General features: G+C 35.0%; 3 protein-coding genes across 3 annotated transcripts; all 3 read right to left on the reverse strand.

The window, feature by feature from the left end:
• Positions 1 to 7,900: 7,900 nt before the first annotated feature.
• On the reverse strand, positions 7,901 to 10,673 carry LOC125194689 (protein DETOXIFICATION 53-like). The gene is made up of 4 exons (XM_048092932.1): positions 10,595 to 10,673; positions 10,310 to 10,488; positions 9,098 to 9,107; positions 7,901 to 9,027 (listed from the first exon to the last, which is right to left on the reverse strand). The coding sequence occupies exons 2-4, from the start codon at positions 10,481 to 10,483 to the stop codon at positions 7,973 to 7,975; spliced, it is 1,239 nt and encodes a 412-aa protein (XP_047948889.1). The 5' UTR covers positions 10,484 to 10,488; positions 10,595 to 10,673; the 3' UTR covers positions 7,901 to 7,972.
• A 32,451-nt stretch (positions 10,674 to 43,124) lies between these two features.
• LOC125194690 (keratin, type I cytoskeletal 10-like) lies at positions 43,125 to 44,573 on the reverse strand. Its single transcript, XM_048092933.1, has one exon. It carries the CDS (start codon positions 44,571 to 44,573, stop codon positions 43,125 to 43,127), a length of 1,449 nt encoding a protein of 482 aa, XP_047948890.1.
• A 5,984-nt stretch (positions 44,574 to 50,557) lies between these two features.
• Positions 50,558 to 51,579, reverse strand: LOC125197480 (transcription repressor OFP1-like). The gene is made up of 2 exons (XM_048096231.1): positions 51,179 to 51,579; positions 50,558 to 51,085 (listed from the first exon to the last, which is right to left on the reverse strand). The coding sequence occupies exons 1-2, from the start codon at positions 51,507 to 51,509 to the stop codon at positions 50,667 to 50,669; spliced, it is 750 nt and encodes a 249-aa protein (XP_047952188.1). The 5' UTR covers positions 51,510 to 51,579; the 3' UTR covers positions 50,558 to 50,666.
• Positions 51,580 to 59,301: the final 7,722 nt, after the last annotated feature.

Below are 59,301 nucleotides of genomic sequence, written 5' to 3' on the forward strand. Positions count from 1 at the left end.
TACGAAACTCCAACTCAAATCCACCACGATTCAACAAATCCAAACATCTCCATACGTAAATCCACAACCTCCATCAACAAACCAACAGATTTCAGCTCCAAACATCCAACAATAAACGAGAACGAAAGCGAAAAGCAAGAAATAAACGTCAACTCAGCAATATCCGACATAAACTTCCATAATAATGAGAACTAAGTTCGAATCCAGCAAATCAAAGTCAGAAACTAGAGTTACGAAACTTAAAAACCAACAAGTACTTGAAACGAAAGCAAACTAAGCAAAACAAGATAAATATTGTTTCTTCGCCTTCACAAGACGGTGTTACACGGCAGCAAAACAACGATGAACCACCACGGCGGCCAGAATCACTCCATCTTCAAGTGCGCAGCAAGTGAAATGAGGAATTTGATGTGTGGAACTAAGGAATGGAACAAGAGCTTGAACTAAGAGTGTGTGTCGAAGTCGCTGTCTTGTTCTTCAAGGTTGAGCTCTTTATATATGTGAGGCTCTAATCCCTAGGGTATCCTTCTGGTAATTAGACGTTTTTACCCTTGAATAAGACTCGTTTAAAATAATCTGCTCATGCTCCATTTTGCTCCTGTCGCCAACTTTTAATTCTCCCAGGTCCGAACGACGACTTCTAATTTTTACTTCAATTTCATCTCTTTTGCATCTGCCTGGTCAGGTAACAGCAACTCCTAGGTCCGACAGATTTACTACGCACCTGAACTCATAAACACAGATTAGCGCCCAAATGCACATAATTTTAATCCAAAACCAATGCATGAAACGAGCCTTATCATTTTCTTTTTTATTTTCTTTTATTTTTCTTCTTTTTAGTAGTTTCTACAAGTTGTGCATACTTGCGTGTTTTGTGGAGAAAATAAGATGGGGGAGCATACCAACCACGATCTTATCGTCGCACTCCAAAAGGAGGTGGAAGAGATGCGAGCAGAGAGAGCTCGGGCAAAGACTGAAAAAGAAAAACGAGCAAGGGAGGTAGTTCCAGTCTTGAATATGTTTAGTCATGGTAACATTATGGACATTCTTGCAGGTCCGCAGATAGAGGCCAACAACTTCAAGTTGAGGACACCCTTAATCAATAAGGTTGAACAAAATGCCTTCGCAGGAAGAGACAAAAAGGACGCAAATCGACATCTCACCACGTTCGTGGAAATAGCTAATACAATTAAGATCAATGGTGTTGATGATGATATTGTGAGGGTCAGACTTTTTCCCTTTTCCTTAACAGATGCTGCTAAAGAATGGTATGATTGTCTGCCTGCAGATAAAACCACAAATTGGAAGGATCTAGTGGTCCTCTTCCTCGACAAGTACTACCCGTCCGGCACCATCCTAAAGCTTAAGTGTGAGATCTTTCAATTCGTGCAAGGATCCAATGAGCCTCTATATGAGCTCTCGCACGTTTCAAAGCCCTTTTCTGCAAATACCCGAACCATGGTTTTGGAATAGACCATCAGGTAGGAATCCTTTATAATGGGTTTAATAAAAAAATCTCTAGTTTGTTGGATTCAGGGGCGAATGGGGGATTCTTGAGGAAAGGAGGAGTTGCTGCTATGGAGGTGATAGAGGAATTAGCTACCAATAGCCGGAGTTGGTCCAAAGAGAAGCACAAAGCTGAAGGGCTAGATTCAGTGAAGAGGCCATGTGGGAATGAGACATCTCAAGACTTGAAAAATTAGAAGCTCCAGGCAAAGAGGGGAATGTCATCAAAGATGTCAAATATGTCCAAAATGGGGGTGATCCCAACAGGCTTTATAAAAATAATTATCGCCCTAATCAGAGGGATGGTAATTTTAATAATTATAATGGAAATCACCCACATCCACATGTATCTCATGCTAATAATCATAATTTTATCCAATCTCATGCAGGGTTCAATCTAGGCAAGGAGAAAGGAGTGAAGTCACCTACCAGGGAAGATAAATATGAAGTCGGCATCCAAAATATTTTGGAGCTAATGCTTGAGGATAGAAAGAACAATGAGACGAAGATGGGAGTTGTAGAGGAAAGACTGACCAAGCTTGAAAGTGGGTTAAAAACTGTTGCCTCCACTATGTCCATTATTAAGTTACAAATGGATCAATTCCAAAAGAAGACAGTGGAGGATAAAGGCAAGGCTGTTGCCAAGGTTGTCGGTATCAACAAGGATGAAGCCAGCAACTCCGGAACGAGTTTTGGGGACTGTCCGACACCTAGCGGACTGTCCGACACCTAGCGGACCGCCACACACTTTGCAGCGGGCCGCCACTGGGGCACAGTTTGGATCCTGCCCGACGCCTGGCGGACCGCCGTACACCGCGCAGCGGGCCGCCACTGAAGAGGCAGAAGCACTTGCCAAGAAGGAACTCGTGCGGCACAATGTGATTGTACTCCCCTTCCAGCAGAGAAAACAGTTCAAGCTTGAAGAACAATTTCAACATTTCATGAATATGTTCTGTAAATTTCATACTAACATCCCTCTCGTTGACTCGTTGCAGGAAATTCCTAGGTACGCCAAACTACTTAGAGAGACGGTGATAAAAAAAGAAGAAGCTTACCAAAGCCGACCTTAAGTTGCCTCATCACTACAGCAAAATCATTCCAAGGGAGTGGGCCGTGAAGCAACGAGATCCCGGTCAGTTCATCATAAGGTGCGCGATTGGGCAGGGGAAAGTAGAAAAGGCCCTCTGTGATTTGGGAGCAAGCATCAACATCATGCCACTGAAGTACTATGAAAGGCTCAACATCGGGCCACTTAAGACCTCAGATGTGACCATAAGGTTGGCTGACAACACGGCCATCAAAACGGTGGGTATGATTGAGGATGTCTTGGTGAAGGTAGCCGATTTCATCTTTCTTGTCGACTTCATTATTCTTGATATGAAAGTAGACAAGAATGTACCTCTAATCTTAGGCAGAGATTTTCTAGCCACATGCAAAGCTCTAATTGATGTAGATCGAGGTGAGATCACCATAAGTGATAACTTTAGTCTCTCTATCTACAAAATTGAGAGTGAAATGCTAAAGTATGAAGAGGCGCAACAAGCAAAGATGGGTCGTGAATGCAGGGCAGTCGTGATGACCAATTTATCTAAGCCTTATGATCCATTTGGAGGGGAAGATCTTTCTAACCCTATTATTTTCATTGTTAACACTTTACCTCAAGCTCCTAAAAAGGGCGAGCCTAATCATACTAAGCTTACCTTGCAGGAAAAGCCCAAGAGAAAGAAGAGAAAGAAGACTCCACCTCAAGATGACCTCGAAATCTACATGATCAAAACCTCGAATGGAAAATTCAAATGGTGGGAGAAAGTTCTCAACAAGTTGGTTCCATTCGCGGTGGCAGAGACTAAGATTGTTCGTACAAAGGCATCTCAAAGGAATCCTCACGATGGGGGATAACTCATGAACTTCAAAGAACGTCAAGCTAAAGACAGAAAACAAGCGCTTGTTGGGAGACAACCCAACCATTTTTGACAATTTTTGTTTAAATTCTTAAGTATTTTTGGTTTTGGTTTAATTTTTTGCTTTAAATTTTTTTTCGCAGGTTCTGACCTCTACGTGTCGACCGCCGCATGTGCAGCGGCGGTCCGCCACCTGCTCCCTGGAACAATCTGACGATGTGCGGCGACCGCCGACCAGGCCGCGACGGACTGCCACCTGGGCACAGTTTCCACTGCAATTTTTCACTCCGTCCAACCTCTACACAAAACTTTTCACGGTATGTTTTCTTTTTAGTAGTTCACTCACGCCCCTACCGACTCTACAAACTTATTTAACACTTTGTTGTAAATAAGTTTGGGGGGATGAAGTGGTGGACCGTGAGTTTAGGTTTTTGTTTTAGGGTTAGGCTTTTGTTTTAGGTTTTTCTTTTTGTTTTATGTTTTTGCTTTTCTTTTTCAAAACCCCGTAGGTGAATTTTGTGCTCTAAAAAATGTTTTCTTGAATCCATGTCATGAGCTTAACATGAAGAACTTATAATCACGCATGCTTAGGGACGCACTTTAGACCGAGTTGCCAATGATATTACATTCTATCTATGTTTAAGTATGGATTGACGTCTTGATTTGATGGTTTGGTTAAAAGGTGCATAATTAGTGAATTGCTTGTTCGCTTTGAATCATGCTTATACCTTGTGAGGATTTGAGCCTTAATTTCTTTCTTGTGTGATTTATCTGCATTCATGTATTTGTTTCTAGAACTTGCTCTTAGTTTTGCCTAAGTTTACATAGTGTTTAAGTTGATTTAGGAGGATGATTGACCATCTTTTCTAGCCTACTTTTATTTTCAAATTTTCGACCCTCTCAAAATTTCAAAAATTTTCCCATCGGAGTCCATTTTGAGTCTTTTAGCCTATTCTTTGGAAGGCAAAATAATGGGGACAATTCCTTGGGTTAGTTAGCTTTTGTTATCTTCTTTTGTAAAGGAATTGGAGAGATAAGGAGGAAATTATAAAAGTAGTGTGCTTAATGTAAAGAAAGTGCAAGTTGTGAAATAGAAAAATTAAAAATATGTGCTTGATTCTAGAAAGGATGCTTATGAAAAAGAAAGAAAAGAAAAAAAAAAAGAAAAAGCGTGAAAGGTTGTGAAAAAAAAATCAAGGGATTGGAAAGTGAGTTGAAGGAGAAAATAAAGTGTTGAAAGTGTCTTGGATTTTAGAAAAGTGGAGTCACTTTAACTCTACTTGGGATATTTTAATTTTGAGTTACTTTTTAGCCAAATATTCTCCACCTACCAAAGAGCCTACATTACAACCAAAGATAAAGACCTTTCGGACTTTTGATGCTTAATCACATCGAGTAGAGGAGGGATTAGACTTTGAGCAAGCCTATGGTAAACTTTACATGATGCATGATTTGAGTGCTTATATACACATTATCTTTATACACTTTGAGAGTGAGAGAACACTTCCCATCTTTGGAAGTTTGCGTCATGTGAGTGCTTGAATTCAAGGTGTTCCACGAGTTAGTAATGAAAGTGCACTAATTAATAAGCCTTGCTTGATTTGATTGCGTTAATACATGTTTAATTTATTCTTTCATCTCTTGAGGCAATTATGACGTCTAGTCCTTGTGCATTCCGTGCGTCTATTCTTGTGTCTTTATTATTTTGTTCGAGGACAAACAAAAATGTAATTTTGGGGGAGTTGATACGCTCGGATTTTGCACGGTTTTAAGGCCATTTTTTGATCCGTTTTTTTATGTCAAAGTCACTTTACATGTCGATTATTTGCATATTTTATCTATTTTGGTATTTTGACGTGTTTTGTGAGAAATGTGCATATTTGAGCCAAAAAAGGGAGTCAAAACGCAAAGTCTGGAAATCTAGAGTCCGGACGGTGACCGGCGACCGCCGCAAAGTTGTACGGCGACCGCCGGGAGTTATGCACCGGCCCACCTCGAAAACTCACGCTTGGAATCGAGTCTCGGCCGGCGACCGCCGGAAGTCATCCGGCGGTCCGCCGCCGATAGGACAGAGTCTCTGGACCCCAACGTGGCGACCGCCGGCCACGGTGCGGCGGCCCGCTGGAGAAAGGCGGCTAATCTGATTCGCCCTAGATCTGCTCCAAGATTTATCATATTTTGAAGATCTTTTCCTTCTATAATGAGGATTGACTTTCCCCTATAAATAGGACCTTAAGCTTCATCAAAATGAGAGCTTCTTTTTGCAAAATAATTCCCAGAGACTAAAAGCTAGAGTACGTCATTGTGCAAGGAGTTGAAGAAGGATTTCAAGAATATCAAGAACGACAAGGATTCAACCTACGGGTTTTATTTGCTTTAGTTTTTTGTTCAAATTGTCTTCCCTTCAATCTATGTGTTTAGCTTATTCCATTATGGGTAACTAAACTCATAGGACTCTAGGGATGTGTTAGTAACGACTTTGGTTATACAATTCCAGTTTTCTATTTAATATCCGTTTTGTTTTTACTTTGTTTCTTCCCTAAGTAATTCTGATGCTGCATGATTGAGTGACACAATCTTGCATGATTTAATATAACTTGCTTCATAACTGTGAGAGAGTTCTAGCGAGTTAGATCTACTTAGTAGACGCTACAGTTAGCTTCCCTTAAAACGACATTTTTAATTGAGAGTGAGGACTTTTCAAGGGTCTTAGGAGCTTAATGGAGTTACGTGTTAGGATTGACAACCCTAATCTTATAATCAACGTTTGCATCGCATGAGCATAAGCGAGGTGACTCGTCCTATGAAAGTAATAATTGTGCTAGGGTATTGTAGTATGGAATTTGTATAACCATAACTGTGAACGCACATCCCTGGAATTCCCCTTATCTCTATCGTTTATCTCCGTATTTTATTTGCATCTAGTTGTTATTTGCTTTCTATTGTTTTCTGTTTTCAAAAGTTTCCAAAATCTTTCGGTTTTCCAAATAGTAATTGAGTCTTAGTAGAAGGTAGACACTTTGTGTTCGTCTTCCCCGTGTTCGATATCCGGTACTGACGTTTAGCTATACTATATATATTCTGTATACTTGCAGGTTTATTTAGTGCTAAAAAATAGTGCATTACTAATTAAATACCAGAACAGGTTTGACTGTTAATTTTGACGAAACTACTAATTAATCGATAAAAAACCACTTAATGTGTATGCCATAAAAAGTTTTACGAAACTACTCCCTCCGTCCCACTATAAGTGTGACGTATTTTTTTTTTGGGTCGTCTCATTATAAGTGACACATTTCCATTAATAGCAAAAAGAAAACATTCTATCTCTCTTACTTTATCATCTCTCCTAATTTTTCTCTCTATTTTTTTCACTCTTACTTTATTATATATTCATTTAACCATTAAATATTAAAATCTGTGTCCAAAAGAAATGCGTCACATATGATGAGACGGGAGATTACTAATTATTGGACTAAAAACCACTTAATGGGTGTGCTATAGAAAGTTTTTCGCACACGTAGAAAATAGGTTTGGTTTTTCGTCTTTTTGACTGTGAAAACAGTAAGAACTTTGTATTTGCATTAAAAATTTAGACATATAATTATCAAACATCGTCAAGTCAGAGATACTCCATGCGTCTGCAAATAGGACTCCCATTTCATTTCGGCATGAATTTTAAGAAATGTTAAGAAAAGTGGATGGAATGTCCCATTTATATATATTAGTTTTAAATGATATGCGAGTTGAGTGAGTTAGTGGAATGTAAGGTCTCTTTACCATTTATATTAATAATGAGTCTGCCTTCTATATGCGGACACAGGGAGTATATAATTAACGTAAATGTGAATATTTATTAATTTTTTTGCATTGAACGTATTACTGCATTAAAATAATCTGCAATTTACTCAAAATCTTCCAATATGAAGGAGATTCATTTAACAATTTTTAAGTAGTCCCATCATTTTTAGTAAATTCCTAGCTAGTACTCTCTCCGTTTTATATTAATTAAGTTATTTTTTATATTTAAATAATTTTTGATAAAATAATTATCTTTCTTACTTTATTTTCTTTTCATTTCTTATTTTATTCATTATTTTATTCATTATTCACTTAATACCCCATTTTAGTTTTCGTGAGGAAAAAAATTATCTCTATCGATAAGGAATGGATTTGGAGTATCAATTACTTTTGTACAGACATTTTCCATGCACTACAATCAAGTGGATTTCCCTGCCAGTGATATGAATTAAAAGTTAAAAACACTTTCACTTTATAAAACTCAAGCTGTTTTTTTTGACTTGGACTTCATCTTTCTAATTTGAAAATATAATATAAAGAAATAAAAGCTGAAAGGAATAAAAATAAATAAACACTAGCTAGCTCAAAGCAATTATGAATAATCAAATAAAAATAAATGAAGCATATCAACTTATGAACTAAGTTTCTTAATTGTCCTATTTCTCTTTCCTCAATACCTTTCCCAGCAAAAATAAAAATAAAAATAAAATCCCTGAAAATAAAAGTATGTCCAAAACATTTACACTCAATGTGAAAATTTGATGTCACGCGCCTCCTCCTCCTCCTCCGTCAACTAAATTAGCCCCAGCAGAATCCTCCACCGCGGCCATAGTGAGCTCCTCAGCCCTCTTCGTCTCATGCTTCCAATCCGTCAAAGCCACATTGTAAAGCATGAGCGCCATACAAGCCCCCTGGGCCGCCACCAGCCCCATCCACAGCCCCCGAAACCCCTTCTTCATCTCGAACGCCAGCACGGCCGAGCACGGCAGCCCCACCAGGTAGAACGCCGCTATGTTTATCCACACCCCCACCTTCGGCCTCGCCGATCCCGTCAGCGCCCCGCACGCAGCCGTTTGCGGCGCATTCCCCACCTCCGCCAGCCCCAGTATCGGCAGCACCGCCGCTATCAACTCTAGCACCTCTGGCTCCGCCGTGTACAGCATCCCCCACCTCCTCCTCAACGCTACGCTCGCCCCAAACGCCGACACACCATACACCGCCGCCATCGCGATCCCTATCATCGCCGCTAGCTGCGCACGCGCCGGCTGAGCCGCCCCCAGCTCGTGCCCCACGCGCTGGGAGATGCTGAGGCTCAACGAGAACGGGATCACGTAGACCGTCCCCGTTGTTTGTATCAAAATGCCCATCGCGGCCACGCAGGACTCAGGATTCTCCATCAGTCCACTCAGGAATAAAATAATCTCGTACCACCACCACTCTAAACAGACCTGGCACACGCTGGGTAGTGCCAGGCTGAGCAGAGGCCGCCAGCCGTGGAAGAGGGAGGCCAGACTGGCCCCCCTCCACGGCTTTATGGCGGCCTTTGAGAAGAAAAGGTAGATGCAAAGGCCAAGGTTCATGTTGAGGGAGTAGATGAACGAGGCGAGGGCGATCCCCTTCACCCTCATGTTCAGATAGGTGACGAGGAAATAGGTGACTGGGAGATGGATGACGGAAACACAGGTGGCAATGAGGGTGATGGGGGAGTTCAAGCCCTGAGTCCTGAGGAAAGTTCTGAGTGGAATGAGGTTCGCGTGGGTGAGGAGCTCGGGAAGGGAGAAGATGAGGTAATTCTTGGCGATCTTTGTAATGGCGCGGTCTACAAATTTGAAAAAGTGTGTTTGGGAAAGTGCCATGTCATCATCATGGGCATGTGAGTTGCTAATTACCATCACGTGCCTAAAAGTCCAATGCGAATATACCACATGAACACAATTAACTACGCTAATTCATGATCATTCTCCAGCTTATCAACTCATTAGGTTTTTCTGCCCCCAATTTTGTAGTACCTTTTTCGTTGTCTTGTTCGAAAGTAAAATAATATGGTTCAGCATTATATATACACACACTATTGGAACTGCATTACATCTAATCTTCCTAGAATTATTGTTTTATAGTATATGCATGGAACTGTTTGCAATTAGGCGCATGCATGTCCAAAGTTAATTTATATATACAGAATAAGCTCACAAGAATTAACAATATCCGTAACTAAATAGATAGTACTATAAATTTAAGAAGAGACCAAACAAAATTGGTAATTAAAAATACACTAATTTGGACTGTTCTAGGAATATTCCTATTGGTGGATTTGATATGGATTTTATTATAATTTAATTTATATCAAGTTTAAATTACGACATTTTGGTGCAAGTCACGGGAGTTGCTCTTACAAATTATTTATATTTATAAATATACAAAAGTAAAAAATTATGGACTACAATAGATAGTATTTAACTAAGCTTTGAAAATAGAGTAAAATATTCTTAGAGATAAAGTTGTGTATAAATATATGTCAACTGCATAGTTTGTCTGCAGATACACACATGGACAGGAGCAATTGACTCATTCACGTTAACACCAACAAGATTTGATTTAGTTTAATTACACAAAGACGACATTATTAGACCCATAACTTTCTGTCCCGCTCAAATTTTAAGATGGGACATATATATAAATATATGTATGTGTGTGCCTTAAAAGGGTAGACTGATTTATTTTTTAAATCTTATTTTATTATCGTTTTTTAAATCTTATTTGATCATAAAACAATGTTTAATTACTACACACCTGAATAAATTCAAAAACTAGAACAAGACTTTTGCATTTCATTTCATCAGTATATGTCACGTATATGACATCAATGAAATTCGACAACGAATAGTGATAAAACGAATTATGAGACGGAGTAAAAAGAAGAAAATGAAAAACGACTTTCGATGTTATCCATGAATGAGAAATTGAATTACAAACTTCTCACTCGTTGATTCACACATTGGGAAATAAAGTTTCAATCGCTTCAAACTGAAAATGGTGAAAGTTTAAATGAATTAGAAAATGTGTTGTTAATTCATGCAACATAAATTCAAAATTAAAATTACCTCATTCAAAGGCACTCTAAGAAAGAAACAGCAAAACGATGAATTTCTGGATTCTCTAGTCGTTGTTGCTTCATTGCCGATTTCGTCGAATTTGATCTCGCCGCCATCTCCATTTCCACCGCCGTCATTGAATTCGGGAAGCTCGAGTTCTCGAGATTCACTCATTTTGCACATGACTACTGCAGAAAAGGAAGAAATGAAGGAACAAAAAAAGTAGGGAGCAGAAGATAATATATACTACAAACAATTACTATTAAATTAAACATTTGTATAAATTAAGCCAACCTTAATTTCTGCGAAATTTGTGTCCTATCTTGGGTAGATATCACTCTGCTTGAGAGAACTGAAAAGGAATGAATGCATTGAGACATTACCATGGGCATATTGAAATGCATGTTAACTCAGTAGTATATATAGAGAGATGTGAGAGATCATTTAATTTCTTAGTATTTCTTTTTTGCTTTTCTATTCCTTCATTTCCAGATGGGATTGAGATTTCTTTAGACGTTTCTCTTTACGAATTTGCTGTTGGTATATAATCAAATATTGAAGTCCTTTTATTATTGCTATTTATTTATAATTTTGTTTTGTTTCCTTTTCTGATTTCTTTTATCCACCAAATCACAACTATATTTTTCATCCAACTCGAAATGTTTTACATTGCTATACGAAGACGTGATTAATTTTGCATATAATTATATGTATTAAGTCTATTTATTAGATTGAGTTTGATTTTAATATTTTGTCAATTATATTAATTATTTCACAAATATATATGTGTGTGTGTGCGTACACTTAGCAGGCCTTGAATGGGCATGATTGCGAATTTTAATTATAATAGAAAATAAATGATTTTTTATTCTTCCACGCTTGTATTTGAAAAGAGTGAAATCAAATAATTTTATATAGCTAGGTAGCTGGATGGCAATAGTTGGAGGCATAGGCTTGCCACTCTTCTTCCAAGTTCTCTCTCAATACAGTGCTCTAATGCCAGACAAAATATAGGTCGACAAAAGTGCTATAGAAATTAAAAGACATTGACCGTACGACTTCATTAACTTATTTATTTAGGGTAATATTTATAATAATTTGCACAATAATGGAGTATTATATATTTATATATAGAGAGAAAGGGTTTAACAGAAAAATAGTAGTTTATATTTTGGTGATAATATACAACCATTAATAAAATTTACATGTCAATAGTAATAAAATTTTATCAAGAAGAGCAATTATATAATGTATACCTCTTTTTTTATTAATCTAATTCCCTAAATCTTTGGATTTCATTACTTATAATTTAATAAAATAACTCTAAAGAATGTAATTAAATGCAAACTCTAAATATTGTACAAACTCCAAATTATAATTTCGATCGTTAAAAAATATCAACATATTACAAAATAATAGCAACAGAAAATATCAACACAGTGGCATCGGTTGACACTTTGTTAACATTGTGTTGATATTGTATTGACATTCTATTGAAATTGTGTTAACATCAAAATCTTAAAATTTTACATTGTGTTGATATTGTGTTGAAAAGTTTGAAATTTGTACAATATATGAGTATCACTACCCATAACTCTAATATTATAATGATATGCAAGGATACAGTGCCGGCGTAGTATTTTGAGTGTCGATCAATAGAGAGAAAATAATGTTCATTTAAAAGCGTCATACTCCCTCCATCCCAAAAAAAAGGACATTTAGGACGGTATGAAATTAATGCATACTTGGTAAAGCCAGATAGATGAAGAAAATAGTAGTTTAAATAATGTTAGTGAATAGTAAGACTCACGTTATTATTATTAGTGCTTAATGGTGGGCTCTAGTGGTATAAGTTATAAATAAATTGATGTGTATGATTAATAAGTTTGGAGAACCTTTTATAAATAGAAATAAGATATTTTTATGGAACAGATGAAAAAGGAAAGTATCTTTATTTTTATAGGGGAATTAGATAATTTTGTAAGTACTCCCTCTGTCCCGGATAATTTGTCTCATTTTTCCATTTCGGTCTGTCCCACATAATTTATCTCATTTTACTTTTTTACCATTTTTGGTAATGGACCTCATATTCCACTAACTCATTTCTACTCACATTTTATTATAAAACTAATATATAAAAGTAGAACTCACATTCCACTAACCTTTTCAACTCACTTTTCATTACATTTCTTAAAATCCGTGTCCAGTCAAAATAAAAAGAATTATCCGGAACAGAGGGAGTAAATGATTTCAATAAACCAAATCAAATCACAAACGAAATAAGACTAATTAAAAGTTGGATATACACGAAGGAAGCAAGTGTTGCTCCTAACAATTTATGAATGAAGATGGGATGTATATCAACTCGGTTTAATCATAGCTAAAAGGGACACGACATAAGTTCACAATTATCAACGGGCATGGATCTTCGGCTGTGCTTCCTCCACAACAGGGGTGATGTGTTCTCACAACTACTATATTAAAAAAAATATACTCTCTCCGTCCCACTTAAAATGCAACATTTAGAAATCGGCACGGGATTTTATGTAGTGTTGTTTTGTGAGTGAATGAAGAGAGAGTAAAGTAAGAGAGATGAAAAAGTAGAGATAGAGTTATTTCCATTTTAGGAAACGTTTCATTTTTAATGGGATAATCAAAAAAGGAAAACGTTGCATTTTTAATGGGTCAGAGGGAGTATATCTTTATGTTTTATTTATATCAATTATCAACAGGCATAGATCCCCTGCAGTTCTTCCTCCACAATAGGAGTGATGTGCTCTCACTGCTATTATATATATTTTTTAAAATTAATATTATTATATTTTATTTTATAAATAAATATGATGGCTGTGAGAGCACAATACCCTTGCTGCGAATCTTCTACAGCAGGGGATGCATGCCCATGATCAACCACTATACATGTTTATGATCCACTCTCAGACTATAATTAATTCAACAATCTTAAAATTATTTGGAAGCATAGAATTAAAAGATTAATTATTGTTTTACAACCATCCAATTATCCATTAATAAACTCTTATCAAAACAATCAGAATATATCAATTTCCTATTTAATTTATATTGCAATTCATACATTAAACAGACAATATGAATTACAGAGATGTCTACTACTTTAGATGTGTAATAGAGCAATAAATCGAGTAACCAATTCATAAATAGAAAGGGTCTTGCTTGCCCCCGAGCAAGATAATCTGTGTGAGTTTGTCGAACTTTCCAAGACTTTGTTTTGTGCTTCATTGTATATTTTTTCGAGGATGAGCAAGACTTAAGTTTTGGGATATTTTCAATTAATTAAATTGGAGTATTGTTTTGTGTTGCTTATTGTCACATTTAAGATGAAGCTATACTCAATTTAAAATTATTTCAGTCCGGAAATAAAACTCAAATGTGATGAATGATGTGTAAGTAAAGGGTCGTAAAGACGTGCAAAATTGAAAACGAAGAGTTTGGAATCGAAAATAAAGTACTGCTGGAAGTCAACGAGTCACCGAGTTTGCCACCACGTTGAACCCAACAACTCGCTGGAAACCTTATGACGTCTCTAGAGACCACCAGCGACTTGCTGAGTTCGACACTATGTTAAACCCAACAACTCGCTGGGACACACAGATGGACCTTTTCCTATTCAGACTTGAACCATCATTATGAATAGACCTAGAATATATTTTAAAACACTTTTCCCATCCCAATGGGTTGTACAGATGGCCCAAGGATTTAAAGCTACTCCATACCCAAAGGCAAAAATCGATCCCCCGACTATTTAGTTAAGGATGGACAAGTCTCATGCCACTCCACCACACTCCTTAGGTTCATATCTTCACTAATTTGAGTTCTCTCACGTTCATATGTTCATCTGTATCGTGCTAAATTTTGCTTATGTTGGTAGAAGATATCTACCTTATTAAGTTTTTACCTTTTCAACTGACGTCCTTTTCATAGGATGGATCATTAACATGTTTCTATTTTAAAGTCTACTATGCATCTTGTGTTAGAGTTTTGTATACTTTAAATCACCTTTTGAGTGATAAGATATTGTAAAGACTCTTATTTTATTTTTCAAGGAATAAAACAAATTATTTTATCATAAAGATGTTATGTTTTTACATTTAATGATTGTTTTGCATATTTAAATGTATAAGAAACAAAACAAGTTGAAGTCTTTGGTTTAGTAGACCGGTTGCGGGCGTCGTCACTTTAAGGTAACATGGTCAGTCTGAACAAAGGAAAACAATATTTTACAACCTAGATAGGCTTTGACTACCTATCATGAAAGGTTTTAGTGTCAGTCCGAATATTTCCAAGGCTTAACGAAATAAGATGACATTGGTGTGGTATAGCACTGAACGCATCTAACAGCAAGACAAGTCATTATGCTATTTACTGAACAACGAGGTCTTGATAAACTACCATGTCTTAATCAATATATTTAGCTTAGAGCATATATTATTGATTATGCATTACTTTGATTTAATGGTGCAGGTTTTTCAAAACCCAATAATCCTGATACTTTGGATAGTGGTATTAATATCTAGTGGTGCTAGGATTGCTATTATGTTGAATCGTGCCCCAGGTGAGTTTGGTTTGATAATGTCCTAAAGAGGAGCTTGGAATAAAATAAAGTTGATAAAAAAAGTTATTGGAATCTTGGACCTACTTTTTTCTATTGGTTTTATAATTAATTAAATACGAGTCAAATAATTTAGTGGAATGTATGGTCCACTTACCAAATATAGTAAAAATGAAATGAGATATTTATTGGCAGACGGACGAAAATGAAAAAAAATGGGACATTTAACGACAGAGGGACGAAAACGAAAAAATGAGACATTTAATAACGGATTGAGGGAGTATCTCCTTCACCAAGTCAGATTTTTGTCTCCTTTTAAATCATGTCCTTTATTTTTTTGGTAAGCTCATCCACTCAAAAATTAGAATTTGAATACGGGAATAGGTCAGAAAATCTATAGTGGAGCACATACAATTCTTTAGAGAATGAAAAATATCCACATAATAGGTACTATAATTTTCTTTTTGTGAAATAAGCGTTTTCATGCCATATGAGTGTAAAGCACGAAATGAATAATCCACTTGGAATTGTTGGAGTTTAGATACCTTATGGTATATATATTTAAATATTGTGATTACTTATGTTGGAATTGTTTTAAATGTTATTCCTTTTTTTTTTACACAAGGAACTATTTTCAATTTTTGTACATGGGTTATTTTCAAAAAAACTTTATCCTAATGTCGATGTTTCATCTTCCCTTTTAATGAACCTATACTTTTCCAATTTTAGAAGTCGTCGAAAAATAATACGAGTGAAGTTGATGTTATAAAAAAGTCTTTGAATAATTTTCTTACTCCATCACGTAATCATAATTCACACACCCAAATATAAAATAAAATTTTAGAGAGAGAGAGAGAGGAAATATATCCGTACATCATGTGAGTCGCGAGAACATCATTAATTCCTCCCAAATTACAAAGAAAGCGGCCACGGCGGTAGCTATAATTGAGAAACATTTCCTCACATTTTGAACTCAAATAATGCACCCTCTATACGTACTAAATTATCCATATACATTGTTCCACTATCTTCTCTTAAATTAATTAATTAGTAATGACTTAACTTTATGCAACTATAACAAATTAAACTTTTCCCTTTTTTCTTAAACTTTTCCTTTTTTTCTTAAACTTTTTATCTTTCTTCGAACAACAACAATAATTGTACACACAATAAAGAGGTAAAACAAAAACATATTAAAAGAATAGCAAAAAAGGGTACCATCAAGCATTTTCAATGTAGTTTGATCGCAAAATAACATAAAAAAATATACATATATATATGCTCGACAATCTAACTATGCAATGTCTTATGTAATAGTGAGAGGTTAAAATTAAAACACCATCATTCAAATGAAATGGGCCCCAATTGGAATGTGCATCCTTCTTTGCAACATTTAAATGTTTTGTGTGTGTTTGAAAGAGCTAAAAAAATGTTTGAATTGTATTTCTATGAGTTAGAAGCCAATCAGCAACTAGATTACCAGACCTAACAACATAACAATCAAACACATATTATCTTTGCAATATTTAATGGAGTAGTATAATTTTCATGAAATTTGCTAGGTCGTAGTCGTAGGTATAGGCCCTTAATTACAACACTAAACTGCTTAATTTAATCTACAAGCACTTTTTATATTTGGCTTTTGAGTTGCTTAATCATGAGTTCAGAATATCTGTACGTATGTCTTATAAACTAGAGCTAATTAGCTGGAATGTCCAAAAAACACTTAATTAGCTGAACTAATGACCTACTCCCTCCGTTCTATAGTAACGGAGACGTTTCTTTTCGGCACGGAGATTAAGAAAAATTATGTTAGGTGAGTTAAGTAAATGGAGAATAAAGTGGAAAATGAAAAAGGTAGAGAGATGAAGAGAGAAAAAAATAAGAAAGAGTAAAGTAGGTGTGGAAAAATGTGTTGACTTTTACTAAAAATGGAAATGACTCTATTACTATGAAACGTATCAAAATAACAAAATGACTCTATTACTATGGAACGGAGGGAGTATTTTCTAAGAAAGCAATTTCTTTGTTTGATTTGGGGAAATTCTTATATCATGTTCTTTTTCTAATTAATTATTCCCTCCGTCCCAGCCTAAACAGACGTTTCATTTTCGCACGTGTTTTGAAAAAATGATAAATAGTTAAGTGGAGAGAAATAAAGTAAAAGAGTTAATCCATTTTAACTATTTATTAATGAAGTATCATTTTTCCAAAACACGTGCAAAAATGAAACATCTCGCTTAGGTTGGGATTCTACTACATTATTTTCTCTCTTATTTTACCTTCTTTCCACTTTAACTATTTATTACTCCTTTCGTCCCACTTTAGGAGTCCCGGTTTACTATTTTTGGGTGTCCCACTTTAAAAGTTCCGGTTGGAATATTCCATAAGTGGTATTAACCCCACATTCCACTAACATTTTTCCACTCACATTTTATTATTAAACTAATATAAAAAAGTAGGACCCACATCCCACTATCTTTTTTCAGCAACTTTTCTTTACATTTCTTAAAACTCGTGCCGAACTCAACCGGGACTCCTAAAGTGGGACGGAGGGAGTATCTTTTTTCCAAAACATGTGCGAAAATGAAGCGTCTCACTTAGGCCGGGACTCTCTACTGCATTATTATCTTTCTTACGTTACCTTCTCTCTACTTTAACTATTTATTAAGTACTACTCCATCCGTTCCATAGTAATAGAGTTATTTTGTCATTTTGGTACGTTCCATAGTAATAGAGTTATTTCCTTTTTTAATAAAAGTCAACACATTTTTCCACACCTATTTTACTCTCTCTTACTTTTTTCTCTCTTCATCTATCTAACTTTTTCATTTTCTACTTTATTCTCCATTTACTTAACTCACCAAACACAACTTTTCTTAATCTCCGTGCTGAAAAGAAACACTCTTTTTTACTATGGAACGGAGGGAGTATCATTTTTCTAAACCACGTGAAAAATGAAACATATCGATCGCCTAGATTGGGACGGGTGAAGTATTTTAGTTCATAAATTCAGTTTATTATGCTTCATCTTTTCACATTCCTAATCATGTACTAGAATATGATTCAGCTTAGCACTAATTTTCATCAACTAAATTTTATTAGTAATTCTACCTAGATTTACAGAATAAAAAGGGATAGAGAGAGAGAAGCTCTTGTGGAAGTGGACAAAGTTTTGTTCAAGTACGCTAATTATTAAATGAATATTATTCAAGGGTTAATTAATTGGGAACAGTAACAAAGTAATATATTATCCTCAAATGTCACCAACAACATTATGCCAATCACTGACAAAAAGGCACCAATTTTCTCATTAAGTAAATATAACTACACCTTTAAATCATTAATACATCTCCTAAAACATTTGAAAGGCTAAAGATGAATACGCGATGCAGTGCTTCAAGAGTCGATGCAATTGGTTAATAATAATTCTCCAAATTAAAACCCTATTAGTTGAACACAAACTTTTCTTGTTAATTTGCATCGTGCAAAGATGCCCTCACAAACCAATTAGGTTTCCACCACATGTAGGGTTCACTATTCGTACAGATTTATCTCTAAACACTCAATTACTGTAAATGCACGTTTGGAAAGATTTACTTTTTATGGGCAATAGATAAAAATTGGCATTACACTAAAAATAGTGCAACTTGGAAGGTTAAATATAATATTTTTAATTCGAATTTCACTAATGAATTTGAATTTCACTAATATCTTCTACAATGAGTACATCGTTGTTGTGTGATTTTCAAAAAAATATAAGCGCATTGCACGTCCTGGCGTGACGCGATGGCGGTGGAACACGCAGGATGAGGCAGAAGTCGCGTGACAACACGCTACGCGTCATGGCCAACCCATTGGCACATGCTGCACAAGCGCTGGCTCATCGCCTCTAAATTAGTTGTTATTTTATTTTTATTATGATTCGAGCCTATTACAATAGGGTAAATCCGTAAATCCTAAAATTACGTGTCATCTACAACAACTTGGAGAAGTGAAGAAGAAACAGTGCAAATCATGTGGATATTCTACGGGAAACGATGACAAGTAGCTTGACCGGTCTCGTTTTAAACAAAGAGACGGGTGGGAGCATTGGTATTGAGCCAGAGTAGGAGCAGTCCAATGGGACAAAAGACGATTAAGTGCAAAATTAAGTGGAATATGGCAGCAACAATGAACTAGGTTCACCAACAAAAGTACCTATAATTTCTTGATGTTCTAGAGGAGAAATTTAGACTCTTGATTTTAGTTGTATATCTTTTGTTTTAATTATGTACTACTAATATTTAAAATTTTATTGAAATTCCAATCTAGTTAGAATACTTTAAAAAAGTTTAGTAATGTACTCATAAATAGAAATAGTGATAACATGAGATCGTGATAATATTATGATTGTTTAAGTGATTAAGGGATAGAAATTATTGGAGCCCATGAATAATGCAAGTAAATTCGTAAACTATGAGATAGTTGTGTAGTTATTGATGACCTAATTAACCCGTCTTATAGATTCTACAAGCTATATTTTGTTGCTAGTAAGATTGAATATGTAACTTTTAATAATATGTATCGAGTTATTTGAATTATAATTATTGAATACTAGAAATAATAAGATAGTGTGATACAATAATGTTATGTAATGTTATAAGAAATTAATTACCAGGTTCAACTATTTGAATCTTTTGATTATTTATACTGGTAAGTAATTGTATTATGTGTGCTCATGAAACTCATATAGTAATAGATATTTAACGTGGTAAACTCATTAAAACCTTAAACCTTATATAGTAAATACAATAGTAGAAATAATAAAATACTACTACTAAAAATGAAATTCAAATTAAGAATTTAGAAAATTTACAACTAATGAACTCATTTCAAGTTTATAAACACATATGTGTAGCATCTGATGAAATTCAACTAAGAATTATTTTACTTCTCATTTTCTATTTTAAACAGTTTATTCTATAGTAATATTGTAATACTTCTCATGGCAAATAATTATTTTGCCAACCAAATTGATTGGCCAAATTATATAATGGATAAACTCTATATAATTATATTTGGTTTTCATTGTAAATTAGAGAATAGTATCACTCTTTTTAGTAAGTATAAGTGTTAAATACATGAAAATTCACAAAAATCCAATACGAAATAAGAGATCAAATAAAATACGTAACATACAGAGCATGTGAATAATTCAGACAATAAGAATAGAGGATCGATCAGATTGAGGAAAGGCAGCAAGTCCGTATGATATGAAATGATACCATATGATATGACAGTATATGATGAATAAATAAATAGCTACATCAAAATGTTGATTTTATTATTATTAATAATTCAGGGCTTAAACTAATATTCGTTTTTGAACTATGTACAGTATGATGATTAAACATGATAACTAAATCAAAACATTATATATTATTACTTATTAGTAGTGTTAATTATGGGCTTTAAACTAAAATTTACACCAAGTACTTTGACCGAAATCATAAATTTTGATATTCCAAAATATTGTTTAATACTTTGATCTTGATATGTTAGATTTAATTTAAAAAATTATTGACAATATTTCTTCGTGTCTTCAGAATTTTACTTATTTGTAATTGATATGTAGTGATATGTGGAGTAAAAGTTAGTAAATTTTATCGATATTGATATGGAAATAATTATTATTGATTTTATTATGTTTTTTCGTGTAGAAAATAGAAATTTGAGGTAAATCATAACCAGAATTTTGTGATACATCATAGACAAGATAGATGATGTGAAGTCTAATTTATGCATCCAATGAATTCGGCAATGTGCAAGTACTCGTTGAAGATATATGACATGAACCCAATGTCTAGAGCTATATGAGTGCAGACGTTCACTTCTGCACTATAGTAAGACCCGACCCCGACCGACCAAGAGTGTCTGGTCATTGTTGGTAATTTTTTTTTTCCGATAAAATAAAGGCTCAAACCGCATTTAGAATGGTTGAGCAAGTCAAAGATACAAACAAGTCTAAAACAAAAAAAAACCAAAAAAGGCTATAGAGCCAAAATACCTAGAATAACAAGAACGGACAAAAGGATCCAACAAAAGCTCACACAGAAAACAAAGGGAGGAGTATTGTTGGTAAATATTCTTTACACACCGCCAATATATTTGCGATGAGTGAAAATAACTCTTAGTGCATACGAAAACGACTTCAAAAGAAGTCATCTCTCCAATGTGGTTGCTCGGACTAATAATCTCGGACGAGCCTTTCAACAGCTTCTTCCGATCATGGTACCATCGGGTTTTTGGTGCACGAGGAGGGGGAAGGTTGGCTTGGTACTCCGAAGACGCTCAATATACTCAATAAGATTATTTAATTCATCACCAAATGAATGTTAAGCATCGAAGGCCATACTTGAATTGAAAAAGTGAAAGATAGAGTTTTGGAAAAGCGAAAGATGAGTTTTTTAGTGTAAAAAAATGTGTGTACTGAATGTGATATTTATAGATGAGTTTGGAAAGAAAAAATGGAATAAATTTGGAATAAATTAGTTGACTAACATATAATGATAAATTTAAAATTTAAATAATAATTAAAAAAATTATACTTCCCTCGACTCTGAAAAGTATGAACATTTGGTTCGACACGGGTTTTAATGTATAATTTGTAAAGTAAGAGAGAGAATTAAAGGGAGTGTATGTAGTTGATGCACTTTTTACTAGCACTAAAAAACCTGCAAGTATACAGAATATATATAGTATAGCTAAACGATAGAGATAAGGGGAATTACAGGGATGTGCGTTCACAGTTATAGTTATACAAATTCCAAACTACAATACCCTAGCACAGTTATTACTTTGATAGGACGAGTCACCTAGCTTATGCTCATGCGATGCAAACGTTGATTATAAGATTAGGGTTATCAATCCTAACACGTAACTCCATAAAGCTCCTAAGACCCTTGAAAAGTCCTCACTCTCATGCCGTTTTAAGGGAAGCTAACTGTAGCGTCTACTAAGTAAATCTAACTCGCTAGAACTCTCTCACAATTATGAAGCAAGCAATATTAAATCATGCAAGATTGTGTCACTCAATCATGCAGCATCAGAACTACTTAGGGAAGAAATAAAGTAAAAACAAAACGGATATTAAATAGAAAAATGAATTGTATAACCAAAGTCGTTACTAACACATCCCTAGAATCCTATGAGTTTAGTTACGCATAATGAAATAAGCTAAACACATAGATTGAAGGGAAGACAATTTGAACATAAAACTAAAGCAAATAAAACCCGTAGGTTGATTCCTTGTCGTTCTTGATGTTCTTGAAATCCTTCTCCAACTCCTTGCACAATTGAAGTACTCTTACTTTTGATCTCTGTGAATTATTTTGCAAGTAGAAGCTCTCTCTTTTTTATGAAGCTTGAGGTCTTATTTATAGGGGAAAGCCAATCCTTGTTGTAGAAGGAAAAGATCTTCAAAATATGGTAAATCTTGGAGCAAATTTAGGGCATCTCGGATTCACCGCCTTTCTCCGGCGGGCCGCCGCACCTTGGCCAGCGGTCGCCGCGTTGGAGTCCAGACACTCTTTTCCTTCGGGGGCGGACTGCCGCACAAATTTCGGCGGTCGCCGGGCGAGACGTCTCTCCCAAGTGAAATTTTCCGAGGCGGGATTTGCACCTGCTACGCCCCGCACTGAGCACCGCGTCGCCGGTCGCCGTCTTTGTCGACTCAGTTTCCGACTTTGCGTTTTGGCTCCCTTTTTCGGCTCAATTATGCACATTTCTCACAAAACACGTCAAAATACCAAAATAGATAAAAATATGCAAATAATGGACGTGTAGAGTGACTTTGACATAAAAAACGGACCAAATAACGACTTAAAACAGTGCAAAATCCGAGCGTATCAGTAGTGTTAGTGGAGAGTGGGCTCTACATTATTTGTAGTGTAGTTGAATGATATAAGTTGTAACTAAAATGATATGTAGAGGTAATGTGTGTTAGAGTTTTGTATACTAGAAATCACGTTTCGAGTGATTGGATACTGTAATAGCTCTTATTTTATTTTCCAAGGAATAAAACAGATTATTTTTGTCATAATGTTGTTATGTTTTACATTTAATGGTTGTTTTATTACATGTTTAAATATATAAGAACTTAACAAAGTCTAAGTCTTTGTTTTAGTAGACCGGTTGTGGGCGTTGTCCACTCTAAGGTAACACGGTCAGTTCTAAACAAAGAAAAAGAAGAATTTCACAACCTAGATAGGTCTTGACTACCTGTCGAGAAAGGTTGCAATGTCAGTCCGATTGTTTCTAAGCCTTAATGAAATAAGATGACGTTGGTGTAGTATAGCACTAAACGGATCTAACAACAAGACGTGTCTTTATGCTATCTACTGAAAGACGAGATCTTGATAAATAAGTATTTCTTAATCTACATACGTTACCATTGAGCATACGATATTGATTATGCACTGCTTTGATTTATCAAATGTTGCGGGTTTTTCGTAACCCAATAAGCCTGGTATTTTGGGTGGTGTTGATTAATATCTAGCGGTGCTAGGATTGCTATTATGTAGAAACGCACGCGAGGGGAGTCTCGTTTGATAATGTCCTCAAGAGGAGCGTGAAACAATGTTTGATTATTCAGAACCTAGCTAGTTGGAGTTTGATTACTCTATGAATAATAAATAAGGGTTTCGTGTTGAGTCACTCTTGGAATTAATAAGAAGTTAATTAATTAAGTCCATAGCAGACAATAATTAATTAATGGACATTTCTATCTTAAGTGCGGGAAATAAACATTTAATTTTTAAATGGAAACCCGGATTACTCGTAATTTCGGATTTGGATTGGCAGTGCAATATTATTTCTTGTAGTATTAAATTATGAGTTCAATTTAATTAGTCTTAAGCTAATTGGGAGAGGTCATATCCAAAACCTTCCATAGATCCCTGTCTGGGCCCAATATGAACTATTATAAATAGGAGAATAAAGGAGAGACATACACACATAATTTTATTCTTAAAATTTTGAAAATTTCGACTCTCTCTCTATAGCTGGACAAAAATTTCAGCTCTCCTTCGTGAGAATTTCTGTCTTCTTTATTCGAGTCCTAATTGTTCCGGTGAGATTAGCCCACACTGATATCGGAGTACGGTTCGGGAACCAGTCAGAAGATCCATGGTCGAGTATTGAAGATCGACACGTGGAGAAGCAGCAAGCCATCCGCGATTCTTTGGAGAATTAAGAAGGTACAACTTCTGCTCCGTAGAAAAGCATATTTTAGGTTTCAATTAATCAAAAGTATGTTTTAATTCAAGTTATGAGCATGATACATGTGATAATTGCGCGAATAGAAATTGTCTAAATAATCTGCTAAATAGATCTAGTCTCTGATTTATTGCATGCTTCCGCTGCCAATCCCAACAATGTGTTGTTTAAGTAATCCAAAATTAAAACGTTCATACTTTTTAGGGACGAACTAACAAAAAATAATAGTAGTTCATAATTTTCAGGGACGGAGAGAATAATTTAAAATGATAATATGTGAAGCCACTCAGAGAGGGGAGAGTAGGCTTCACGTTGTTTCTCATTGGTCCATGGAGGGTATGTTTCTCACCACGGGAAGGAACGCTTGCAACGCATCCCCCCTTCCGTGCCAGCGGAACATGAACCGGAAGCCACACTGAGAATGCATGCCCTTATCCTCTTGTGATGATTATAATGGGATATATATAGCACCTTAATAGTATTGGTCTATTGTCTTCGTCTTCAAACTCAAATATTGAATTTTTTTTTTACTACAGCTACATTATTAAAGCCCCAATTTTGAATTCTAATTGGATCTTATAGGAAAATTAATCGCGCAATAAAATTTGGGACAACTAGTTCATATTAAAAGATTGATGTCTCCCAATGCCCAACTAGCACCCTTCTACCCTACAAGCATCCTTGGCTTCAGACACATATGCATGATGAAGTTAACTTAACTATTATTTATCAATAAACTTTTCAAATAAAATAACTTGGTTTTTTGCATTATCATTATTATGAAATAAAAGTAGTTTGTATTGAGTGGGGACCTAAACTTAAGTGCCCAGTTACCATCACACATGCAACAAGATATTATTTTTATTTATGGTCCTAATTTTTCCACTAATGACGATCATAGTGGGACATCACTAATTTTCACTTTTTGGGGAATAATTTAAACATTTTAACTTAAAAGTTACAGAAAGTTTTATGCATCTGTGTGTTTATTTTGTAAAGACGAATGTGTGTGTTTTGTACGTGTGGTCACTAGGTAGATCAAACTGCCTTGGTGATAACCAGCTTTATAATGTACTTGTTTCCTATTTTTAAGAAATAATCTCACTTTCTATTTAGGGATGTTTAAAAATTTAGTCTCATTTAGGCAAATTGGTCTCTGCTATCATGAACTTTGCACAAATTTTTGTTTTTTAACTTTTAAGTTAGTACCATAAATCATAAACTTTTCAGATTGGTTTGGTATTTTCCTAATAATTCACGAATCTTTGAAGAAATTCCGTAAAATGTGTTCCTAGGGTTTGTGAAAGAGAGAAACAAGGTTTTTTGTTTTAATTTTTGTAGCGCAGCATCAGAGGTGTGTGTATCTAATTGAATTTTTTGTGTTTTTATTAAATTTATTTTGTTTTCTTTGTTCTTAGAGTTCTATTTTGTTAAATAAAAGTAGTATTGTGTCTAATGTTCCAAATAGATACACCAACATGACAAGCCACTTATAAGAATTTTGCCAAATAGGATTCAAAATGCCATATAAGCTAGTCTGATTTTACTCTTGACCTGTCGTGGGAAATAGCAAACCAATTTGAAAGTTCATGATTTATAGTACTAGTTTGAAAGTTCATGGGAAAAATAAAAAATTGTGCAAAGTTCATGATATTAGGGACCAATTTTCCTTTTTAAAAATGAAAAGTTTATCTCTCACTTTTTCCACTTTTTCTCCACACTCTCGTACTTAACCCACTTTTTCTCTCTATCATTTTTACTTTATCCATTTTTTTCTTTTCATTTTTTTTTACTAACTTTTTATTAAAATTTGTGCCGTCATTTACAAATGGAATATTTTTTTTGGACGGAGGTAGCAGATATTTGTAGAGTCTATTTGATGTTTTTATGGAAAATGAAAAAGGCGTAAAAGTAGAGATAAACTCAAATGAATTTTATACAAATCTCTAATCTTACGTCACTTTCTAGTAGAGTAAGTTTATTTTTAATTATTATTAACATAAATTGAAAAAAAGACTAAAGCAACTTCTGCTCATGTATAGTTATCAGTTGGGCTAGGTCCACTCAATCCAGTATATGACTTAGGCCCAATTCAATTATGAAAGGAACTGGGCTTGTGTTAGGTTCACTGACTGAAGTGGACTTCAATTGGATAGTTTTTCAAATCCTATACTATAATTATTTATTTTCTAGTATTGACATAATTTTAAATATTTATTCTATTATATAAGTTTATATTTTATAAAATTTCTCCTTATATTTTGGGTAAATATACACCCTATTAAATTATTACATCCATATTTCATTATCAAATTAATATTTATTGGTCCACCAAAAAAGTTCTACAAGGACATAAATTTTAATGTAAAATGAATTAATTATGAGAGAAAAATAGATAAAGTGAATAAATTATGAGGAAAAATAGAAAAATGTAATAAAGTGGGAAAGATAAATATAAAAGTTGAGAATAGTTTTCCACCTTTAGTATGAGACTAATTTTCATGGATGGACGGAAGTGAAAACATGAAACTATTTTTTTCTCTGTGAATAGATGAAGTATAGAAAAATAAGACTCACAATTCACTACTGATTTTTTTTATACCTATCTTCTTCTCATTTCTTAAAATCTACGTTTAACTTAAAAGGTGATTATAAATTATAGAAGAAGATTATTGTTTAAACATGTGCCAAATTTTGCTTATTCAATGGGCTTAGGTCCAATATGATTGATGTTCATTCGGCAATCATTATATCTCCATTTTACGACATATAATCTGTAAATAAACAATACTATAAACTTTAGAAAAATAATTAGTAATATATATAACAATTTTATTAATATTATTATTATTATTATTATTATTATTATTATTATTATTATATTAATAGGTAGAATGTAATATAGTATGGTAATTTGGTCTACATTTTTAAAAGAACGTAGATTTAAAATTTACGTATGCTTCAAAAGTTTTGTGCATATTAATAAATATATCACCATAACGAAAAAAGTACTTGGAATATTTCCTAATTCATTGCAATCCATATTTTTGAACCCATCACAATCCTAGAATAATTCCTTTCGTAATGAATCTAGATTTTTACTTTTGAGACTTATCACGACGTGATATGGTCGTTTTATAAAACATCGATTGATAGTTTGAAATAAGAGTTATAGGTTGTATCATCAAACAATAAAACTTAATCTTAGAGAAAACAATAATATATAGGTTGGTTTGAACATAGCATTTTCTCATGGATTTGCAAGAATTTTTTTTTTTAATTTGAATTTACGGACTAAATTTGAATTTAATTTTTTTACTTGTTCTTTAAATATAGTGGTTTATGACTTTTTGATAGTACTAAATTAATCTAAGTATTTACTTTTTGTACTAAATAAAAATTATTTATACTAAAGAATAGGTTTTTTCCAATTTAATTAAAAAAATAATAAATAAATGGCAAAAACAAAGTCAAGTTACACATTATTGACATGCGCTGCATGCAAGGTACCCAAATCGCTCTACCACATGACTGTGCAACACGTAGCGTCTGAAGCACATGATGCTTACAGTGAGTGTGTAACACAACGCCACAGTGGTGCATTGTATTGTATTTTTACTAAGACAAAATTTTAAAACAAGATTTTATTGATCGCAAGTTTTTTTTTTTTTTTTATATAAAAGGTAAAGACTCAGATCATAAAATGGTGAGCAAAGTTCTCAAAGCAGTAAACCTAAAGAAACTCACTCAACCAAAAAACACTAATTTTGAATGCTTGAATTAGATTATTTATTTTAAAAAGAAATGTGCTTCGTTTCTCTCTTAAAAAATAATTCTGCCAATAAATGAGTCATATTACTTTTTTTTTTGGGTTGTTCACTAAAAATATAAACTCTTCATTTTAATTTTAATATTAAAAATGGAGAGTTTAAATAAGTTTCCAAAAAATAAAAATTCTTTCATTCTTGGTCCATTTCCTAAAAAAAGAAATTCACCATTTTAATAATAGAAACTTCTTTCTATGTGACTAATACACTTTTTCTTTTTGTCTCTCTTACTTTACCAATTCAACAGTAAAGCCCGTGCCGTTTTCAAAGTTCATATTTTTAGAAAACAGAGAGAATTAAATATCTTGTTTCATTTTTAATTTTTTTAATAAATAGATTTAACATTTCTTAAAATTCATGTTAAGTTAAATTGTGACATTTAAATCCGTACCAGAGGAGTAGTGATCATTAAAGGTAGTTTTTTTTTTAATTATTACTCTCTCCATCCATGAAAAGGAAATATTTGGTTTAACACAAATTTTAATGTATAATTGGTTAAGTAAGACAGATGGGTAAATGACAGTGTAAAAAGTGTTAGTGGAGAATGAGTTTCACATCGTTAGTAGTGTTGTGTAATAGAATAAGTTATAAATAAAATAATATGTATGGGTAATGTATGTTTAACCATTTCAAAATTGAATGTTCATACTTTTAGAGACAAACTAATTATAGTAAAATAGTTCATACTTTTTTAGAACGAAAGGAATATTAAAGTAGGTTATGCATAATAGTAGTAGTCCTATTGCACAATCTTGATTTTATTACGTACTAATGTGAAATCTTAAATTTGTACCGCATTTACATGTTGTTATATTTACTAAGCACTTTCCCCGTTCAAGAATTAAACTCTATTTTGACTAGTTATTAATAAATGCTAAGAAAAGTGATTGAAAAAAATTAAAAGAAATAAATCTCATTTTTATATAGTTATTTTATAATGGAATGTGAATATAATGATTTAGTGCAGCATGTGGTTTATTATTTAATGGATTATCTAAAATGACAAAATGTGAATATAGACTGATTATACTGACAAAATGGGGTAGTATAAATACTAAACCAAATATCATTTCTAGTATTTAAACAATAATAAACTAAAAAATTACTTACAAAGTTTGAAAATAAAAATAAAGAAGAAAGAGAAAATATAAATAAAAGGTAAGAAGAAAAAAAGTAAATCAGTCAAAACAATGAAAATATGTCCCTTATGAATTTGAGATTTTTCTACCTTATTCATTTTTTTACTTATTCATTTTTTTACTTTACTCTTCATGTATCTTAACTATATTTTATCAAAACGAGTGTAGAAAATGAAACGTCTCTATTAAAACGGAACAAAGGAATAATAAAAATGCATCCATGAACTTGTGAGAGTATAATTTTAATTGATTTATTAAGAAAATGTAAAAACACCTCAAACATCTAGAGTGTAAAAAGATATTTGTCTTTTCTACCGAACGCAAAGATTCAATATTAAATATTAAGGCCCCTTTGACCTATTTTACTCTAAAATTGAACTTATTGAATTGATGTTTACTTTGAAGTCCGAATTAGAACTCAACTTGCCAGAATCAAGAGATTTCCGTTAACTAAATAAAAATTAAACATGTAAGTAAAAGCCAAGCAAATAACATGTGTGCGCCAGATGCATTCAAACAATAAATTTACTACTAAACTAGGCAATTTATACTTAATTCCCAATTTTTAAATCAAAAGACAATTTTACTGATACATTTACACTCAATTTAGAATGCCTATGCTTTGACATCATTATCCATCCCTTCAAATCTACAATAATTAAAAAACTCAAAAGAATAGCATAAATATTACTAGTAGTACTTAATTTGTAGTATGAAAATGAAGTTAAATAAGGCAAAATGAATTTATAAGTGATTGCAGTAGGTTGAAAAGTTGGAGCCATGAAACTAGGGTTTGTAAAAGTAAATTACCTCAAATTTAATCATAATCATGGTTTTTTTTTTTCCTTAATAGAGGAAAAAATTAAGAGCAGTGTAATCAGTTATCAGTGGTAAATAATCATGAAAAATTAATGTAATTGGTTTTGCAGTGTAATATTTATTACACTTGCTTTTGCTATATATAAATGCACAAAATCCAAAACCAAATTCCTACAGAATTTTTTCACTGCTGTTTCTTGTTTATTCAAACACTCCTTGCAATTGCCATTTTTAAAACTCTGCGGCAAACTCCCAATCAGTTTCTGGGCATCTTTTTTTCCCTCTTTAGTCCAAACCCTTTTTCCCATTTCGCTCAGTGAGTGGTAAAGGGAGCATCTTTTCGTGCTTTTAATTTGTATTTTTTTCTTGTTATTTTTTGATGATCGAATGGTGTTTATGTTGTGAATTGGGTTCGAATTATTTGATGTGTATGAATTGCTGAAGTGAAAAGATTAAGATTTTATTGAGATTAAATGGGTGATCTGCCGGTTGGCGGCGGAGTGGCGGAGATGGCTTCACATTCAACGCCATTAGCTGAGCCGAACCGGTTGGAGATTGGGGCAGAAAATTGGGCGGTGGCTGAGAGAGCCGCAGCTGAGATAATTGGAAAGGCACAACCTACTCCTGTATCAGAGGAGAGGAGAAGAGAGGTGGTTAATTATATTCAGAGATTATTCAGGGATTGTGTTGGCGCTGAGGTGAAATATTAAGTTTTTCTTTGAATGATTTATGTTTGTTTGCATACATTTTATGCCTATGTTTTGCCACTGGTTTTGACATTTCTATATTCTGTGTTATGATGCACATGGTGATTGTCTGATGAGGATTCTTGCATCTCAATATATGCTATGTTTATTAACCCTTTGCTTATAGATTTATAGATAAACCTTTAATTAAGGAAAAAATAATTTTTAAGGGGAAAAAGTTAAATTTTTAAACAAATAGTTTTTTTTTCAACATGTTTGAATTGGGAAATTTTTATTTTTTGTATCCAAAAAAAATGATTTATCAAATTTAAACATCTTTCATTTTGATAGGGGAGCGGGGAGACTTGTTGTTTTAGAAAATTGGAAAAAGAAATTAGTATGATTTGATAGGTTTTTTTTGTTTTTGTTGCTTTAAGGCTATTCTAAATCCATAAATTGTTGTTAGATCTTTTAGAAAAGCTATTTCTTTTTAAATACATATATGATAAAATTACAAATTCCTTTCAAATATTACCCTATATTGGAATTTATGTTTTTTTAAAAATTTATTTAGACATGTGTTAGATATATGAGGGAAAGTATTGCCGAAAAAAAAATAATAACCATTTAATAACTTTTCTAATAAATTTATTCCATTCTTAAAAAATTCTACAAAGTCTTTCTTTTTTTTTCCCCAAACTCTTATATATTTATTTGTTGGATAAAAATTTTTGGGCTTTTTTTCAGGTCTTCCCATATACCGGGCCCCTAAAACTTATCTTCCGGACAACATTGATTTAACTGCGTTTGGGGGGGCTATAAAACACTTTCAGATAAAAAGAGATCTGTATTAAAAAAAAGAAGAAGAAAACAGATGCTGAGTTTTAGTAAAGGATGTCCAACTCATCCGGCTGAGGTATGTTACTTTTTATGAGTAAAAAGCATTTGATAATAAAAAAACTGTCTATTTCATAATTAAGGAAAATTTTGGTTCATCATCTTGTTCCATGGGTGATAGATGTTTCAGAGAAGTCATGAAACCCCTTTTTGTGAAAAACTTCTAAAATCTAGTTAATCTATAATGAGTTATATTTTTGGGGTTTTCGCCCTTTCTGATAAGTTTGATATTAATTCAAAGGGGCCTGCTTAAATCACTTGAAATTTATGGGGAAATTTGTGAAGTCTGGCTTGATGAAGCAGCTTTTTTTTGGGGGTTTAAACTTGTGAAAAGTATTGTTCAGGATATTGTTGTAGACATATCGGGTTTAAACAAATTGGGGGCTTTTCTTTTTGTTCCGAGCAGGTAAATTATGTGTATTGACTTATTTTATTCCTTGATCGATATCTTGATAACTGCCTCACAACAGCTAGATGCAATTTTTTTCCTTTTTAGGTTGATCGCTGATTGGCGAGACCATCTGTTTGCCAGTATTATCTTGATCAAGGCATGGTGCTACTATGAAAGTCGTATTTTGGTTCTCATCATGGGGATTTTACCTATGCCTTGAGACGCTGTGCTGTACATTTTCCATCTGTATCACTCAGCACTAGAGGGACCTTTTGCCGAGTCCTCCTAAGTACAATCCGTTTTTTGTTTTACCTTTACTTAATAATCCAACCGCCACATTCTACTTCAGGTTCTATACAAGTTTTGGACTATTTTAGCAAATTGACTGGGATACCTATTGTGTTACTTTAAAAGCTAGTCCGCCTTTTTTCACTGCCAGATTTTGTTGGTGAGCATTTTTTTTATTAATTGGGAATCAATTGGGTTATCGGGTTGAAATTTTCTTATTCTTTTGTTCTCTGTTTGCAGTTGAGATCCCAGAAGATTGTGGGCAAGGGTTTTTTGAGCAATGATTTCCTGAATTATTGTATCCGAGCAGTTCCTTCTAGAGTTTGGGGACAAAAAACCCCTTGTGTTTCCAAGAAGCATCTTAAATTTGTTGATCCACTGAAAGAATTAATAATCGGGGAGTGTCAAAAGGTATGCACGTTTTTACGAATTTTGGGTAGAATTCTACCCTTTTGGAGTCTATACATCATACATCCGTACTGTTTTAATGATAATCTCGACTGCATGAGTTGTATCTGGATATGAAACGTTCGATGTTATGCTATTATCACATAGGTGGATGTCAGTTATGAGAATTTGACGCTTTTTTTTTTGTAAAACTTTTTTTTAAAGGGGAAATTGTACCGGGTACGAGTGCCTTCTCCTATGCATCTAGAAAACTTGAAGGATACATACAGCCTCAAGATTCCATTGTAACGAGTTTAAAAAAATTCTTCGAAACACCATGGCAAGGCATGGAGGTGGACAAAGGCCTGATATTCAGGATTTCGACAAAATTTCTAAAAACAACAGAGCTGTACTGTTGTTCCCTATCCAGGGTTTTGTAAAACTGATAATTTTGACGAATACATAGATGTGTGTGCCGATCAACTGCAGGTTGGGGCTAGTTCAGGTAAAAAAGTCCCAAGATTTACTCATGGGATTCAAAGGACATTAGACACTGATTTGGGTTCTCAAACTCCAAGTGCAGAAGAGAGTGTCATTGGAATCAAAGATTCAGATAAGTTGGATATTGGAAGAATGCTTTATCAGCCTTGTCAGGAACAGGTGATGGAGGACTTTCTACTATTGGCAGTCGTGAAAAAAACGGTTAGTTGACAATTGCAACACAGTGTTTTCAACTGAACTGAGGGATTCTAATCATGTGGTAACGGACCAGTGTCGACAAGTATGAGTGGATTGGCCGAATCATTAAACTCAATGGATCTTACCGGGGATTATGATTGTTGCATTCAACACTTGCAATATGGTCGATTGTGCTATGAATATGGCTTAGGTATGCATTCTTTGCCCGTGATTCCCTTGCCAAGTCCTACCTACCCGTGGGAAGGTCACCACCCTGTATTACATTATAAGCAGAACAGTTTCTCCCATCATCACGGCGGATTTCATCAAAGTCCGGCTTTCTATGGCATGCAACCCGTATTTTCCAGCTGTCTCATTTCCATGGGAGGATGTGCCAAAACACCGCGGGACGGAACATATTTGCCATATATGGTAGGTTGATCTATTATTTTTACAAAATATGATCTTTTCATATATAATTATTGGCCTTTTACTTTGTGATTTTTGTAGAATATGTCCCCCATGGTAATAGATTTCCGGTTCTGAAAGAAAGGATCCAGGCACCGTCAGGATCCACAAGTCATCACAACTGGCGAAATATGAGCTTTCCGGAGCCAAATATGCTGGACAGAAGCAGCCACGAGCTCTCACTGCCCGTTGACAAAGCTGTAGGCGGTGGTGCTAGTCGTCCGACAGCTACCCTCTTTATCAGTATGAGTATCCTAATGCACGGGAGGGCACTGAAGTTGAGCTGGTTGGGCATCCACCTGGGTCAGAAAACAGTTGGCCACAAAGAACAGTCTCTTCGTCTCCCAGAACTCCGTCTGGGGCCCACAAAGCTGTAGCCTCTGGTGCTAGCTCGTTCGGCAGCTACCCTCTTCATCAGTACGGGCATCCTGATGCAAATGGCTCGCTCATCCACCGGGAAAGCACTGAAGTTGAGTTTGTTGGACATCCACCCGGGTCAGTAAACAGTCGGCCACAACAAACAGTCTCTTCGCAGAACTACGTCTGGGGCACACAATGCTGTAGCCGATGGTGGTAGCTCGTCCGACAGCTATCTTCCTCATCAGTACGGGCATCCTAATGCAAATGGCTCGCTCATATACCGGGAGGGGACTGAAGTTGAGTTTGTTGGACATCCACCCGGGTCAGAAAACAGATGGCCACAACGAACAGTCTCTTCGTCTCCCAGAACTCCGTCTGGGGCGCACAAGTCTGTAGCCGCTGGTGCTAGCTCGCCCGACAGCTATCCTCTTCATCAGTACGGGCATCTTAATTCAAATGGCTCGCTCATCCACCGGGAGGACACTGAAGTTGAGCTGGTTGGACATCCACCCGGGTCAGAAAACAGTTTGGGTACAAAGAACAGTCTCTTCGTCTCCCAGAACTCTGTCTGGGGCGCACAAGACGAAACTGCACCAAGCAGCGAGCAGGATCGGTAAAAAATTTAGTCCCAACTCATGTTTGGTTGACGATGATATTGCTTACTGCCCTTCCATTGTCCAACTGACAGCGGTAACATTTATGTTGTTTGTTATCACATAAAGTATGAGCAAGCTCTTGGATTTTCATCCCAAACCAGTGTGCCCGAGGTGTGGCTTGCGCCTCTGTGGTGTCGACTCCCGAATGTCGTGTTTAAGGCCTTGTGAAACTGTTGTAACTTTATAGCATTGTGTTTCATATTTAGTGCCTGTCTGCCTGCATAATTTGGCAACATAGGTTCAACCTAAAGGATTTTGCATAGAACTATTCAAATCTTGATCCTCAACTTTTTTCTTCTTTGTTTTACATCATATATTGTGTAGTTTAGTCATCACCATTGCTGCTGAAGATGTCAAATGAATATTCTCTTTGCTGAAATTAAAGAAATTGTCATGATTCTCTCTCTCTCTCTCATCAATTGTGTGTGATGAATGTTGGATAGCACTGTTCTTAGCATTCCCAACCGTTGTAATGCATGATATGCAGATGACAATTTCATTATGCAAATGTGTGTTTGGTTATTCAGAAGTAAAATTGATTTGAGATTATTTAAGATTAAATTTGACTCAAAATTAATTTTGTGACACGGTAGGACTAAGACTTTTAAAGTAATACAAGTAGTGCAATGCATGGCTTAGAACATGGAGCGCACCACTGTGTTTAAGTTTAACTATAAATTCCTGACGTTGGCGCTCGCTCTCTTCCAATGGCAGCAAAATTTCCGCCTCCGATCCCCACAGCCAAAGGCGTCCGATCCGCTGCGGACACAATCCTATCTCAGCATATCGACCAATCCATTCACACCCCCGAGCTCACGTTTCCTCACCACGTAGCTCGATCCAAACCGGGTGAAATCACATACCAATCACTCCTATCGAGGGACAATGAAGCACTGCGAGTATTTCCGAGATCGGTCGGAGATTTGAGCTGTTAGAATCGGTGGTCACGGAATTCAAACGGAGGACCTCAGCCTTGTTTTGGCTAACGGTGATCGGATATTCACGGTCCCGTGCTGCCATAGTTATGGACATCACGACCAAATCGATTGGGCCGCCAATGATCATCGGATTGCCCAAGAGGCTACGGCCATCGGCCTGCGATCATCAGATTTTCCGTTAGTTTATTTTCAAATGCCGATTTTTTATTTTTACTAATTTTGCTAGTAATAGACATTTTCAGAATTTCGTGCTATTGAAACTAGAAAGAAAGAAGTTGTAAACATTCCACAAAGTTTCTCATTTCACTTTCTCATCGTCATTCATATTTTTGAACCTACTTTCTATTACATTTCTTAAAATCATTGTCGAATCAAACTATAACAAATTTTGTGCGCTGAATATATTATTAACCCATAAAAGTACTTTTACTTCCTAAAGTGAAAACATATACTCCCTCCGTCCTACATAATTTTACCCAGTATTTCATTTTAGTCCGTCCCACATAATTTTACCCATTTACTTTTACATTTTTGGTAGTGGACCCCATATTCCACTAACTCATTCTACTCACTTTTATTATAAAACCAATACTTTAAAAGTAGGACCCACATCCACCAACTTTTTCAACTCACTTTCTATTATATTTTAAACCCGTGTCAAAGTCAGAACTGTAAAATTATGTGGGACAGGAGTATAACACCAAATTCCATATAATAGTAAAATTACTCGAAATACTCCTCATAGATTGTGTGAGTTGGCTAAGCGTTAGAGAGGAAATGCTGGCCAAAGGTCTCTTTCTTGAAATCCTCCATATTATTTCTTTTAGGTTTATATTTATTTAGCCATCCAAAAAAATCCCATGGAGTAGATAGATATAATTAGTAATTCTTTGACATTACAATTGCATTTCTAAATAATTTCATAAAATAAGATGTTATTTAGGTGATATTTTATTTTTGTTCCTGTGCAGCCAAAAGATGGATAACGCTACAAAAAAGCTGGAAGAAATTGCCAAAGAATTGGGTAATATTATATTTCAACGTGGCACGTATAAGTATCAAAATTCGATTGAATTAGGGAGTCCAAATTCAGCATTTACAGGTACCATCGAGCCAACATAATTGATCCAAAATCATCTATAGTTACTGAAACAAGCCATGAGTCTTGTCCCTATGCTTTGAGCCTCCATCTTTTCTTAGATCCGGGTGAATTTTGCCTCAAAGCAGCTCAGGTCTCGTCTCTTTGAAACAAAACCCAAGTCCCTCGTCTTGACAATTGGAAATGAGTTCAAGGTGAGACTATATATCTATAAAAGTCATATTGAATAATACTTCCTAAGTCCCTATAAAATAGTCTCATTTCTATATTTTTTGATATGCGGATTTCATTATATTTTTTTTTCGTTTTCATATCGTACCATTTTCGCATTAAAAACTCGTGACACCCCCGAATTCTCCAATTTTAGGGGTGACTGGTGAGTGAGTATATTTTATTTATTTTTTACTAAATTTTGGTATATAATTTTTATGTAGTTAATGAGAGTAGGTGAAATTAAATCGGCTGAGGGTAAATATACGCATAACCCTTTCCTTCAGACGGAAGGTCGTCATTTTCATTGCGGCAGAAATGGACATTTTCCCAAGTTGAATCAAGACCCAGCTATTTCTTTGTGGGATCAGATTTTGATTTTATTTGCTCTTGTATTGATTTATAAACTTTTCTTTTACATATTTTGGTAAATGAAATGCTTAAATAATTGTGTATTTGCTGCGATGGGATTTCTTTGATGAGACTTATATATGAAACCACAAATACCATTTTATAGTATGTAACATTTGAATGAAATGCTATGATATGATTATACTAGCAATTTGTGATTGCTCGTTAATTATATAGCAAGAAAATGTTAGGGGGATTCAAAATAGAGAACAGAAAACGGATATCAAAGTCTTACAAAAAACTTTCAGATCAAATCAATTTGTGGTTCTACAAAGTTATTTGATCGGATAAAATCGGAAAAATCTTAAAACCCTTTTTATGTGTATTGAGATAATGAACCAGAAAACTTGATCGGATTTTGAAGAAGATAAACCGATGCATGTTGACGAAACAATGCATCCGTTGGATTTAAATGAAAATAACTGATTTTCAAAAAGGTTTGAAATTGCAAATTATCCCTTTGATTTTCGAAATTACATTTTCGTATGAATTTCTTATAAAGCAATTTTGTTGGAAATAAAAAAAATTTTCCCAAACTCGATTCGGGGCTCGCCCTTGGGCTACTGGGGGGTGCCCCGGACCCCGTCATCTGTTAGGGGTTTCGCCCCCAACATCATAATGAATTCAAATAAGTATGCACTTAGACCTCATCTTAAATGATGTATCATTATAACAATAACCGATCAATCAAGTTAATCCAATTACACTAAAATATCCAAGAAAGGTGGTTGAGATAGGAAATATAAAAAAATTGTGAACAAGCTAAGATTTTAAATGTTTTGTTTGATAAGATAAAAACCGAAATTATATACTTCCTCCATCCCATTTTTAATGTTGATATTACGAGACCCATGTAAATAAAATCTGAAAGCTATAATCTAATCTACTCATTTTAAATCCATGAGCTCACTTCCACGAGAACATTAATTGTTTTTCCATATATGTGAATAAAATTATAAATTTTGCAATTCCTATGATATTGTTTAATTTGCATGTACGTGTATGTGTCCATCCGTGTTACTCCCTTGTCCAACTTTACAGCTCTCGTTGACTTTTTTGCACTCTTCTCAACTTCTTACTTTACATTTTTCTATTTTAGTTATTTATTATCATTTTATAAAGGAGTGCGAAAATTAAAGAAGACTTAAAGTGGATAGATGAAGTATATTTTTCATAAACTTTTTGTGAAAACAGGACGAGTGCAGTTTTTCCATATTTTTGTATCTTCGAAGCAACTTTTCATGTGCAGCTGTACAACTTTATTCAAAGTTTTATATCAAAGTCCAAAAGGCTTAAATAAGAAAATAATGAGCATGACAATTATTTGACTATTCGTGTTATATTTGCTTTGACTATTCGTGATATATTTGCGAGCAGTGTTAGTTAAAATTTGAATCTTCGAAAGCTTTCAAGCCCTGTTTTCTTTCTCATATAAAAATCAGCTTCATGTACGACTTAAGCTTTTTTAACAATTTGAAAAGTTCAACTGGACTTTCACTATATGTCATTTTCAAATGGTCGATGATGTACGATTTATCACACATGATGTATTATGTATATACTGTATATATATTTGTATTTTTATATATATATATTCAAAACTATTGCATCGTGAATTGCCAGCTTATAAATGAAATATATGTATACTAATTATTAAGAATTAAATTAAATGTTATCCAAAGCTTACATATTAATTTATACGAAATGATTAAGATTACAATTATATGTTATCAACGCCCGGACGTAGGTGGGGTCGGGTGGGGTCGACCGACCCCATCGCGCCCGATGAGGCTACCGAAAAACTTCATTTTTTGACCCTCCGACCAAGCAACAGCATCTCCGACCCCAACATAGATCTCCACCCCATGGTTTGGCCTTCATCGGAGCAACGAGAAGACAATCGCTTGGATTAATAAGGAGATATTGGGGATGGCGAGAGAGACAGTAAAAATAGGAGTAAAATTGATATACTCTAAATAGATTAAAAAATTTCCCCCACTTCTTAATTTATTTAATAGTAATAAAATTAGATGAGAGGCATCATGGCTATTAAAATATAAAATCAGTCGGTTTCTTTTAATGTATGTTATGGATGGTCTTGGTATATATGAAATGGATTAACTATAACATAACAAATATTCAATGAGAAATATAACTCAGACAAACAAGGCATGAACTGTTTAAAAAGTATTTGAAATCTTGCTTTGTGCTTAAAAGGGTGTGCCTCTTTTCATTTCACGGGCTTTATGGTTATCTTCTTTTTGTTTCAACGCATTTTACCCCAAAAAGTATTGAATTATATATTCAACCATTGCATATTTCTTCCGCTCCACTCTAAGTTGACATATTTTTCTTTTTTGTAACGTCTCACTATATATGATATACATTTTAAATATAAAAACATCATTCTCTGTACTTTTTTCTTCCTCTTACTTTATTTTCTCCACTGTACTCACAAAATAATACTGTAAAAATTCAGTGCCAAATTAGAAAAGCATCACTTAGAATGAGACAAATAGAGTAATATTTTAATTAATATTTGGCAGTTGACTTAGAGTGTCCACAATTGATGGAACAGTTACGTCACAGCCGCAAAAAAACTTATCCCCTAGTCAGCACAGCCACAAAAAACTTGTTCGCCTAGTCAGTACAACCACAACAACTTGTCCGTCTACAATAATAGTCATGCCACAACCACAAATCAAATTATTTTATCAATTGTTGGTATATTTTAATTATACTAGGATTAATTAATTGGATAAAAATAATTTTAAAAAAAAACATAATTCATTAAAAATAAAAATTAAAACCAAGTCTTCGTTGTTTAAAAAATATTGAAAATTTATACATCGAAAATTACAAAAAAATGCTAAAAAACATAATTCATTTATAACTAATTAGTCTACGAGAATTGCAAACAAAAGTAATCACGATATGCTCGCTCCCCTAAGTGTCCGTGTCTCTTCAACAATATCGGCCTGGAGTTGGTGATGTGATGTTTCCTCTCATGTATCAAGGAAAACTCAGAGCAAGTATTCATCGGTACGCGGTACACCCATTTGAATCTGGACGGTAGCAACACCGTGACTTAGTAAGTTTTCTAACTAAAGTTTTACATGCGGGAAACTATATAATCCTTCTATTCAACATGTTTGCATGGGACTTGAGAACTTCATTTTGAGTTACAAACAAGAATTATAATTATAATTATAAAAGAAATCAAATGTTGGAATAGTGAATGTACGAGCCAAATTAATGGACAAGAACCGGGGCGAGAACAGTCGGGTCCAGGCCCCTACCCGGACTGAGCGATACGGATCCGTAACGGTCATACCCATTAAATTCCATAAAATTATGTTTAGTAATTAAAATATAAAATAGTTAATGCAGTAAGGCTCTTTCTTTTATAGTATACATGTTTGTTGATCAATTTAGGAAATCAAAGCTGTGATTTATGAGTGATGTTTATATAAATAGTTTACTATCCTTATTTAATTAAGAGTGATGCTAAATGGCCATATTAATATGGCCAGTCACACAGGATTAATTTAGTCAGTTTGCTGATATCAAAAAATTAAAAGTACTTAAATATCCTTCTCCCGTTTTCAGTCTTTTTGTTTCCCTCCATCGATTATTGAGAAGTCAGCCACTTTCAAATTTCAAATTTAAATGCATTAATTACTCCTTAATAGCAGATTTAATTACTTTACTTAATGAGAGTGTAATCTATCATCTCTTGTAAGATTATACTACTGTACATGTTAGTGAATAGTGATGGACTGATGGTACGACAAATGCCATTTTAGTAGTAACATTTTACTTTCTTAATTTTATAAAATTAAATTATAGATTAACAAATCTATTTATAAATTTAAATTATACTATAATGAATCTTAGTTATAAAGTTTAAAAAGAAAAATTTATACGATAAGTGTATTAATAAACTCAATTAAAGAAAGTCAATTCTAATGAAAATGATAATTGAACAAATCAATCTACTACTTTTTGTATACTATTATTTAAATTTAATTGAACAATTAAGTTGAATTTTAGATATAAATGAACAATTGAATAGCGACTAATGTATAACTTTAATTCAAATTTAAAAAAGAATAAATTATCCAATTTAACCTAAAATTCACATATAATATATAACTGAATCTAAACACAATTGATCATTCGATTTTGCTCTAAGACTCAATTAAATTGAGTAGTAGTATTAATAAAAATTCTGGAGTGTATCAAATTGATTCATCTACCTTTTATATTTTATATTCAGTTGTGGTTGGGCAATTAGGGTAAATTTTAGATTCAAATGCTCAATTAAATTCTATAATTACATCTTATAAAAAAGTGAATCTAAGTATTATTGAATTGCTTAATTGATTCTATGTTTAGTTAACTCTAAGTTCGATTGAATTGTTAGTTACATATTACAATTAAGTGGATCTAAGTACTTTTAAATTGCTCAATTGATTCTATGTTCAATCAACTATTTAATTGAATTATATAGTTACATCTTATAATCAAGTGAATCGAAGCATTATTGAATTGTTCAATGCTTCAATTGATAGTAATATTCAATTAACTCAAGTTTAGTTGGATTGTTTATTAAATCTTATAATCGAGTGAATCTAAACAGTATTGAATTGTTCAATTGTTTTTCAATTCAATTGAATAATTTAGTTGTGTCTTATATTTAAGTGAAAGTAAGCACTATTGAAATTTATTCAGCCGAATATAGCTTCAATTAAATATCAAACCAATTTATATTCGATTGAATAATTTGATTTTAAAATTCATGTATTTGTTTGATTATATGATGATCTTTATTGTTATTTTTCAAATAAAATTTTAATTAGTTACCGTCGTTGCATTATCCACACTAAAGTAACAATGTCGTCGAGAATATCATCGTCGTTGGAAACTTTTTTCCTACTCAAAAGCGGTGTCAAAATACGTGGCTTGAGAATTACAACTTGCCTCAAACAACATGTTTCGGTTTAAAATTTTAAGGTAAAATTATAAATTCCATGAATAAAAAGTCGTATATAATCAATGCTTAATTAAAAGTTAGTAACAAATTTTTACCTTATATAATTAATCAGTTTATTCTTAAATTATAGTAAAATATAAACGATTAATGTTATAAGGTCTATTAGCATTATTTTTTAACTTATGCCATGACTCATGTTTATTTGTAAATGTAAATTTTACTTATTAGAGTATGCTATATGGCGTAAGTTGTTAAAATTGAAATAATTAAAAAAAAATTGCAGTAGTTGGAAAAAGAGAATAGTAAGTATGGGCCCAACTCCCAATACATCTTCTTCCTCTTCCTCCTGTTTCTAGTTTCCAATGCTTTAAGGGCATCCACAATGGTGGCCCTCTTGGGCATGTCCAAGCCACCATTTCTTGGGCATGCCCAAGAAACTTGGCCCTTGCCCTCAAGACTTGGCCACCACAATGGTGGCCCTCCGGGCTACCATTTTTTTTTCTATTTCAACAATTAAAATTGTTTTTATACATTTTTGGTATATTTTAATATTGCTAGAATAAAAATTATATGCATGTAATAAGTAAAAAATGCATAATTAAAAAAAATGCATACTTTAAAAAATACTAAAAACATTTGAAACCAGATTGTCGTAGTATTATAGATAGGGTAAAATTATACAACGACAATGTCTTAAATACAAAAAAAAAAAGACGCACACCGCCCGACTACTCGGTGTCGTCATCGTCATCCATCACATCATCGGCACCGCCTCCACCGCCGCCACTGCCACTTGCACCGACCCCACTGCCGCTGGCACCGCCCGACTGCGACCCTTCGGACCATCCCAACTTCGACCTCAGTCGAATAATGAGGTCGTAGTAGAACCTCTTGGTCTCCGGATCAGTTGACTTCTCGTACAAGGCCAAATTATCCTGAAGTTGCTTCATCATCTGCACCTCTAGGGTATGAGCCAAAGCCGCCCGCGGTGTTGCGGGCATCGCTGTAGAGGTCGCAGCGGAGAACTGAGAGCCGGTTCTAGATTCCCGGATTGCGGCACGCTGGCCCTGCGGACGTGAGCGCCGAGAGAGTCTGGAGGGGGGCTCCTCCTCCGAAGCATCATCGTTCAGGTCGAAGGCGCGTGAGTCACTACTACTGCTGTAGTTGCCGGCGACGCCCAGTCTAGTCCGCTTCGGCCCAGAGACAGGATCTTTGTCGATGAGGACCCTGAATTTCGGGCAGTCACGCAGAACGAGGTATTCGTCCCAGTAGGTAAACTTCGGCCACGATTCAGTATTGAACAACTGATACGACAACGCTCGTACGTCGGCTTCGGTGCGGCCGCTCTCAGCAAGGCGGAGTTGGGTCTCGTATATGCCACTGAACCTCTTCAACGCTTTAGTAATCCTTCCGAACTTCTTCCGGACCTGGCTAGCTGTACGCTCGACGCTCCCATCTGGTTTGAATTCGTTGTACACATCGAGAACGCGATTCCAAAAGCAAACGTCGGTCTGATCCGTACCGACTATAGAATCGGTCGTGACCGCATACCAGGCTCTGGCTACAGCAATGGATTCTTCATTGCTATAGTAGGTCGACCGCCGGTTTCCACCGCCACTGCCGCCGCCACCGCCGCCGCCGCCACCGCCGCCTCGCCGACCACTTCGGCCGCCACCTCCTCCGGTGCTCTGCTCTCCACGGCGGCCGGCGGTTCGACCACCGCCGCCGCTTCGCCCCCCACCATTTCCGCCATTTCGCCCACCTCCGTCGCCGTTTCGCCCCCCAACGCCTTGATTTCGCCCGCGACCGCCTTGAGTACCGGACACCGGAGTCTCTGGTGGTGTTCCCATCAACTGTTCCCACGTGAATCTATCAGATTCAGATAGAGGGGATTGGGTGTATTGGAATTGGGAAGATTGGAATTGCTGAGAAGGGTTGTTTATCGCGTCCATATAGGGCCGGTAGTCGCCGAACCCCGATTGGGGACGACCCACGTTCCTCTGCGGCTGAGAGGAGGACTGACCCCGGAGTTGGGGTGTCTGTTGCCACGGCGGCGGCGATTGTGGACTCCACAGGTTCGTTGGAGGGGGGGTCGGACTCGATCTCCACGGTTGGGAAGACGAAAATGCGGCAAATCCCGATTCTCCATAGCCGGGAGAATCATCTCCACCTTGCATTTTGTAGACTTTGAAAATGGTAGAAATTTTTAGGGATTAGAATGGAGGAAGATAAAAAAATGGAATGAATATAGTATTTATAAATATAATTTTTGAATTTTTTTTTTAAAAAAAATGGAAATTCGGTGGGCAGGCCGCGGCTCTCGGCCCTTGCAGTGGCGGGCCGAGCCGCCTGCCCAAGAGCCTCGGCCTGGCCGAGCGCTCGGCTCTCTCTCGTCCACCCCCCCGAGCCGCGGGCTGCCCTCGCCTCAGTAGTGGGGGGCCGCGGGCTGCCCAAGCCCGGGCCGAGAGCCGCGGCTCCCCCACTGTGGATGCTCTAAGCCATATATTCATTTCTGCAACACCATATCTGCAACCTCGATTCTTCAAAAACAATCAAACTGCTTCTGTCTATTGATTTGTGGTCACAAATAGACATATTGCCAGCAAACTTGGTGCTGTTATCTCCATGGGCGGACCCAAGTAGTAGTAGGGAGGGGCTTAAGCCCTCATTAAAATTATTTTTTCAACTTTTTTCTATTAAATTTTGTTAAAATTTATTCAAATTTAATGTAAATTATGTGTAAAAGCCCCTATAAATAATCTAAATCACCTAAGAAATACTTTGAAATAAAATTTTATAAATTATAGCCCCTATTGATATTTATTTCCGCGTCCGCCCATGGTTATCTCCTCAAGCAATAGAAATTAATTCAATTGAGACACCCAGTTATGTCATTCGGAAAGGAAGGCCGAAATCTGTTCGGTTTAAACTTTAAAGATCCAGCTGAAAACAGAAAAGGTTCCACGTAGGAGACGTCAGGTCTTAGTTTTGGTCTGAGACTTAGTTTTTCTTCAAATTATTGGCTTTATCTTGTGTATTGCTTTGAGAAATACTCATATACAATATGCTCTGCTGTAGCCATGAGTCCATCGGGTTGATCAGAAATACTCATAAAAAATCAACACTTACTTGACATGAAGCTAAACTCATATGATAAATTAGTTATTGTAAATAAGGGATTTTATGCGCAAATCATCATGACAATAAAATTGGCTCCATTTCATGGAAATGCTGGCGGGAGAATAATATTAAGAGGGGAGAAGAAGAGAAAAGTCCACCAATTTCTCTTCTAATTATAAAAAGGGTATACAAGTAAAATCAACAATTACTAAACTGAAAATTTTAAGTAAATCAATTTTTTTATGCTACTTAACCAATTTATTACTGGCCATAATGACCACATAGCATTTCCCTTTAATTAAAGGCTCTATATATTTGAAGGACAGCATTAGGGGTCGCCTAATCATTATGTCACCATACAAAAACACGAATGGGATATAACATTTTTGAAGTAAACAAAAGGGTGGATTGTAGTTTCAAATAATTGACACAAGTGGGAATTGTTTTACATTAAAGTTAACACAACTACTTTGGGATTTTTTTATCAATTGATTAAAGAAAAGGAAGAAAGCCAAGTGCATATTAGATGATTCTTATCCACGCAATTTTTATTGATTTATAATTTGTTACCTGATTATTAAAATTTGAATTCTGTTTTATTTTGAAGTAAACAAAATACGGGCTTTATCTTAATATATGCAAATATATAATTTTTTTTTATTGAAAAGAAATTATCTAAATTTGTATAGTGTATATTATATAACATGGCTTAACTTGATAAATTAGTGGATTACATAAATATGATTAAAGTTATAATTTTGGTAAAATTTGATAGGGCCCTTGTCTTATATTAGGGTTTGAGTTAAGCTTAACTATGATATCAAACAATTAGAAATGTCCATATATAATTCTCTACCTTTGTATTACTAACTTATCAAACACGCCCTTAGGACTCGTTTGATAAAAAGATGGGATATGAGAAGATATGTAAATCAAGATAAGAAATACGGGTTTTATGTCAATATATGCAAATATATGATTTTTTCGTTGTTGTTTGACTGAAAAGAAATTATCTAAATTTGTATAGTGTATATTATATAACATGACTTAACTTGACAAATTGGTAGGTTATATAAACATGATTAAAGTTATAATTTTGGTAAAATTTGATAGGGCCCTTGTCTTATATTGAGGTTTGAGTTAAGCTTAACTATGATATCAAATAATTAAAAATGTTCCTATATAATTCTCTAGTATTACTAACTTATCAAACACGCCCTTAATATACGCTCTTAGTATACATGTAAAATGTTAATAAATCTTAGTACTATATTTACAGAATTTAAGATATAATTCAGTAAACTATCCTTTAAAATTGAAATTGCAAAGGATAGTAGAGAATGCCACGTACCGTATCAAGTTGCAATTTTTAAAATTAAATCATGGAATAAATAATAGTAATATAATAGGCACACTAATTTAGAAACAAATTTTACAATAGGTTTAGATAAAAAATTTACCGACCTACTCCCTCTAAAAGATATAAGAAGGATTTGATCAAAAAAATCATGCGGCCACACAAATTATTTGATAATTAGCATTTACCTGGAATATATGGCAATTTCAATTTGGCTAAATCATAGTTGTGTGTTTATTATGAGTTCATAAATTATAATTATGAATAAATCATAATTAAGTCCATAATGAAGAATATCATAGGTGATATCTGAATTTTTATATAATCACTTTTTTTTTCTCTTTACACTTTTTTAATATATTTTTCAGACTTAAATACTTAAATGCCCCCAAGTCATAATGAAGAATATTTAAATACTTTTATAAATCATTCTAGGTATCCAAAAATATAGACAAATACATACTCCCTCTGTCAAATCTAAATGAGACGTTTCATTTTTGCACCTGTTTTGGAAAAATAATACTCCCTCCATCTCATAGAAATGTCATATTTCATTTTTTGCCCGTCCCAAGAAATAATCCTACGCATTTATGATAACATTTTCCCCCTTCTCTCTGACCTAGACCTGCCCACGGTTCATGAACCGGCGGTTTCGGTTCGGAACCACCGGTTCCGATTTTGGGAAATATAGAACCGGAACCGAACCGTGAGGCTGTTTCACGGTTTCGGTTTCGGTTCGAAAACCGGTGGTTTCGTTTTTCGGTTCCGGAACCGCCGGTTTTCGGACGGTTTCGTTTTTAGGTTCGGTTTCAAGCGATTTCACAGTTTTTTCCCTTAATTTTTTTTTTTGCCATATAGTTTGAAATTATAAAATAAATTGTTGGAACAAGGAAATGGATAGTTTAAATTGAGAGATTGAAGAGAGAAATTCTTGTTAACACTAAAATGAGGTGAGTGTAAGTAAGGATAGAGAGAGTATTTAATATAGATAAAAATAGAGAGAAATGAGATCCAATTTGAATTTAAAATCAACATTTAAGAATAAATAAATAAATAAAAATAAAATAAATGGTGTTTTGTGCAATCAATTTTGAATAGTGCAGCCATCGCCCATCGTCAACCAATCAATTTTGAAGACTCAACTAATCAATTTTGAAGATTACAACATTAACCAATGTTAATTTGAGTATTATATTATATTTAAAGTAATCAATTCTTCTGAGTTTATTAAAAAATATTGGATAAATATTTATTAATAATTATCCATACTCCATAGATTCCATACGTAAAAAAATGTGTTAATTAATAAAATCGAAAATAGTATTATAAAGTTATTACCATAAACCATACTCCATAGACTCCATCTTGTAATTTAGTTATTTTTATTTTATTATCTTTTCTCTTATGTTTTCCAAATTACCATCCAATTTTACCAAATAGTATTATAAAGTTATTTTTGCTACAAAATTTTGTCCCACATTATTGTTTCTATGGATATTACCAAATCTAAAAATGAAAGTTATTTATATAAGAGTATAAAACTCATATACCGGATCATTCAGCAATGTTTTATTTAATGGAGTATAGTTTTAATATACGGATTAACTATGTTTAAATTTATCATTGCATTGGCGGTTCGGAACCGTAAAATCGCCGGTTTGGAACCGTCCGGAACCGGCGGTTCGGTTCAAAAAATTTGGAACCTGAACCGAACCACGGTTCTAAAATTCACGGTTTCGGTTCGGCATATTTTTTGCGGTTTCGGTTCGGAACTGTAACCGCCGGTTACGTTTTCGATTTTAACCGCCGGTTCGGTAAACCTTGGGCAGCTCTACTCTGACCCCACCAGCCACTACATAATTTCAACTACTTTTCTCATTCTCTCATACTTTACCAATTATACATTAAAACTCGTGTCAACCCTAAATGACCAATTTCTATGGGATGGGGGGAATAATAAATAGTAAAATTGAGAGAAAGTAAAATAAGAAAGAGAATAATGTATATAAGACTCTCCTCTACAATATATTCCTTCTTACTTTACGTTCTCTTTACTCTAACTATTAATTACTCCATTTTTTAAAAAAAATATGAAAAATAAAACGTCTCGCTTAGGCTAGGAAGGAGAGAGTATCATTTTAAGTATCCAAAAACACATCGGGTTCAAGCATTTCTAGTAGAGAAAGTTATGACCACTTCACAAAGAGTACGTATTCCAAAGAATTACGAGTCGAACGTTTATGAGACGACAAAACACACTGGTCAGCCGCTTTATGCATGTCGCAAGTAAGAGAAAATGAGAAAGTCGAACATTTTATGAGCCAAAAAGACACCCGGTCAAACAAAATGTGTATGTGCTTATGTGCCCTAGCTATTTTAATAGCTAGGCTTGGGCATAACTCCCAACATAACTTTTGGCGACTGCTAACTCAATTTAAAGAGAAAAATATAGTTTGGAATGTCATCTTTGAAGAAGGGGAGAAAAATTGAAGCTTTATCCACCTAAGCCTTGTTCATTATGATATAGGAGTACTTAGCTATTGATTTTTTTATTATTCATCATGAGTGGATAGAGCTTGGGATTACTTCTAGTTTATAGTAGGTAACTTAAAACATGTTTTCCTATACTGAACGACTTAAGTTTTCATGAGTTTTTTAGTTCAATTCAAATATTCTTGATGTAATCTATGTTATTTTGCTTTGGAGCATTAATATAACTAGAACTTGCCTAAAATTCAATGTCTCTTTAACTTTGATTTAGCAGCATTGCGTACTTTGGAAACTATAAGAACTAGAAGTGAGAGAGCTTATCGTTCTTGGGGATAGATCGTTGAATCAGGTTAGATGCTAATTGTATGCATAAATCCTAGCTGACATGATCAACTTATCATAGGTGTACCAATCCCCTACAAGTAATCAAATGCATGTGAACATAAGACAACGTGGGATCACTAATAATTTTGAAACTCAATCATTATATTTGAAACATGATAGTTGCTACCGAAACAAATTAGTAGTCTCTTTACTGCGTTACTTTCGAGTTTTAGTTTCTCAACCTGTTTTGTCTCGTTTCAAGTTTAAAACTTCTTAATCTCTTCCCCGTGGGTTCACTATCTTTTCTGCTACATTGAACACGTCTGCATACTTGAAAAAGTAATACTTTTGGTGATTTATAATTTATTTTATGAATCTAATTACACCTAACATACATATATTGAGGGTTTGGAGTCGTTCTCCCTAAACTGTTATTCCCCCGGTTCGGTGGTCCCCATTAAAAGTCTCATTTTGTTATTTTTGTCCAGTACCCATTTGAAGCCTCATTTCACTTTTATTATGTTTGGCTAGTGGATTCAACATTTCACTAACTTACTCAACTCATATTTTATTACTTATAAAATTAATATGTAAAGTACAACCCACATTCCACTAACTTTTTTCTATTAATTTCATTTACATAATTAAATAATTTCTTAAAATTTGTGTCGGTCATAAATGAGACTTGTAATGGAGATCCGATGAAATTTAATAATTTAAAATAAAAGGTACTACTATTATTATAAACTATTTCGTTTAGGTAGAGTATAAGTCAGGTGAATCCGTGTAGATTTATGAGATGGGGAGTAATATATTTGGTTTTTAATTAACTGCATATATTAATGAGATGAGAGTCAGCACAGCAAGTCCTCGTCCAATGTATCCATAATCCTTCAATCACGCTTCATTTAAAACAGGGATTACAAATATTTTAAATAAGTGATATGTAAATATAATACATAAATAAAAGTGATTAAAATTATTGGAGGCGAAGATGAATAAAATCAAACCAAATCTGTTTGAAGACATTAATAATAAGGTGATGATGGTCGTCGGAATTGAGCAGCAGATAGCAAGCAAGCAATTCTTCTAGATCATTCGACTCTCTGATGTTGTACTGCGAAATCATCTCCACCATCGATTCTCTAAAATCTCGCCGCGGATCCTTCGACGCCTTCAACACCACCATGCTCCGACGCCGCCCGTGAACCGCCAGCCGCGGCGATGAATTCACTCGGAGCTTTATTCCCGACGGCTGCCTCCTCACCGGGCTGGCAGACGGCGCCGCCTTCCTCGTGATGATCGGCGGGAGGCGGCGGCACTGAACGTCGCTTTTGCCGGGCCCACATTTGCCAGGGTCCTCGGCAATGCAACTTTGCACAGCAGCCCCTGCTGTTCCTAATACAAAAATAAAAAAAATGGATAAATATATAAATAAATAAAATGAAAGCCGGGGCTGCAGTGCAAAATTGGACAGCAGAGGATCCCCACCCCTATCCGAATCCGAACTGTATTCTGTCAGTATAGAATCAGGCTCGGATAATGAACTCCTAGAGTTCGTACATTCCGAGGAGTTGTCGGCGGTCGGAACAGAGGTGGAGAATTGGCGGGGTTGTGTTGGCCGGCTTGGCTGGACAAGGGCGAGGCCTCTAGTGAAGTAGTAAGACTTTCGCTGGTTGGAATTGGTGAATTCCGGTGAATGCAGTGATGAGTCTTTGTGTTTGGAGAGGTTTAAGGTTTTGGTGTTGTTGTTCATGTTCTTGAGCTTGTGGAACCAGGCGTTTGGGATCATGTTGGAGAATCTGAATTTGTAATTACCCATTTGTTTACGATCATTAATTTGGGTATTGGAAATGGAATGTTAGGAAAAAAGATGGAAGAAAAGACTATGCATTGCTATGCCTATGAGTGTGTGTGTGTGTGAGATGATACATAAATAGAAAAAGGATAGATGTGGTGTGGGGTCTACACATGAAGACTTATTTGTACTCCTTTCATTCATTGATACAAGGCCAAATCAGATTGGGTATGAGTCTTACGAAATGTAGTAGAGAGTAGGTGATAAAAGTTTAGCAGGAGGCCAAATTTGATTGGGTATGATTCTTGCGAAATGTAGAGAGTGGGTGATAAAAGTTTAGCAGGAGGCGGATCCTATTTTATATACTTCATTCGTCCATGAAAAATAGTCTAATTTTGTCATTTTATATGTTCTTCCTATAGTCTAGCCACTATCCTAGCCAAACAACAGCATAGCAATAGGCTAGCCAATGCCCTAGCCGAGCAAATAAATTGACAAATACGATTAATCCATTTTAATTATTGGTGTTTATCAAATATTAAAAAAATAAAGTGCAATAAATTGTAAATATAGAGTATGTATAACAATTTTAAAAAAAGAAAAAATCAGCTAGCTGATCGCTCGCCGCGCAATAGACGGCCAACGATCAGTTAACCGATTAATCCACGCCCTAGCTCTAGGGCATTGATTTTTCGTCCGTAGGGCTAACCTAACGTAATAGAGGACTAGTCGAACGCCGGTGAAAGTCACCGAAAATAACCTCCAACTCGGCTTTAAATAGCTAGGAGGGTTTGTGAAATAATATTGTAAGATTATGATATTAGAATATTTACAAAGATTTGGTAATCCTATAATCAGATTTTCGTAAACAAAAATGACGCTGTTGTGACAGTAATCAAGCACTGAGGCGTAATAATTAATTAATCTGAGTGTGGAATTATTTATATGTTTGTCGCATCCCCCATTCTCTCGTCCGTTCAATTTGGCTATCATAAAAGAAAGGCTAATCGCTGCCTCGTTTTTGTTTTATGTAGTAAGTTCGTATTTATAATAAATTGAAATTAATATTGTGAGGATCGGAAATCCTGTTTCTATGTGCAAATTTACTGATAACAACTTTTTTGAGAACTCATATTAGGAGTGGTTTGGTTTGGCCTTTATGGTTTCTCAAGAAAAGGGATTGCTCTTGTTAGTGATTCCCTTTTCATGGTAAGAGAGAAATATATCTATTGTTTGGTTTGACTTCAATGTTTTCTATAGTTAAAATTCAGATGTTTGGTTTGTATTTTACGCAATTAAGAATAGCTTGTAATACCAAAAATATCCTCATGTATTTTTCTTATTTCCAATTTTATCCTCATCTAACCGTTGCAATAAATTGGTTGAGGAGCCGGATACTTAGAGAAGGTTGAGCGCTTCCGAGCTCTCGAAAAATATTTCTAGGTTATGTTGTTTGTCTATTGTTTTTGTGGTCGAACCATATCTGCATTTGCACAAAAGCACAACTGCAATTAGGTAATTCACATATACAATTTCGAAATTCAGTAAAAGAGCTATTGAATTGCAGTAATTGTAGTTTGTAATCTGAATCACAAGTTAGGGCTTAATTTGATACAAATCTGAAACTGTTTTATCAAAACCCACAAGATAAACTTGTGGGCTTCACTCTTCACTCACGAAATTGATGATTCAGCGGAGAGAAGACGAGAAGAAGAAAACGATGCCAATTGATGAGAGGAAGAATACGCAGGTGGAAGATAACCTTGGTCGTCGTGGGTATTTAACTCGAGGTCCTAGAACAAGCCGATGCTAATTGATATTCAGCGGAGATAAGACGAGAGGAGAGCAGGCAGCGGCAGCAGGCAAAAAAGTGTAGAGAAAGGGAGGTTGAAGAAGATGAGGAGAAATGAGTCATTTAAGTTTTCTAATGAGTGGAAAATTTTTGGGCAGAAAACGTTTCTTCCCAATTTTGGGAGATAAATTATCTAATGAAATGGGCACAAAAGAGGCGGGCCGGACTCATTAATGGAGGCCCCAATGAAATGGTATTCACCAAACCAAACATGAGAAAAGGTTTGTTTTTGGGCATTTAATACTCCTATTTGCCAAACCAAACACCTCCTTAATGTTTTTAAGCTGAGAGAGTTAAGGTGTAGCCTTCAGCTAGAATTATATACCTCACGTTTGGAATGAAAATAGTAGCAAATATATTTTGTACGATATGCATTGTGATTAAAAATACCTGGAATACTATTATAAATTATAAAAAAAATTTAAAATTAAATAATTAAAATCCTAAAAGTTAAAAATTACATAATTAAAATCCTAAAAATTTAAAATTACATAATAGTCGGCAACGAGCCTTTCGTTGACTCCCTCCCAATCATAAGGGATGTAAGGGCAAGTTGATCTAGTTGATCGAAGAGAACGGGCGGGGGTAGTGGCGGCGACATAGGCTTCATAGGCGGCATGATATTATTCATAGTATTATTGTTCTTCGCGCTCCGCTTCCGCAATGATATCAGTGAAATCCATTTTTAAATTTTTTAGAGAGTGTTTGAGTGAGAGAGGAAGATGTAGATGAATTGTATGAAAAATATGAATGAGAGATAATTTGATGTGAAAAATGGATGATGAATGTGTGTATTTATAGATGATTTTGGGATTACAAAATTTTCTTAAAAAATAAAAAAAAAATTGAAAAAAACGGCAATAAAAAGGTTGTATTTTTGGGAATCTGAAAAAATATATATTTTTAAATTTTTGGTATTGTTTTTTATTTTAAAAAAATCCAACGGATAATTCATTGGCGAATAGAAACGTGCCACATCGCCTGCTCAGCGGCACGGTCGTGCTCGATGCATCGAGCAGCGCCGTGCCAGCAGCGGACAACAGGGTGCCGCACCGTCGGCACGGACGACGTTCGTCCCAGCGAGCACCGCTGCGGATGCTCTAACAAAAGACGGGCTAATATTGTAGAACCCTCCCAAAGAAAAAAGAAAAACGTAATCCCTATATCCGCTAATAGGAATCCCGATTTACCATTTCAGTTCATCCGTCATTAGAAGTCTCGATTCACTTTTACTATAAATGATAGGAAGACCTCATTTTCCACTAACTTATTTCACTTACATTTATTTATGCAAAAAATGGGTCACATTCTACTATCTTTTCTTACCTACTTTCCTTTACATTTCTTAAGACCCGTATCGAACTCAAACGGGACTCCTAATAGCCGATGGGGGGAGTACAAATTTTCATGGAATTTGGATGTCATAAAAATATAAGTTACTTCTATTTTGTATGCTCAATTTGAGTACTCCCTCTTTCCCACAAAATATGTCACACTTTTCTTTTCAGTTTGTCCCACAAAAGATGCCACATTTCCATTTTTAGAAAAAGTTCTCTCTCACATGAATATAAAAATAATATTTTCTCTCTCCATTTAACACACAAGATAAAACCTCCTAAAATCTCGTGTTGTCCCACAAGTGTGACATCTTTTGTGGGCGGAGGGAGTACTATTTTTTAATGATGTTCTAAACTTAATTACATTCCTCTTTAAAATTATTAATTTTACAAAGAATTGATTTATATTTTGTTGTTAAGTGGATTTTTAGTACATACCATAAATACTCCCCTCGTCACATTCAAGATGTCCATATTTTTGAATAACATTAGATTTTAGATAGAGTATTTGAGTATAATAAAGTAAAGTGAAAAAAGTGATTGAATAATTTAACGAAGGGATGAGAGAATGGTTTGTTTCCAATATAGAAAGGGAACATGAATGAGACTGGGATGTATGTTAACCAAGAGATAGTAGTTCTAACCTTATGCCAAATTAGAGGCCTTTTTTGCGAAAACTTAATAACTTGGTGATACTTTCAGAAAAATGCTGAAAATTGTGTAGACAAAACATGATTTACTCTGAAAATAACTTGGTCGTAAAAAGTTTACCTCTTTAGTTTCAACATGTGATTTCTAATATAGTAAAAAGTTAACAAAATGTTGCAAAAAACTGGGCTATTCACATCCGGGCTTCAAGATGACAGTCTTAACAAAAGCATGAAACATCAATTTCATTGTAAAAAAAATGGAAGTAAAGTGGGCACAAACAAACACGCAAATAGGCTGTCGAATTCATTATTCCCTTCGGAAAACCCCTATTCGGAAGGACAATTTATTGCCACCAATTTCATCTGCCCAAACAAATATTGCACTCTAGCTATTCTTGAAAAGCCTAGCTATGGTTCTTCGAAGTATGGGGCTTAAAAATTTCCAGTGGCATGATTCGTAGATAACATTTCTTAGTCACATTTTCTACTACTCTGAATAATGGAAATTGAAACATATCAACCATATTAACAATTGAATAACCTCTATTCAAATTAAGTTTATATGTTCCACTTGGGAAAAATACGGAAAACAAACTCAAGCAGTGGATTGAATAGATAATAATTTATCTATAACTACAACTGAAAGAAAAAATTTAAACAAAATGAACGAAAATTAAAACAAAACAATAAAACTTCTACCTGTAAATTGAGTCAAGTAAAGTCATCAGAAAAATTACGTCCTGACCAGTGTTCTCGATTTGATGTGTTTCCTCAAATATAAAATTAATGACTTTATTCAAGTGCGTAGAAGTGCCTTACACCCATAAGGCACCGTTGAACATGACTGGGTTCCGAGAATCAAGTAAACCTAAAGAGGCTAAATATGTATTCGTGTGATGCAAATGCTCCAGAGTTTTGAGAGAGAAAATGTGTTGGGTTGATCATTAAGTGTGTTCTCTCATCTCAATATATGTGACCAATTGATTAGGCCAAAGGCATTCAAACATTTATTATTAACAATCTTCCACCGTGGTTCAATCCTACAATCTCAAACCACCTTATTCGACATGGAAAATGCAAATGCATGCATGCACACACTTAAGCTCAATTCTTGACATAAAATATTTCATTTGAGATAGTAGTTTAGTGCTTTAAACCTTCTATAGTCAATAATATTTGGCATACCAATGGGTTGGTTGAGTTGATGCTTTGCATCATTCTCCATTGGTGTTTAAATTAAACAAATACTTCATCCGTTCCTCCTTCATAGTTGAGTCATTTTTCCATTTCAGGAAGTTTCTTCATAGTTGAGTCATTTCTATATATGATAATTTTTTTCTCTTTCTTACTTTACTCTCTCTTACTTTATTCTTTCTACTTTATTCGCTTTATACTTTATTCTCTCTACCTCTTCCTTTTCCTTTCTCTTACTTTTTTATCTATCTATTTAACACACCCAACATTCTTATCTAAAACTTCGTGACGAAATATTTCGCCTCAACTATGAAGACACGGAGGGAGTAACATTGAGACAATTGTTGTATGATTGACAATAGCAGCTCGTTGTCAGCTGTAACACCCAACTTTTCGAACTCTAACCCTATGTAATTTATTTCTTTTAAATGTCGTGACAAAAGCGAAATAAATGAGGCGTGTGGAATTACTGCATGATATTAATGCTTGGTGTTTTACTTCATGAATTTAGTTACGTGAATTGATTCTGCGAACGACCTTGTTTTGAATTATAAATGTGTGACTCGCGATCGATTGAAATATTTTTGTTGAGTACTTGGAATAAAACCAGGGCACTAATTAATTCCTTACGAGATGTTGGAATTTTTATTGTCGAGATTACCAAATTTAATGTAATAATCATTATACTTAGAGATTATTTAATCGACTCAATTCCGTGTTGAGCAGGGATTTAAATAACAACACGAAATGAACTGATTAAAATAAAAAGATATAAGAAAGTCCAATTATGTGTTTACAAGTTTGGGCAAAACAAAATAAAATAAATTAAAAGGAGTTTGGGCTCCAAATTAATTAAATTAACTTTCTACTCAAGTGTTGGCCCGCGACGGCGTGGTGGCTCGAGCTCGACAACAGCCGCTACTGCTCGCGGCGGCCAGCAACACCGCGACAGCAAAGGGAGAGTCGAGTTGGGGCTAACCGATTTGAGGGAGAGAAGAAAGGGCGCTGCCACGAGGACAATGTATAGAATATGAGGAATTTAAGAATTGATTTGGGACGAATGGAGGCTTGGATTCTTTTGCTGAGTACTCCCTCCGTCCAACAATAGGAGTCCCGTTTTTCCGTTTTCGTCCGTCCGACAATAGGAGTCCCGGTTCTACTTACTATATTTGGACAATCTAATTACCCTCCCCTTTCTCACTTATTTTCGTTTCTGCCATTAAAAAAATAACCCCCCCACCCACCTTCCCCTCACACAATGCGACACATTTTTTCGTTCTTTCATTTTCTCTCTCACTCTTTCGATATCTCTCTCTACCCATGGGAACCCTCCCCCTCGATCCGCCGCCGCCTCCGGCAAAACGCGTCTCAACCACCTTCTCCTCCTCCCCACTCTCTCTTAAATGGATAATACTCCCTCGGAAACCCTAACCCCCATCTTTGGTCGATAATCTATCAAAAACCCTAATACCCTGTGGCCTCTTCCCCGTTCGAATCCGACGCCGGAGTGGACCTTCGACACCTCGGAGGGGTCGATCTGACTCCTATTGAGACCAATCTATCTCCAGTTCCCACATACTCGTGGAAAATTGTGATTCGATGTGCACCATGGTTCCTGAAACTCCGATGGCCTCTTCCTTAAAACTCTGATGGTCAAACATCGGAAGCGTCCTATCGAGGAGGTGTGGTTCAAGGAATCCTGTGAGTTTTGTAAGAACCACCCTCTATCTAGGGTTTGGAGGTTCTTCAGATTTGGGTATTTAGGGGTTTTCGAGGGGTTGAGATGTCCTGTGATCAAGCCACCCCCAATTTGGGTTAGGAGGTTTAATCTACTATCCTATGGTGAAATTGGTGTATTTTAGCCGATTATATTGGTGTCATTTTTTGCTTGTTGGCTTATTTGATCCAGCTAATGTGCTTTGGTGCTTGTGTTGTGATTTTGCCACCCCCAATTCGGGTTAAGAGGTTTAATCTACTGCCCTATGAAGAATTTGGTGATATTTTGGCTGATTCTATTTGTGGAATTGTTGCTGTTTAGCTTATTTGGTCATGCTAATGTGTCAAGGTGCTTGTGTTGTGATTTAGCCACCCCCAATTTGGGTTAGGAGGCTTATTCAACTGTCATATGATGAGATTTTTTGTCTTTGGCCGATTACATGGAATTTCTTGCTGGAATTTGTACTATCCTATGCTGAAATTATTGTCTGATGGCCTTCATGGTGTTGTGAAATCTGGTGTGGATTGTGTTGTTGGCTGGCAGATGTGGTGTTTGGCCAAAGTGTATTAGTCACCCCTGTTGAGGTTTGGAGGCTTACATAGCTTGTTGTCTTCCTACTTATGCAAAATGTATCTGCTGCCCCCATTATAACCCCTCTTGCTAGCACTCCATCATTGAAGTACTTGAGTAGGAATTGCACCACATTGTTCTTAATGTTGCTGCTCAAGTATAGGGTTTGCCTCTGCCCATTTTTCATCCCTATGATGATTTTTTTCTGAGGGATTTTAAACTAAACTTGTTAATGAGAGTTTTTTGGGAGATTTTGAGTTTTGGGTTGGTAGAAGTTTCTTTAAGTGCAGTTGGAAGATGTATTTGTAAGGAGTTGGAATTCTAACTTTTTGAGTTCAAATTTCCTTCAAAAAAGTTATCGAGGGAAAGTTCAAATTTTTATTTCCCCCATGTATTTTGAACTATTGTTGCAGATTAAGGAATGAGAGACCGTATTTATATTTTGAACACCCTTTTTATTTTCAGTTTTTTATTTATGTGATTGAATATTCTGAAA

This window comes from Salvia hispanica, chromosome 6 (assembly GCF_023119035.1).
Source record: "Salvia hispanica cultivar TCC Black 2014 chromosome 6, UniMelb_Shisp_WGS_1.0, whole genome shotgun sequence".
Classification (NCBI taxonomy): Eukaryota; Viridiplantae; Streptophyta; class Magnoliopsida; order Lamiales; family Lamiaceae; genus Salvia; species Salvia hispanica.

What these genes read in the sequence shown, in the direction of transcription:
- LOC125194689 (XM_048092932.1), bottom strand. Translation starts at nt 10,483, where the DNA reads ATGTGCAAAATGAGTGAATCTCGAGAACTCGAGCTTCCCGAATTCAAT.
- LOC125194690 (XM_048092933.1), bottom strand. Translation starts at nt 44,573, where the DNA reads ATGCAAGGTGGAGATGATTCTCCCGGCTATGGAGAATCGGGATTTGCC.
- LOC125197480 (XM_048096231.1), bottom strand. Translation starts at nt 51,509, where the DNA reads ATGGGTAATTACAAATTCAGATTCTCCAACATGATCCCAAACGCCTGG. An exon ending in CAGTTCGGATTCGGATAGGG is followed by an intron (nt 51,086 to 51,178) that starts GTGGGGATCCTC and finishes TTTTTGTATTAG; the next exon opens with GAACAGCAGGGGCTGCTGTG.